Genomic DNA, 58,255 nt, shown 5'->3' on the forward strand with positions numbered 1-58,255 from the left:
ATTAATTTTTATTAAATTATTAAATTGTATTTATCTCAATCCAAGAATTTCCTTGTCTTTTCCTCCTTTTCTCCTCCTCCACTGGAGGAGGGAACGGGAGGTGAGCACGTGGCTGTGTGGTACTTAATTGCTAGCTGAGATTAAACCATGACAGCTCCCTTTCTCCGTCTACTCTTCTACTTTTGTAGAAGGGGCAAACCTGAAGTTAAGCTCCAGACAGTACCTAGGGAATACTTTAACTTGGGATATTTGAACCCAAACACCACTGATTCCAGCTTCTCTAATTTAGCCAAAGCAGAACCTCAGCACTGAGCAATCTGCCATATATTCAGTAAAACTTCAGACTGGGCTCTGGCAAAGAATTGATTTCCTTCCTCCTCAATGGGCAGTAAGTTTCTTAAATTGGAGATAATGGAATGAGGCAATTTAAAGTAATTTTACTCCCTCCAAGTGTAAAATTTGCTTTCACATTTAAAGTAAATGAGAGCAGCTATGCAGCATGAGCTACAGAGCTAAGCACCAAGACAGGTGTCTCCTCCAGCGTGTTGGATCTTTCTCCAGTGACATCTAAATGACAGAAGAAAGATCAAGATTTTTAACAGCCTTCAAGACCTTTAATACTCTGAGCTTTTCTTTATCGAGGCTTTGTCACACAAAATCAAGCTATTATAACATGCTTAAATAGGAGGATGCGAGTGAAATAATACATCCCCTGCTTAAATGCCAGAAATAAAATAATTTTTATGCAGACATGGATTAAATATAGTAACAAAACTTTAAAGCAATCTATTTTCAGCACTCTGTGGGAGGCTGGAAGACATTAACAATTGTATATATTTGTTTGGAAACATTTACAACACAAAAGCAGGAACTAAGCTAGCACATATTTCTAATGTCAGCAATCAAATTCAATCGGAGCAGTACTTCAGTGTTTCAGATTAAAGTTTCACAGTACTTTGTGTAGGAAAATGAGGCATGGGAAATGACAGAGTGAGGGTGGGTCACTCATATAATAGAAAATGGAACAACATATTATTAAACATATAGTCAATTGAATTTCAAGAATAGTAACCTGAAAGGTGATCCTGTGTCAAACAAAACTATTTTTATCCATTGCAGTGGATCAGTTCTTAATGATCATGGGTGATATCTGCAAATCTGTAGATACTTCAGGTAAAGCTTTAAATTTGCATTTCAACATTTCTATAATTTACTTCAATGTTAAGGTAGTCTAAATATTTACAGCTTTCACTGACTTAGATGGAACTTCATGAGAACCATGTAGAAAACAGTGAAATTTCACACATTTGGCTACTGCCTCTCATATCTGACCAGTTAAACAAAACAATAACGAAGCATAAATCCAGCGGCTGCCCTGAGCTGCTCAGTTGCAAACCCACCATGTTACTGCTTCTCTGTTGCAGTTAAACTGAGCAACAGTAAAAAATACAATGTCTTAAAAGAGGAAAAAAACTCATTTGCTTTAAAGCTGTTTTGGGTTAAAATTCAATAGCAGAAAGACTCAAAAGAAAGCAATGAAAAAAGTATCATCACCTCTATACACTGTGCAGGAGTTTTGTAAACAAAATTTCTCTTCAGCGTGGTGGTGCATTTCTTCCCCTCTCAGCTCCTGGGCTGCTCTATGGCCTTAGAGATTCCAATCAAACCTCAGCCATTGTGCAGGGAGTTTGGTGGTTAAGCATCCCTTATCATATCAAAACACTCTTGCACAGATAAGGTGGGGAATGGTATTGGACATACTAGGGTTCAGTTGCCTGGTTACGGTGAGGGATGAGAGTGAAACAATTCATCCCCTGACAGCCCTGAGCCTTATTGTAACCTGGGTAGATTTGTACCAGCATTACTAAAATTCTGTGAATTCCAGTGCCCACTTACTGAAATCAATTATCTCATGACCCTATAAATAGCGGTTCCAAGGATGATCCCTTTAAGCTCTCCTAGATTGTGGTGGGCTGTGCTCAGCATCTCCTGCTGAGTGGGATGCCTCTTAGAGTTCACAAATTCTTCAGTTTGTGGAATCAGAGAACAGTGGACACAACCTAACCCGGGCTGAAAAACCTCCTTGAGGCTCAACTCTTCACCCACTGAGAGAGGCACTGACATCCCATGTGAATATTTTCACTGAACTCAAGGGGAAATTATAACACGTACCTTCATACAATATATGTATACCCCTCTCTGTTTCTGTACCTGTCTGTGTGTGTGCATGCAGCTTCATGTCAATAACTTTAAGTCTTTGATCAAGTTATGGTGCTGATTTATTGAGAATTAAGTCCTGCTAGGGAATTATATGATCTAATTGTGTGATATATCTGAAGAGTGTTAAGGAACTTTGCACTGTTGCTGCCCCACATTGTTACTATCTCAAAGTTTCACACCAAGCACAAACTCCACACATTGTGATCCTTTCCCTGATGGCTTAGGCATAAACCATTGACCATGTCTGGGACTAGGGGTGGATTCACTTGAACCCAGACTTCTGAGGAGTTTAGAAGGCAAAGGGGGTTCACTCTGAACTGTGTGACCAAATGGGAGGAATTTGCTTGCCCCTTTTCCCTAGTCCATATCACAACAATCCAATCCTGCTTTGATTTCCCTTGCTTTGTAAATAATTTCTAATTCACATATAAACCATTTTAATCTCTTGCTAATTTTATTTCACCTCTGTATGCTTTTCCATGTTGAATAAATAGTAGAGTGCACCTTGCCATTGAATTCTGTTAAGTCACGCTTCTCACAAATTCATATTAAAAATAATAGCTTTTCCCCTAATATTTGTGATGTTGATCTTTTACATGGCCTAAACCACTCAGCATAGCCTGTGTTTCATGATAGTGAAACAAGCGAAGTTTCTGTAGTACAACAAATAATAGGATAGTTTCAAGCTACTGATACTACTATATGAAGACAAAACTCTCTATATAAAGTACACAGAGCATGGTGGTCTGTGGTCCTTAATGTATATCTAGGTATGTTTTTGAATGTATGCAATAAAACCTATAGAGCAATAACTGCACATCTCTGGCTTTTGCTTCACATAGACTCAGAAAATTTTTCATAAATAAATAAACAAGAAAATGTTTATATTATGAAACAATAGAGATTTTCTTATCAGTCACAGTCTGGCAAGTACCTCTCAGTTTTCTCGATTCTTTTCTGAATATTTTTGTAGGTTCATTATATTCCCATCCTGATTTTAGCATTACTATTCAGGTATTGGTTTACCTGACTTTGACTGAAACATTCACAGTTGACCAGAATTAAACCTTTGTGAGTAATGCTTCACGTGGCACACAGTAAGCCTCTATTAAATACATTTCTAGGGGATGCATATATATTATAACACTATCATCACACTTCCGACCCCCTTTTTAAAGCACAAAATAATCCCATGTGTATGTTTTTAGAGATCATAAAAAACAATACAGAAGAAAAATATTCAGAAATATGCTGTACTGCTTCTGTCCAAGTAAGAAGCACAAACTTTTTGATGAATTAGGACTTTTGCATTGTTCTAAAAATCATTGTGTCCTGAGGCATTAAACAGTTAATAATCAAGCTTGAGATTCAGTGCTCTTTTTAGGCTGGTAGTTGCCTTTCTGAGGTGCCAAGATGAGCAGGATTTGGGATGGCCTCTGTTTTTCTTTGTGCTCTGATATTGGAACGGTGCTCGCCAACTTTGCTTCCTGAGCTGCCCCCCAGCCCTGCTGCCCCCCAGCCCTACCCAAGTGCTGCGGGGAGCCTGTGTGGGTCCCTGCAATGCCGGAGGGATGCCGTAAGAGGGAGACTTCACCGCATCAGACCTTGTAAATGAGGTACTTAAAATGTAAGTCTTGGAAGAGGTTTTATCCGGACCTTATCCACATTACAGCCAGATACACTACAGATATTCTAGGAAGATTTAAATGTAAAGAATTCTTTTCAAAGGAAATATTTTAAAAATTACATTTGGGTTCTTACGCAATCTGATTTATAACTGGTAATCTTGCACAGCCAAATTCACCTCTGGGAAATGAGGAACGCTGCTTGCAGAACAAAGCTTCTATCAGCCAGCACAGGTATCAGACTTGAGCACCGACTGCCACCCAGCTGTGTTTCTTTACTGACATTGCAACACATGGAAAATATCCCAGCTGGCCTCTGCGTATTTCCATGTCTCAAAGAGATTCCACATCTCCACAATGGAAAGAACTAAAAAGACCATGTCTTTCCATGATAGTTCATGGATTTACATGCCAGATTTCCCAACTCCTGAAACTCCCACTGCAAGTGGCAATGGTCTCCCACATTTCTGACCTGTTCCCAATCTCCCCGCTTTATCTCTTTGTTCTTGATATATCTGTTTAAAGTGGCTTTTCCAGATTTTTCAATTTGTCTAATGTACAATTTGAATATTTGATACTGCGTATTCTTTTTGGCAAATCCTTTGCAGAGCTGATGCAGACATTCTCTGCATCACACATGCTGAATCCTGCACAGTCTGAGATATGCTCAGAGAGCAAGTATGGCAACCTGTCAAACACAGAGCCACGTTTCCTTTCGTTCCTCACCCACCACTAGATCCATAAAGCAAGGTGTCATGAAATCCAACATGGGAAATTCAAACAGGTATCATGAAATTATTGCTCTCAAAGCAATCTTGCATGAACCAAACCATGTATTGATTCCATATTCAATATAGTACTCGCATTGTATCTCTAAGAAAAAATGTAGCATTCCTGATCAGAGGAGTTAAATTTTAGAATGCATTTGCTGTGGTCTTTCCTAAAGGCTGTCACACACTCACTTAAAACAGTTCATGATATGAAAGTTTTTAACTTTCGTTAAAAGCAACCTTTAGCACCTGCCTAGCATTTTTATCTGTCCATAAATTACAGTAAATCACCACAATGTTTACCTCACCAGCTAATTAAGTTAGGCTATGTCCAGAACAAAGTGCCACAATAAATGCCAAAGCAAAGGCTACACCCACTTATAAATAACACCGCCCCGAGTCTCTTATTTAGCAAGTTAAATATTTACTAGGTTATAACTGGCAAACAACACAAGTAGGTCACTTAGACGATAACTGATTTATCAGAGGAAAAGTATGTAGCAAGTATTTCTTAGCCCCACCATGGACCTTTCTAAAACAGCTTTTCCTGTCTGTCTTAACCACCCAACGGAAGGTCAAACTTCACCCGGATGGATATGTGCATGAATAAAGCACAATAACGCAGCATCAAAAGGATTTATTACCTCAGACTGTACTTCCTTCAGTCCTCTACCCTGCCGTCATTTGCAAAGTGGTTGTGATAAGTGTAACATCGAAATGCAGTCTGACACTTCTGTTTCTGAACATCAAAGACAAAAAAGGTAAGACAAATTTCTTAAAATCTATTTACGCTGCATACTGCTCTTAAGAAATGTGACTGTCAAAACCTGTCTTTCAATAGTATTTTTATTCTGCTCTTGCTCACTACAAAAAAATCCTAGTTTGCACATCTACAGTTATGGCATGGATCTGAATTATGAGTTCTTGTGCTTTCAGAGGTGGGAGGACAGGACAGATTCATATTAATCCATCATTTCTCCAATGCATTTGTGCCCATTCACAATAGATGACTACTTCAAAATTACAACTACACAAATCTTAAGATATCTGTGTAACTGTGGCTCTAGCTGTTCTTGGGAGACAAGAGGAAAACAGGGAGAGAGAGGATAGAAAGACAGGTGAAGAAGAAAGAAGGGAATACTGAAACATAGTTAAATTCAATCCAACTGTTCTAAACCTGCTTCTGTGACATTGGACAGTATTAGGGTGATTTTGAATACAGAAGAAACACTGTGGTCACTGTGCTGGTTTAGCCATCAGCAAAGCAGCCATGCAAAGAAATAATCACTTCTTACATAGATACACAGATTGTGTGGTTTGGCTTTAATTTAAACTACAGGTTTTCACTGTCAGAACTAGAACTATTTATCTTAATAACAGAGTCTAAATAGCCAGTTCTAGTTTAAACATTCTGCATGATCAGGAAAAGCAGAAAAAACCATCATGAGGAGAGCCATCACTGAGAAACAAGTATAACAAAGACAATTTTTGCCTTGATCTGTGCATCTTCTTTGGACATCAGAGCTATATCCAGCAATGGATTGCCTTAACATCACCCACATTGAGTTTTCTTCTGTCTTATGTGATGATTCCATTATCAGAAGTTGCATTCTCATGAAGCCTCAGGTTTAACCCAACTTCTCTATCCTTAAAATCCATAAATTGTAACTCCTGCTCAGCTTTTCTCACTCTCAGAATTTATTATTTTACCTTTCAAACACTCCAGCACCTTATGCTCTTGAAATTGGTGAAACCAGGCAATTTCAATCTTCTCTCTCACCTCTCTAAATTATATCCTCAGATTGCCCTTTTATTTTAATCTCTCTTCTTCCTATTTTCTCTGTTTTGCCTCTCCCATCCCTCGACCTGCCCCCACCTTGTCTGCAGAATTTGCCTGCACAGGTGGAGCCTCTTTTAAATGCAACAGCCTTTCATTTTGCATGATGGGGAAGTCTCCCCTGGCTGTTTACCTTTCTCTCACATTCTGCTTTAACAGCGATGCTATTTATTTCAGAATGAACTCAGAAAGGAAAGTTAACCACAGTCATTTTTGTCTGCTTTGTGGTAAATTACAACCCTGGATATGCATGGTTTTTTATTTGTTTTGGTAGAAATATTTGTCTGTTTTAGAGAAATAAGCAGATGAATTAGGAACTGTTTAGAAACTACCAAATTTATCCTATGCTTTTTTCTTTGTCACTCATTTAACTGTAGCTGTTACTGGTCATTATTTCATTTTAAAAAATACACATAACATAACATATAGGGTTTTTTCCTTAGTATGCTTAGTTACAAATTGATTTTTTTTCCCCATGAAGATTACCATGGGATACAATTCCTAGAATCGCAGTTCCACTATCAATGAACACACCACTCACATCACAACAAAAACTGAAATTATTACACAAATAGATCCAAGCACACTAGGTGAATGGACACAAAGATGAGAAAGAAAAATCAAAGCTGATAAACGTGGTGTGAATTACTAGAGCATTTTGTTGAACTTTGAATTAGCTGTAGGTATGTTTACATGGCAATATGTGGTCAAGAAATGCACATCACCATTATCTTAGGTAAGTGTAGATGTAACTGTGTACACAGCTGTAGCCAAAAATGCAAATAAGATATATAAAGGCTGAAACTGTGAACAACAGAATGTTAAAGTGTGTTATAGAAATAAATAGCACAAATATGTCTAGAATATTATACATACTTTGATCTCTACATGTATGGAAAGTATTTTGGAGAATTAGGCTTGGGGAAGGGTAAAAAAACAAACAAACAACCAAAAACCTTATTCCCTGAAAAACAGAGAATAATAAAATCACTAACATTAGAAACAATGCAGAAAACAGCAGACAAAGTAAGGAAGATTAAAAACTCCTAATCAGTGTGCATTGTTTTTGGAAAACAAGGAGGCATTTCATAAAATGTAGAAAATCAAAATAATACTTTTACACTCACTGTGTAATTAAACTGTGGAACCTGTTGCTACAGGAGACTGTTGAAACCTGTGATTCAATATTAAGAAAGATATTAAGCAGTTATTTCCAGAATATTCAAGTGCAATCAGGATATCGACATTGTAGAAAAACTATTTAATGTTTCCAAAATCAGGACATCCTTTAATTGCTACAGATCAGGTAAGGCCTATAAGGGAAGAGCAGATTATTCCTTATCTGCCTACTGTGAGGCTGGTAGGCCTTTGTCAGAAGTAACAGTACTGTGCAGCATTGCCAAAGGGATAATAGACAAAGATCCAGCTTGGTTCCCTGCCAGGGTGGCATTTGGGTTTTCCTAGATTTGACAGTAGTCAACAGTCCAATAGAGATAACACTCCTGAATGTTCATATTAGGGGGGATAAAGAATGTACATTAACATGAAAATGTAACATAAATGATTCTGTTTGTGTTAAAATGTTGATTTAATGTATTTTCAAAGTCTGCGGACTTTCATTTGCCCACACATTAGATTTTTTTTGTAACATTCATTATTGTTGGGGTCTTTTTTTATACAAAGACTCAAGAACATTGTTTTGTCAAGGTGAAAATGAGCACAACAGAAAGAGGCTCTGTAGTCAGCAGAGGGAGTCAGCCACTTCCAGAAAGCAGCTCATCTATTTTAGGAATGGCTAAAGTGCCCTCTGGAGATGCCCATCTCCACTGACTCTAGAGGGAATCTGAAGTATATCATACATTTGTAGCAACGTTTCTACATGGAATTCGTGAAATGACACTCTCCCACAGACTTCTAAACAATATCGGTACGTAGCTGGTTTAATCTCAGGATGTCTGCCTCAACAAAGTGTTGCCCTCTCAATTCCTGGAAGAGGTATTAAGCAGATGCAAGTTTATTCATAATGAAGATTTTCACTGACTTTTGGTTTTAAAAAGATCACTCATTTTTAAAATGAAAATACCAACCTCAGGTACTGAGAAGAATGAAATAAAATTCTGGCAGCATCAGTCCAGTAAACAGCCTTTGATTTCTATAGCCTTTTTACTGAAGAAAGGATGTATAAATTTGTCCCAGTGTTTATGTAAACCTGTTGGCTGAAGTGTGACGGTAAATAAGTTTCAGAAATTCAGGACCCTGGAAGGACATAAACATTTTCTAGCTTTTCAGCAGTGCTTTAGTGCCATTCCTCTTCTAATTTGCATCAGAAAAATGTGGGTTTTTTTTTAATTCCTGGTGAGACTGTGTCAGAAGTGCACAGAACATGGCTATATAGAGCAAAAGGCAGATAGCAAACCGCAGTGCTGTGAGTGCCTGGCACTGCCTGTATTACCTGCAGGCTGGGACTTGTATAAGTCAGTGGCAACCAGATTTGCAATGGATAGCAAAGTTTTTGTGCACACAGAGCAACAGGAGCCCGTATGATTTCACTAATTTAAGTACTTGGAACCAGCAAAGAAAATGCATAATAGGTCATGTCATGGAAGTCTGAAGGTAGGAGGGTTCAGGGGAGGGTAGGAAGGCTGGGCTGACTTAGACTTACAGCAGTAATAGCTTGTTTAACTACAGTCTGTCAGTGCACGAAATTTCCAGCAGTGCTAAATAACAGAACCCAGTGGTAATAATCATAACTCAACACCTAGCCAGCTGTTTCCAGGTGGTATTTTCTGTAAGAAAACAGAGTTTTGTTATGGAGGCATTTGAAGCAGAATAAACTGATACTCACAGGATGTGCTCATGATTTAAGACTCAAGAAAGCTGCTTCTATTTGTTTGAAGACGCTTCAAGATTTGGAATTCCAGGAGGAATTCACAATCTGCTACGGAAATACAGTGTCAGACCATCCCTACATATATGCCAGTGGACAAGGTGATTTCTAGCAAACACTATGAAGGTGTAGTTACAGTGGGGTTTTTATACCTATGGTTTTCTACCTATAGCACCAAACCTTCACTCCTCATCATTTGGAATGATTCCCTTTGCTTATGCTAGAGCCAATGCAGTTCTCTTTATTTAATTCCTGCACACCTTGAAGTACCTTTGTCCATGCTGACAATAATAAGATTACAAGAATCAAGTTTCCCGAAGACTAGATGTAACGCAGTAAAGAAAGGAAAATCTCTAATGAGAGGCACTTATCTATTAGCCATTAGCTAGGTAGATTCCCACTCCATCTGTTGACTGAGAGATATTTCAACAGGAAGAAGATTACCCAGACCTGATAAGGAATATTCCCAGCATAGGAAGGTCTCATGGTTAATAGATGCTAACATTTAAACAGTGTTGAGAAATGCAAACAGGTTCAAAAGTATTTGATTATGGATTCATTGTGGCATAAATGAACTAAAACTCAGTGGCGCTATGCTGATAGTTTAATTCAAATTCATATATCCTTTTCTACTTTGGACAAGCCATACATTGAATGAAAAAGTAAATGTAGACCTCTGGACAAATTAAAACTGGGAGAAAAGGTGATTTTTTTTTTCCCCCCTGGTTTACTTTATAACACAGTACCTATCTTTGGCCTGTAATAAGTTCCCCAAAATGCACATATCATAGCAATTTTCAGGCAATTAATAAATATAAGAAAGACTTTGGAGAAATCACTGATGCAGCAAGCACTTGACAGGCCTGCCAATGGATATTCTTATGAAAACAAACACATAGAAGCTACTGCAGAGTTCCTCAACTTCTCAAAAATATCTGCTGGGGGACCAGTTATCAAGTGATGGATGACTAGTCACACCATATTCCTGCAAAGCAACCATAGTCAGTATAAATAAACAAATAAAGTTATCTAAACCAGTACTTTCTTCTGGTTTCTTTACCGTTCTCTTCTGGCAGTTGTGACATGAAGGTTACAGAAAAGCATGGCTCGCTCTGTGATATGTATACATAAACAGAATGAAAACCAAGTAATTCCATTTCCTAATCTGGTTTTAAGGCAGGGAGATCAGAATATCTCAATATTTAACTATGAAATCTGTTCTATCTAAAGTTTGTTACAGAAAGTTGGAATATTTTCACATATCCATTTACTTGTAGCTTCGTTTCTCCAGCTCTGTCCATTTTCTGATTGAGGCATTTCTGGATGTACAAATCTGCCTTAACTATAAAGTTATTCCATACACTAGGTAAATATGAGAAACAACTCAAGAGATCAACATTATGTATGCTGAGCAAAATACCATGTAACTCCAGCTGCAGACTGGAAAAAAAAAAAAAAAATGAAGATGGCAGCTGTGCTTTTTTGGGAGACCTGAAAATGCTGACAAGAACAAAAAAGCCCAGATTTATAGGATCATGAATCCCTGCCACAAAAATTACACAAGACCTCTCTTAGGTAGATTACAGACATCTCGTCACTGTGGTTGCATAATACCTGACCACTCCCATTTATAGGATCAACCAACCTAAGTACGTCAGGACGTAGGCTCAGAGTTCCTTGCGCTTTAACAGCTGCACATGGAGGTGGACACATGAGCCCTGAACCCAGTTCTAAAGTTTCTGCTGATGACTGCAGTGGAATTTGTGTGTGAACCCATTCATCTTCCATTGCTCTATCTAGAATGTGATAAGGCCAAGCCAATAAATCAGGCTACAGTTGTGCTTCTTCATTAAATGCCTTCTTTTTCTGTTTGCCACATTTCCTTTTTCAAAAGGCCATCTCCCGCAGGAATAAAGACCTCAAGAAACAAAATAAAAGAATAACTTTTTGCATTTTATTATGAGATTTTTAGAGCATTCATCTTTCTTTACATTCCCAAATGTTTTTTCCAGCTCATAGTTATTTCAAAGATTTTTTTGAGATCTGGGCACAAACAGTGCTTTGCTTCTGTATTTATGGTAAGATCTTAATTTTTTGTATGTAAAGATTAAAAATGTTTTCCTTCTTCAAATAGATGGCAGTACAACTTGCTTCATTCACAAGTCTTCCGTTAGTCTGGGAACAGCTAATGTTGGCAATGCCAGCTGAGTAAGCTGGCAAATACAGCAGCTAGCATCTGAAAGTGAAAGAAGTGGGAAAACAATCAAATGTTTCCCTCCAAGCCTGGTTTGCCCATCAGTTAGAGTTTCATTGTGATGGCCTCCCAAAAGCAAGTACTTAAGTGTGTCTGCTACATAGACCTTGCTCTAGGCTGCAGGTGATGTCAGTCCTGTTGAAATCATTATAATGTGATGCTAAAGTCACAGTATTGTGGAAAATCTACCATGGTGATTATCAGGTGCAGAAAAAAACCCCAAATTAATTCTCCAACTAAAAAGTCATCACAAGGAATATGAAGCAGGCAGTGGAAAAAATCTAAACATGGGTTATGCTCATTTGAGTGGGATCACACCAACATTTGTGCGAACAACTTCTACTACTTTTGTATCAGCTTAAGAAGTAGATGAAAACCAGTCCCCATGTTAAGAGTGAGGGGAAAGGAGTGAAGTCTTTTGTGCATGAAGAGACCTTTAAATGCAAGAATGGAAACAAAATACTGTCACTAAAATTAACTTTAGCCTACTTGACCCTTCTCCTCATTAACCAACAGCATACTGATGGGGCCCAGCACAATTCCTAATTGTTTTCATGAGACTTTTTTCATGTTTCACTCCAAACTGAGAAAAGGCAAACACACTTCTTTGCAATGCAGCTGGTGAACAGGCAACAAGGTGACTCATGATGAATAATGAAAAGTCACACTAAACTGCATTCCATTAGAGAAAAGTTTGCAAAAGAGGATTCTCTTGGAAGATTCAGCACAGCCTTCATACTAAGAAGCTTGGGACATAGTATAACTATAACTTCTCTAACTTCAAAGACATCCAAAGAATGAATTTGGCCCTGTCATATTTCCACATGCTGCTGCTAGAAATCAAAGATGTATCTTCTCAAAAAACTTCTTGGCAGAAACTCCTAATAGCACCACACAGTAATTCAATGTACTGAAGCATATTAATGCAGTTTGTCTTGTATCTGAGCAGGGTGCAAATATATTCCTCTATGGACTTAATTTCCCCTAAAGATTATCTGTCTCGAGGCAACAAGCTTGACCTTGAATCTACCCGGAGATTGTAATCATATGCTTTGAACTACAAATACTTCATTTCTAGGTGCTCTTTGCCTTCTCAGCCCCTGCATAGTAGAGATCACCATGCCCTGTGATTGCTGAGTGGAGTCCAAAAGAAAGTCAACAAATCCATAAGAGAAATTCCTTACAATGAAATGAGAAATTTTTCTTATGAATCCTTATAATTCAAGATGTTCTTTTACTTAGTGAATCAAAAAGTAAACTCTGTCTATCTACAAACATACCACATAAGAACTAGGTTTTAGGGATGATTAATAATGCACGGCTGCTGTTTTGGGACACGCACTGTGATCAACGCAGAACTGAGCATAAGGGTGGACACAGAACATCCCCTAAGTGGGATTTTTTTTGTTGAAGTGCGAGAATTTTTGTTTCAAAATAAACATGTACTTTCCAAGAGGTTCACAGAATACACAGACTAGACCTTCTTGGAAGGGAGGACTGAATGGCAATAAGAAATTATATTTCCCACCTACATGGAGAACTTAAGGGCTCCCAGGTAGAGGATAGAGGTTACTTATTACTAAATTACTATTATAACTCTACAACATCTATCCAAATAACAGACAATTATACTCAATCTTCCTTAGAAAGTTGATGCTAGGGGGATAAAGACTGTATGTGTGTCTTTAGAAAGATACCCACAAGAAATGCTATTTTAGAAAACTACCCCCAGGAGTCTATGAATGAACTAAAACTTGCCTTATGCATGCCACTAAAAATTACTTCTAGCTTTGCAGTCAATTTTGAGCATTACAAGAGTAATGTTCTTTTGGCTGGCTCTCAGAGCAAATAAGAAGCTAAGCTGTTAGGCCAGCCCCTCCTTCAGCCCAAGCTTGCACTATCTCAGCAGATGCTATAAAAACGTTACATTGCACAGCCAGAACATTCTTAAACAAATCTGATCTCTACAAATAATTAAATTAGGATCACAATCACTACAAAGTGTGTGCTAGTACTCAGGGCTCTCACAGCCATGGTATACAAGTACCTTGGAAACATTAGTTTCATGCAGTACAAAAACATGCAAACGGAATTGCTGATACCCTCACAAAGAGCCATTATCACAGCAGGACTTCAGAAGAGGGAGAACTCTCTCTTACATTAAAGTCCCAGCTAAAGCAGTGTCTTTCTGTTCTCACTGAGTTGCAGGCAGTCTGATGACTGCCATTGTGTTGTTTCCACACTTCAGATACTGTGTCATCCCATATTTACCCACCAGAACACCACCCCACCCTCTTCATATGTAGTGCTGGCCCTGCCAGGATCTGACAAAACAGGTATAGAATCAACCCACCCACTACAGACAGCTGACATCTACAAGCCCTAGCAGGTTCAGCCCTGGAGCAAGGCCAGTTTTTGTGCTTCCTTTACTCCAGCTGAGCAAGTCCTACTAGATGTGCTGTTGGTTAACCTTTCCATGCTCTTAATTCTCCCACAAAACGTGGTTAGTAGGAATTTACTGTTACTGGTTTTACTGATGTCACACCAAGTCCTGCTCTATGTCCATCCTGTAACTCAGTTTCTTTGTCAGAATGAGGTATTAGCTGAACAAGCCCTGCCTCATTCCCAGCATGGGAGCTGAACTGCTGATCAAAGAGCTTTCAAGCTTTGTTATTATACACCTGCTGATGGCCAGACAAAAGACCAAACTACAGCTTGTGAATACCGCTTCTTCAGCAGCTTACTTTCTCATGTATCTGTTAACTTTCTCCTAGTGTTCATCATGATCTCTGATTCTTATAATCTCTCTCCTGTTTCATGTGTTCTTGAGGTTACCTTTACAATAAGATCTCCTCCAGAAGCTCAAGCATGATCTATTTGAATGTTTCCAGAAGTGCTGAGGCACATCTGTAAGTTGGTTATTGACATGAAATAGACCAAAAGTAAAATGAAGTCAAACTACGCAAAATAAAGTAGTGGGCTTCCTGTATGCTTTTCTAATTTTTTTTTTCCTGGTCTTAAATACCTCTCTGGGGTTAATTTTCACCTCATCTCACTCATTATCAGTATTACAGCCCAGAGAATTCTCCCACTACCAGATGTGGTTTTCTGCCAATGCCCCATGACTGTTCATCAGAAACAGCAGTTTACTCACATATTGTGGGTGTTCAGGACTATGACTCACCATGTCCTACCTTTCCCATTAAATTCTGTAACCTTTCAGGCAGTGAAATGTTCTCTATCGTTCCGAAACTGGAAAGTATTGTTAGAAAAAACAGCACTAAATATGATAAAACAGGCTTGTCGTGGTTTAACTCCGGCTAGCAAAAATACCACGAAGCCGCTCTCACAAATCCCCCTCCCCTCCTCCAGTGGAGGGGACTTTTAACCCTTTACTGGCTGAATCCAGCACAAGGCTATTGTCTAGAATAAATACAGACAGCTGAGTTAAAAAAAAAGTTATCTAATTACAGCTGAAGTTTAGGGAGTGGAAGGCTAAAGTAACTCTAGATTGCTTTAGATGATCTTTGGTCACAGTAAGCATTGAGAACCATGTTATATTATTAAAAGAATATTAAAATACATGTTTTCTAACAGCGCACTTCATCCACTACAGGTAAGACCTCTAACATTATCTAAAAAGGTAGCGCATAAAAAGCATCACAGATTCAAAGCCAAGCCTTTTATGAAGGCCTCTTTTATTTTCTTAGTTTATAAGCTCACCACTGGCACCATCGCCTGCCCAAGCATTTGTAACATACCTAAGAATGACTGGAGCACAGCATGCTTCACTGGTTGCAAAAGGCTCCGCGCAGACTGTGTTCTGTCAGTGGTCAGTTCTTTGAATGAAGGAAGGGTTATTTATAGATATGTGCATAAGAGGAATGTCTGGATTTGTGGTTTTTACTTTCATAGATACACACTTTGCCGATCTGTGTAGGCAGGTAGAGAGAGATGTTATCTCTTCCACCCAGTATTGTGTCTTGTGCTGTATATATGCCATACAATAATCTTTCACCACTGACTACCATTTATCAGGGCAGAAGGAATTTAATACCAACTAGAAGCTCAGTTATTGACAAGTCACATTTTTCCTTTCAAAAAACCAATAAACATCCCCTCCAAAAACAAAAGAACTTGCAATCTCTCCTTGCATGAATAGATGTTTGCTGCGCACAGAAACAGACTGCCTGCATTGCTACAGCTCTTTTCTATCGGAAACTCACTGCGTTGGGTCTTCAGAAAGCTGCCTGTAAGCGTCACAAGAGCTGACTGAGTCCTTTTGGAAACCTGCCCCAGTGTGCTGAGCCTGACACATAAGCTATGTGTTTGTAAAGTGCAGTTGTGCCTGCCGCAGCAAACATCCTCGTCACAAAGAGGAAGTGGTGAGACCACTGTGGTAGAACCGAGATAGTGCTTTTGCCAGGCGGACGAACTGTTTCTCCCAGAGGTTCATTTTCATGCTATCAGCTGACCCTTACGGAAACCCTGAATGCAAGGAGACAGAATTTACCAGGAGCCCTGCTTACTGGTTACGTTTCCTGCTGCGTATCAAAGCAACCAGGGACTTCTGCATAAGGTGTGACTGAGGACGAATTCGATGGCAGCTCAGTCTCCAGCCTCCCAGGGTGAAAAATGCCACTCCTCATCATCAAACCGAGTGCTGTCACTGCTAATGAGTACCACCAGTCTGGTTGCTGGTTTCTGAAGGACACCAAGATAAAATCTGAACTATAGCCCTCTGTGAAGATAGTCAGCCTGACCATATACAAACAGCCTCAGAACACAAAGAATTGCAAAGTCAGCCAAGACACACAGGCGTTTTTCGAGGTACTAAATCGCATGGCAGGACCTTCTCCTGGCAAAAGGACAGGGACAGGCTGCTTTCAGCAAATACAGCTACTCCTGAAAAAGGATGGTGACAGCATAAAATTATTAGCATAGGAGACTGTTCAAGGGCAAATCACATTTGCTAATGATGTCTGCACGACCCAAAATAATTAATTAAAAGGTAAAGCTAGGAAAGCACAGTAAGGCACAGTAGTCTATTGCAACAGAAATAGAACAGAGACATCCTTTGAAGCACAGACAGTTCATAATTCATTGTGAGCACTTGCTTATGACTTCCATGGTTTTCAAGAGGAATCAAGCAGCTGTTTCAGTTCTCTTCTGGGCTGGGATGGAACAGTAGAACAATTTTGGCAATACTCTCTTATTGCTATGATTGGTTGGAATTGTTATTTTGCATGGACATCTGTAAGTCAGAAGGCTGTTAAAAGTGACTTTTTTTTCCCATGTTTATTTTACCAAATGACCAATCATCATTTTAGCTAGATTCTGAATTCAGTTCTCATCTAAATGGCTGTTCGAGGAGTAGTCCATGTTTAATAATAGCACTCCATACCCATGAGCTAGGAAAGTACTGTTCTCCCCATCTGTCAAATGGGAAGCAAGAAGTACACAGTGGAGCAGGGCTGCTTTTCCTGATTTGCACACACTCAATCACACTTCATGTAGGCTTGTGGTAAGACAGTGAGGAGACACAGTCCTTACACTTACATTTCCTTACTCAGACCACCAAAAAACTGGCAAATCCAGTCCCCATTTAAAAAATCTCTAGTTCTGGATTAGAAAAGACATCTTACAACATACAAAGTTCCAAAAGAAAGGTTGCAAGGAAGTGGATTCAGCACCTGTCACAACTGACATGTTCCATAAATATGTTCTGTAACTGGTACAGTAGGACCATAGATGCTATTATAATATTGACAGTTAACTGCCAAAACCACCACCTACGTGTGACAAATAGCAAATTCTGATGTGTCAGATTTTTAAAAAAAAATTCCTTCTGGTAATGTGAAGAGTCAGAAGAAAATCGAAAAAAAAATCAATTAAAAATATTTTTAAATTGCCCTATACACAGTGTTTTCAATTATCATGACATTTGTTGCTAAAAAAATTTAATAATTTTACTTGTCTTCATTCATCTAATACTAATTATCAAAAAATGGTAGATGAAGAGTTGAATATAAATATATTGGTTAGTTATAAATCTTAAATAGATTTAGTTTATAGGGAGGGTCTTACTCCCACCCGCACTCCCTTGTGTGTCATCCAGTAGGAAACTTTATCTTCAGGAGAAAAACATGGAAATGTTTCATTAAAACTAAAAAGTGCTGTCCAAGATTGTAAGGAATGCTGAGGTGTTCTCACAAGCTGGTAAGAGCTCCAGAGAAACTGTGGAAGAGCAAAGAGTGTTTCTGATGGCTGGGCAGGCAGAATAGCTGGGGAAAAGGGAATATCAGCACTGTGTCAAGGTTTTTTTTTGAAATAAGAGTATGTGCTGGTTTTAGTAAATGCCCAAAACAGTACTAACAAGTTTGGCTGACCTTTGATTAAGCCATTTTTGTACCATCTAATTTGTCGCTTTCCTAAGCATGCTAAGAAATTTGTCAGGTTTTGTCATAGGTTGCATCATTTTGCTTTTGCCTTTCCCCCAGCATTATTGTCCATTAATTGCAAGGCCAAAGGAATCCACTTTTTTAAATATGCAGCAATGGAGACTGCACGCAGACTTTGTTGCATTAACTGCTTAATATCCCTCTTAAAACAACTGTCCTAGCATGCTGAAATTTCAACTTTCAATATCCAGTCACTGAATTTCATTATCATTTTGCTAAAGTAAGAGGCCCTTTATTGTCAAGTTTCTGTTTCTTATGGTGTTCCTGAGCTCCTGAAGAACTACTTAATTTTCTAATTAATAAGTTAAGCTCCTTTTGCAAAATACAGTTTCTATTAAATCCTTCTATCATTCTTCTCATAACATTCCTGCCAGATTTTAACATCCCTCTTGAAACATTGCCAGAAAAACTGGACAACTCACAACCTTGTATTCCTCACAACCGTTGCACCCATCCCCAAATACAGACACACTTACCCCTCTGTAGAACATTAGCCATTTTAGCTACCAGTTTGCTATCATCAGAGTTAATAGTCATCTGATTATACAGGATGACTCCCAAGATCTCCTCAGCATCATGAGGTTTCAGGGAAGTGCCTTAATCTGCAGTATTTCATCCTTCCTAAATATATGACCCTGTTTTTGGCGGCATTGAAATGAATGTTGGTTATGAGTACACTGTCTTCTAGATTTCCAGATTACCCTGTGCAGTGAACAGTCATCTTTACTTTTTAGCTCTCACAATCTGTGTTCCTGAGTTGGCTTTATGTAAATTTGGTTCCTTATGAAGTTATCAGTGAAAATAATATATCTGCTCCATCTTTCCCAGAAGTAACATCTAATTAGAATGACAGGATTTAGTTCCTATGTATTGGCACTCTCTATATCCCTTTCCTTTAATGCATTATTAGATCTCGTATCAGCCTACCCAACACCATCTGATGATGTTAGACTGATAAGACAAAAATTATCTGGGTTGTACTATCTATCTCTTTTAATAGCAATGCACATTTCTCACAGGAATTTTAAACTGCAATATATGTTACAGATCAAATCAATAACTTTTGTTAAAGGCTACACTTCTACTTATTGTACTAAGGGATGGTTAAGAAAAATTATTCCTATCTCTTCAAGAGAAAATGACATCTGCAAAGTGGAGAAATCACAGACAAGGCTTTAAGGTTGTGCTGCCTTGATAGCTGCAGTTATTACTGTCTCCAATTATCACAGCAGTTCAGTTAGAAAGTAACATAGTTTGTTAGAAGTCATTAGAAACTCTGAAAAACTTTAATATGATGTGGTAGATGTATAAACTGTTTCTTGATTGTGTAGCATTACTCATTTTTTGTTTAATGCAGGCCTATGAAAACTAATTCTGATCCCTCATGGTGTTGAGTGGGGAAGAAAACCACACCAAAAAAAAAAAAATGTTCATTCAACTCTTCAAAATGTTGTCAATTTATACTCTACTTTAGATCACAAGTTCCTCTTGCAAAGAATTTTTATATGGCAAGAAGATAAGTTGTAAATTTCTAGTAGCTTTTTATTCTTATTTAAAGAAAGAGTTTGCAATTATTACATAACTTTCCCCGTCAATATATTAACCCTCAAGCAAGAAATGTCTGAAACCTAATATTAAGCCATTACCAGTTGAATCAGATGGTTTTAGTTACAGTCACTCAGTTTCTGTTTTTTTAAAAAGTGCCACAGATCAAAACACTGAAGAATACAAAAGGCCAGTTACCATTTGATTGGGCAAGCATAGTCTTCCTACTGCACAATGACACATCAAAATCTCAACCACTGTGACTATTATACTGCTGTTTCAGCTTTCAGCACTACTGGATTTGAATATAGTAACTGTAAACTAGTACTGTCATCTACATGATGTCTCTCACAGATGTGAGCCTTAAGAAAAAAAATACATTTCACATTCTTAGAACTACAAAACACTTATGGAGCAGTTTGTAATTTCTGAATTGCAGAGGTCCACTGCAAAGTTCTATTTGCCAGGTGTAGGCATTATTGTCAGAGGAAAAAAATGAAACAGTTAACAAGGAATTCTCATGATATGCCAAAGTGCAAAGGAAAAAGAGATCTTCAGCTATTCTTTCATAATGCTTCGTTACTGATATGAGGCTTGCAAACCAGAGTGTGAAAGGAAAAATCCCAAAAACCTGATTAGGCAAAACTAAATGTTTTGTAATTAAGCAGATGGGAGGCAGATGCTGATGTTGATACTTACACTGACATGTAGTGTTCACTCAGTGAATGGACAGATTACTGTATGCTACTCATTCCTTGGTTCTTCTCCCATCACTGATGGTCCACTAAAACTGTGAATATAAAACGTGTCATATAAGCACTGAGCAGCCATGAGATAATGACGTTTTTTTTATTACGATCCTGAACTGCATTAATCAAACTAAGAGAACAGACAACTAAATTAAAGGATGATAGCATCCCTCCCAGAGGAGGGCCATGAAGTCTTGTTCAGCCTGGAGAAGAGAAGGCTCTGTGGAGACATTTTTGCAGCCTTCCAGTACCCGAAGGAGGCTACAAGGAAGCTGGGGGGGACTTTTTACAAGGGCCTGTAGTGACAGGACAAGGGGTAACAGGTTTAAATTGAAGGTGGAGAGGTTTAGATTAGATATCAGGAACAAGTTCTTCCCAGAGAGGGTGGTGAGGCACTGGAACAGGTTGCCCAGAGAAGCTGTGGATGCCCCATCCCTGGAAGTGTTCAAGGCCAGGCTGGATGTGGCTTGGAGCAACCTGGTCTTGTGGAAGGTGTCCCTGCCCATGGCAGGAGGGTTGGAACCAGATGATCTTTAAGGTCCCTTCCAATCTGAACCGTATGATTTGACTCACTAGCTCAGCAATAGCCACCTTTTTGCTTGGTTATTTCAGCTTAGTGAATAAATTCAGAGAGCAGACAGCCAAATAAATTGTGGGAATACATCTCCAGGACTCAGAGAAGCAGGTTGACTCTTCTCAGCACCACAGAGCCATTACATCAGTTCAAACTGGATGGTGCCTTCCAACCCAAACCATTCTATGAGTCTTTAAAACTTGTCATGCAGTTTCACCCTACATGAATCCCAAGCAAACAGTATAATATCACTCAGAGGATCAACTTCAGATTCAGGTGAAAAGAAGAAAGATATTACCCTTCTGGTAAGAAAACCTAGCTATGAAACAGGTTGGAAATCCTGATAATTAAAACATATAAGAGAAATAAAGGAAACTATATTACACCAAGTTTTTTTGCTTCTAGTTAATAATTGCCACTCTAAGGTAAGGGGTTAATTAAATATACAGTGCTATGAGAAACAGAAGTGAAATATTTGAATCTGTTTAAAAACATAAGCTGGTGACATACTCTCACAGGCACCCAAACGGCTATTCAGCTTCAGCTGCTTGCACTGCATTGCTTGGCACCCCACGTGGCAGGCATCAGCCCTCCAGAGTCCCTGTGTTATTCAGATGACCTATGCGGCACTGCAAACGAACAGGGGACAGCTGAAGTCAACAGTTCGAATGACTGACAAGTTGAGAGTTTTTCCTCAGCCACTGTTTCCAAACAACAAGCTCCGCAGTAAAAGAATAGGCCTTTTTCACTGAAGAAAATAGTCCTGTGTTTGCCACAGGTGTTATCTGCCCTAAATATTCTTATCGGCTCTGCTAACTATAAGGTTTTGCATAATCTTATCACGTATTTTTTTCCATTCATACTTGGAAAGGCTTACGCAAAACAAATTGTATGTGGGATATTTTTTGCCCACCCACAGTGCAGGAGACTGGGTATCTGGAAGCACGGGAAGGCTTGCCAGAGTCTGAAGTCATCATGTTTTCACAGCAGTTTCAGGTTTCAGATAAATAGCTACACATACATGCTTATTATACACGTCATTATAAGGTCTCTCATGGCCCCTACACCACTGTGCGAAGGTAAGCCTGAGTGAGGCCTGCAAGACAGCTGAGTTCACCTAGAAACTCAGTGCTGCCAGCAAGACTCACATTTCCTCCATCTTTCACTGCTCACCTCCCAGCCAGAATCCCCTTCCTTCTTCCTCTCTAATGCTACTGCTCTCCTCATCTCACACTGAGCCTACTCAGCTCAGTGGCATAGCAGACACTCATGGATCGGAAGGTTTAGGGTTTGAGTTATTTTATTACTTTCCTGACAGACTAGCATATTCAACTGGTTCACAAAGAAGTCAGAGGAAGGAAAGTGGCTGGAAAATGTGGTTGAAAGTGTGGGTGGAGAAGGTAGTAATTCCTCTTTGCTCGGCTGAGAGGTGTCAGATAAGATTCATCCCATATTGCAGAACACCTGAACTCCAGTGCTCAGGGTGGACCTTGCTACAGGCGCAGGCTAGTTAGGCAGCTTCCCAGGGGAGCAGGGTGAGCTCTCTACCCATGCCTCCGGAGATGAGAATCAACTAATGTAACCTGCACAGCTTCCATTCTTGTCTGCAAACAAGAACTTGGTCATTAGGAGAACTTGCTGAATGTCCTCATCACTTTGTCTTGACCCTGCCTCTTCTGCACTCCTTTCTTTCCCAGCTCCAGATGTACGATTTTCTCCTAGGGAATTCCTACTTCAGCTCTGTCTTCTAAACCAAATCATCCATAATTTAAAGGCTTTCACCAGCAGCACTTGTGCTCAGAGAAACCACATCTGACTCTAAGCATTCACAGAATCATGTCTGCAAGGGCCTCATGTAGCTCTGCAGTCCTGCTGAGGCCTATTAGACCCAAACACCACTACTGTTCTCTTTGTGTTCTCAAAGAGCATCAAAAAACAAGAACCAGAAGACTATCTTATGCAGTTTACCTTGGTATGGACAGCACAATACCATGCAGGTTTTATTACTTTCCCCAGGATTTGGCCCTGGTCATGGGGTATTTAATTTTGCCTAATGAAACAAAATCAAGCTACACAACTAATGCCATTTCTCAGAGCCCTGCTAAAAATTCCCCATGCGGTTGGCTGTGTAGGATTTAAAACTCCACACTATTCTTAGGAATATTCTGGAGCAGTTGGAAAATGCTGGGTTGCAAGCAACCCATTCCACATATTTAAGACTCTGATCCTAAATATTTTACTCTCTGGTTTTATTTATTTCAGTTTACTTAAAAGAAAAACCCACAGACAAAAAAAACCACCCACACAACCAAAAAAAAACCCAAACAAAAACACACCACATGATCCTATCACTTGTCTAAGCAACTGAACTCATTCTGTTAAGAATCTAACATTTAATTTCACCACAATAATTACACTTAAACTATTCACTAAAGTGTGATTTTTAAATGATAAACAACACAGGTTGTTGCTTTGGAAAGCCTCGCGCATTCGGAGTGTCATTAAACGTTTCCAAAATACATGAGGCCAAGAATGGACAAGCATCTGGGAATATAAAAAGGCTACAAAAATCTGTTTAACTTTAAAAAAAAAAAAAATCAACAGACTTAGACAAATTTAACTGTGTAATTTGTGAAAACAGGGGTAAGATGATCTGTATTTATCACCATGGCATTTATAGCTAGGCTACACTGTGCATACGATACACACACCTACCACGGAAGAGACAGTGGAGCCTGCGCTGCATTCTAAACCTTCTCTATAATACTGAAAAATATCTGACAAGACATTTTATTATAAAATATGATTAAAATAATCAATGGCATAAAAACAATGACCAACAGCTGTTTCTTTAGTTTGATTTTAAAGACTTAATATATTCATAGTTATGAATAGCAACAGGAAGGGGGTTGTATCAACAGAAACGTAATAGTTCAAGGCTTTTCCTCCCAGAGATTCAGGGTATGTGTCTACTCAAACAAGTAAAGAAGGTAGAATTGGCATACTGTCTAATATAATCTGGAATCTAAAGTGTAAAAGAAAGCATCTTTGATAAGGGTCAAGCAATCCCACAGGCTAAACAGGTCATTAGATGAAAGATTTAGTGACCAACAGAAACTGAGAGGCTAGAAAACTGTACATGTATGAGCCACATAAAGAAAACAAGCAATGAGAAAGCTTGGGGCAGAAGGTAGAATTGGCATACTGTCTAATATAATCTGGAATCTAAAGTGTAAAAGAAAGCATCTTTGATAAGGGTCAAGCAATCCCACAGGCTAAACAGGTCATTAGATGAAAGATTTAGTGACCAACAGAAACTGAGAGGCTAGAAAACTGTACATGTATGAGCCACATAAAGAAAACAAGCAATGAGAAAGCTTGGGGCGGGGACTGTTCATATTCACTGATCTAACCTATAACACTACGGATAGTCCTATTGGTGAAGCAGGCTTAAGGGACAGACAAAATGACAGCTGGTCCATTTCTTCTCTTGCACATAAATCCTGTTTAGAACAGGATTAAGGTAACTGGAAAAATCTATTGACTGAACAACAAATCCTGCCTAGCAAGGGGGTATGTATGATTTAAACAATTTACATGTTTAAAGTGGGCTTTAAATACTTTCTTAAAAATGATCACCTAAAAGGGAAGCAACATTTTAGAAACCAACTTCAGGTTAATCCAAAATCTGGGGGTTTAGATAAGGGAAAGACATGTTAAATACTCTTCTGGTCTGCCAATATATATAACACCCACAAGCAAAGTTTTTAAAAGCATTTAAACAATTTTGGAGCACAAAGTTAGGAAAATATGTCAGACAAAAAATATCTAAAAATAAAATTAAAAAAATAAAAATTCAAACCAATACAATCCCATTGATTCTAATTTGAACCTGAAATACTGATCTCATCTGTCCACCTGTTGAGAATGGAACCCCATTTGTACCAGAGTACAGATTCTGGCCCAAAACAGACTTTCTTATTTCTGATGTTAGAGAAATGTTACATATGCTGCTTTAAACATTTTTAAACATTTTGAAGTCCACATACACACCTAAATTTTAATATGTACTTGCAGAAGACAAAGATGAAATAAGTTTGGGTTTTTTTCAAAAATAATAAGGCAGGCTATACTAATTTATGAAAGATTGAACAGTCACTCTATTGGCTTCTGCAGCAAGAATATATTTAATTCAGTGGGGTGGTTGAACTTATTCTCAAATCCATAAACTGAACATATTTAAATTTCCACTTAACCTGTCTCTTGATAAACCTTCTACACTTGCTTTTGAACTTCACATTTGCTTTTATGTGGCATTTTTTTTAATTTCAGGTGCTGACCAAATGAGGCATGTATTAATTTTTTTTTAAAATACATTTTATACACATGTATATACACTGGAGAATAAAACATGGGGTCTTTGCAAGTTTGAACAAAACCTGAGGGCGGATCACAGTATAAACAAAACATTAATGCTTCTTTAATCCCAGTGTGGAGCAGGATAGTCTGCTTGTCTGTATGGATGAGTGATGACATACTAGAAACATGGAAATTGAAATTAAGTATTGATCCATATTGAATTATGAGAATTCAACTTCACCATCAACTATTCAATTCTGTAACATCTTAGAATCTGTTAGTAATGAGGCTGATTTGCCACTAAGATTCAGATCACTGTAATGATATGTAAAGCAAAACCCCTCACCAAATTCTGCTGAGCACAGTTACCTCAATGAATTAGCAGGAAAAAAACAAACATGCTGACTGACTTTTCTATTACTGTCCTCACAAAGACTTAAGTTATGTCATACTAAGGGTAACAGAGATTCCAGATTCATGTTACATCCTAATGCTGTTTGAATTCAGCTTTATCTTACTTAGAATTTTTTCTACAACTGGATTTTACTAGAGGCAGTTCCACTTGCTTTGCAAGTTTCTTAGATTGAATTTGGAAGGCTGACTCCCACTCATGTAACTGGAAAGGTCAAAATGGACACTATCCCTGAAGGATAATATTGCTCTTTTCAGCAGAAGTCCACATCCAGTCAGATGAATGGAAATCCAGCACTGAAAGCCACTGGCATTTTAGGCTTATCTTGGTAACACTGAAATGATGAGCCTGAAATCCTTACTTAGACAAAGCTTCCCCCAAGTCCTAGGTAGTTGACCAGTAATTGCATAGATTAACACTTGCATTTAGTGACAGACCTGATTGCTTAAAGTTGTGAGTTTTTTTTGTTTGGTTGGTTTTGGTTTTTTTTACTTTAGGTTAGCAGTTCTAAAACATTCTTCCAGCTATAAATACAGTTTCTCTAAAAATTTAATCTAAGAAACTCAGTTAAAACTTCAGTCTCAAAAACAACTGTGCCATCTACAGTGCTAACATTCTAACAGGTTTAAAAATACAGGTGAAATAAGTTTTGTATGAAACAGGAATACTTAAAATGTTTACAGTATCTGTTTATCACCAGAAGCATACACAAAGGGAAGAAAGAGAATGTAAGAAAAGTCTACCTTTATCCTGGTCCTGGAAGATTCTATTTTGGGCATTTAACAGTTAAAGAAGCCATGGCACGCTAACAGAGCACATTAAAACAAAGAGTTGGCAGCTTCTGAAGGAAAAGGACTTGTGCTCCACTGTTCCAGCTTGTCAGTCAACTCATGCCAGCACTCCACGTCTGCCTCTCCTATACACCCTCGTTACAAGTGTCCGTCTGGACTGATCTGCTCATCTGTTCAGGGGCTCCCCTGACAAGTCAAAAATTCTGTCTTCTCTCTGCTCTGGAATTGGATCAAATCATCTCAGCTTTTTTTTGTAGCCCCACCAGGAAGCTTTTTGCTTATGGTCTCATTCTGTTTTCCTGCACTACTTGCCTATTTTTGATTTCTAGAATGGAGGAAGCCAAATTGCTGAAAGAAAGATTCCAGGCCATAACAGTAAGTGTTTATTGTTATAACTCGCTATTTAAAAAAAAAAAAAAAAAAAAAAGAGGCTGGGGGGGAGGTCTTAGAAGAAATATTCTGTTAATAAGCTACTGTGTGTTTTCTGAAAGATGATTTATTCCAGGGCGGAAAAAGAGAGAGACTTATGCCTGCTTGAACTTGTTACTTTTTAATTCTGGTTTATAAGGTATTGCTTTAAGACAGCAATGTTGCCTGTACTGACGTTATTATGGGTTGTACTGTGCTTTCAAGTTTAATTCAAAGCAGTGAAAGTGTGTGTGCAAATCACTACTGGACAGTCTAAAATACATATTACTGTCATCTCAAATGAATGTTTGCCTGAAGGACAGCAGGTCAAAAGGCAGCTAGAGAATTCCAGAACAATTCAATTTTGCCATTTCACTACAAAACTGAGAGATTAAAGGTTTTGGGGTTTGCACTGTGGAATTAAAACCAATTTCTGAATTATTGATGCTCTATCATCAATATTGTTGTCTGAAAAGTAAAAAAGGACAAACTCTGATTAAGCAAATTCCTTTCTATCAGTTTTCAGAAAGAAAAACAAAAAAAGACTCAGTGAAATTTATGCTGAATAAATCATTTCCAGTTTATCTTCTAAAGGAAAATCTGATTCTAAAGATTTATTGTGCTTTAAAGGAACTACTGAGTTATTTTTTAAAGGAATATAACCTGATGTAACAAAAATGGCTGAATCCAAATTCTCCTCTGATCTGATCTTCACTGAGACCTATTCAGACACAAAAGACTAAAACTGAAACATTTGGCCCTTTGGGATGAAAGGAAAACTGAGGAATGATGACTCTCCCAGGCAATCTTTAAAAACAAATAATGGTAACAAAGGTATTTTTCACACTCTCAGCATGATAGATTAATTGTGAAACAACCACTACTGGTTGAATAAATGGTGGGCAGGGTTAAAAAAATACCTTATTGGAACCAAAATAAATGTGAGAAGGCATCACTGGAAATCTACAAGTTTGTTTGAATAGGTTTGTTTTTAATTTGGTTGGGTGTTTTTTATGACATTTGATAAAAGCCCACAGGCCCATTTATCGTGTTTACTTCAGACCTGACTCAAGCCCACAATAATCTGAAATGTTTTAGAGGGTTTAGAGTATGTTTGTTTAACTTTAATGGTGTATGAATGAGACTCATAACCTGGACTTTGTCTCTAACGTATGGGATTGAAAGATAAGAAATGTTTTTGTGTTCCAGAGAAGTCTGGGCCTTGCAATGTTTTATACTTCCTGGTTTCTGGCAAGAGGAATGAGGCAGCACGCTTGCCTGACCAGGACTCTTGTGAATGTACAAGGGTTAGTGTCCTCTGGCTGCTTCTTTGGCTCCAGATGAATACTGGAGAAGTGTTCTTTTAAGAAAATGTGGCAGCTTTCAGTATCTTCCATTACAGGAAAGAAGAAATCGTATTTGGGTTCCAGCCATGACTCCATTTATTATACGTGCTGTATAAAGGAACTACTTGCTCTCTACTTTCATCAAGTGAGAGCATTTAATTAAAACACTTGGTGTATTTGCTATAATGCACTGAAGAAATGAAGCAATCTAAGTAAAATGAAGTTATCAGCAGGTTTAAGAATCTGCAATACGAATTGTCCCTATGTAGCAAAGCAAAAAGGCAAACCCCATTATTATTATAACATTTTGATGCTCTCCTGGCTCTGAAAAGGAACCATTTTTCTCTGTTATACAGCTTCCACCTGCTGCTAGTGTATAGAATATAGTACATAGAATATAACAAGTAAAAACAAAAATGCAACCATTTTATTAAAGACACTGTCATATCTTAAAATACAAAAGCTTTAGCGGTTGCTGTGGGAAAAATGTTGAGGCAAAACAGTCAAAGAGAAACGTTAGGCTTAATCTTCATCAAATCATTCTATGGGAAAACAAAAAATGATAGAAGTTTTGAATTATGATTAAATATTTGAATTATGCCATTTCTGCAGGTGCATGCCATCAGACTAAGGTGTCCATACGTCCAGATAAGACCCCTCAATAACCAAACATTACCTCTAGAAAGTTACGTGAAAACAAAAATACATCAGCTAAAACATTAGCTGCTCCATTGGCCTAGACAGTACAGGGGATCTGCAGACCAACACTGGCACCACTGTGGAACACTGGCACAAACTAATATACTCGGCACACAAGACGCCTAGAAAGACACTGCTCTGCAGATGCGTTTCCCTTCCTCTCAGATAGACCCAATTTAGAACATGATTCTTTTCTATGCTCAAAAGTCAGGAAAGATTCCTGCATGTTTCCATAGGAGTGAGAATTAGGACCAAGGCTCAAGTTTCACCTTGCACGGAGATGCTCTTTCATAAAAAGCAAATCTAGCACACATTAACAAGAGCATATTAAGAAAGGATGAGAGGACTTCTTCCAGCAGCCTGACTATCTATAGGGATGGAGTATGAAGTTTAGTGGAAGCATGGATCTTAGCTATCTAGGAATAAACATTGATTCCACGACATGTATAGGTAAAGCTTTGTACAGCAAGGCGTGGTTTGCAGACAAAGCATAACAGAATACACTGTAGGAAGTGTCCTAATAGGTTTAAAACCTACTCTGGCAACACAAGGTTCAAAAAGGTTCCTCATGCATCTTCCTTGAATTTAGCTTCTGGCATTAGACTTACAGCTTTCTTTGACTAAATATATGAAAGATCTGTTTCAATCTATGTAATCTGGATAATTGTATAATGGGTGTTAATTACCAACAAGTGAAAATAAAACATGCTAAAACACCAAAGGATACAAGTAGAAATATTTAAGGGAAAAAAAAAAAAAAAAAAAGGATCCAAAAGAAACATAGGCCTCTAACAAGAGAAGCAGGCAAAAGTTTCACTACTGAATAGATTCCTTATTAGACTGTTAATTTAAAATGCAGTTATTTGTGCCTTTAAACTCTGATTTCTTTCTGGACAACATTTTTGAGTATCACTTCTCACTTCAGACTGCCCAGACTCTTAGTACACATCTCCAACTGGTATAAAAAGAATATTTAAATTGACTGAGCATATTTTTGCATAGTGTAAACAAAGTAGAAATTCATCCTCTGGCTAAGAATCTTATCTAGAGTTTTAGTAAGGAGAAAAAGTGGTTTCCTCAAGAATTGTAACAATCTGTAAACACAAGTTCCTGTCACGCTTAGATGAGCTAATGATAGGCTATTTAAAGGCCATTTATACAATGAGATCAGGAATATTTCCTAATTAAGGAAAGCTGTCAATGTCAAAGACCAGATGCTATATCTCCAAAATCAGGACTGACAGACTAAAATCCAGCATAACAGCTCTTGGATAAAGTCTCTAAAAAGAGACATTGCAGAAAAATTACATACTGTAGCTATCCTAAATCTGTAGCATAAACTGTATTCGAGAGTGTTGGCAAAACTCAGAATGACTATGGAGACGAAGTTAGCATGTGTCTCTTAATAAGATCCCTACTTGCTCCTTGTATTAAACAGGCAGACTAACACCATCAAGGAAAAATTGTAAAGTACAGATGGTATTTATCACAGAATGGTTTGGGTTGGAAAGGACCTTAAAGACCATCTAGTTCCAACCCCCCTGCCATGGGCAGGGACACCTTCCACTAGACCAGGTTGCTCAAAGCCTCATCCAGCCTGGTCTTGGACACTTCCAGGGATGGGGCATCCACAACATCAGGGCAACCTGTCCAAGTGCCTCACCACCCTCTCTGGGAAGAACTTCTTCCTGATACCTAAATCTCCCCACTTTCAATTGAAACCTGTTCCCCCTTGTCCTGTCACTACAGGCCCTTGTAAAAAGTCCCCTCCAGCTTCCTTGTAGCCCCTTCAGGCACTGGAAGGCTGCAATAAGGTCTGCCCGGAGCCTCCTCTTCTCCAGGCTGAACAAGCCCAACTCTCTCAGCCTGTCCCCATAGCAGAGGTGCTCCAGCCCCCTGATCAACTGCTCTTCACAGACTTCAAAAGAGATCACAGACACTCATTCAGCTACTAAAACCACAGCATTCCATCAGTCGTGCTTGGCCAACCTGTAGTCCTGCCCTTGATCTCCACAAGGTCAGGTGATTTCTTCTGCTGCCTAGACTTCAACCAAGTGTCCCTATAGCCTGTGGCCCCACTGCTAATTTCCATTAACAGCCAAGCAGCCCAGCCAAACACACTACAGCTCTTCCTGTTTTCAGATCCCAGATCCTAAGGAAACAGTGAAGAACAACTCCCATCTTTATGCCCAGCACTTCTCTTAAGTCCTTACACACAGCTGGTTCCTCAGGTGAGCTGAAAGGGCAAGTTCCTTCCTATGTTTGTGAAGAATTTAACTCCTTCCAAAACCATACTTGTCTGCAAACAGACTGTTAAATAAACCTATCAGCAGTCTGTTCTAATTGAAAGGAAGGGGGATTAGCCTCCAGTCAGCAAACATGTCTGCACAGAACAGATGGTATCATTCACTTCCCTGAAACGTACCAAGAAACAAGTGAAAAAGTTGCCATGCCCAATAACAGGATTTTATAGCATTAAGGCTGACCAAGACAATAGCCTATTACTACAGCTTGTAAGAATAACAGTTAGCTTCCTTTGGCATGATTTCTTCCCCACTGGCTGCTGAGGACACAGAGTACTCTATCAGTGTTTGGCCTCATAGAAAGGAGCTCAAGGAAACTCCACATGACAGCAGCTGTCCAAAGACACAAGAGGCTCAAGTGTTGCCGATGTTCAGAGGCTGTTCACTGATTTCCTTTTTTCTATGAACTGTAGCAAAAAGGATGAAGGTGGTACTGTGATAGATCAGTACTATTTGAGGTTTTTCCTTCTAAAGTTCAGCAGCCATGAGAACAGCCTTTGCACAGGCTATTTTGTTTTTTAAATTGAGAGGTAACAGCAATATATATGAAGTACACTGCATTTCTTTGTGCTCATCTTTAGCACTGTTTGACTAATGAAGTAGATATCTATGTCCTTATTTATTCCTGTTTATTTCAGCATTTAGCTAAAAGATTCACCAACAGTCCCTTTCATTCAGTGATGCATCACAGCTTCACAGTGAGACCACGCAGACCCTTTTCTCTCCTAAATGATGTGTAGGTTGCCTTAGAAATTTTGGTCAGGACCCATTTCTAACCTCATTCTGCATGTATGATTGTACTCAAATATTATTTATTCCTGTTTTCTTCCCCTACCCTTCCCAACAGTAAATTATTTTTAATTTTGATAATCACTCCATTGTGGTCACTAACATGTTCAGAGAAAGAGTAATGGAAACCATACCTGCACAGGGCACATAAGCTGTTGTTACTAAGAATTATACACTGCCTAAGTGACATACAATCTTTAAAATAAGACTTTGTTTGCATGGATTGATTTCACTCTACTGAACAGCGCATTAACAATTTTTTTTAGCAACAAGTGATTTTTCTAAACCAAGTTTTATTGTTCTTTTAATTTGTAGGACAAAAGAAAACTGCAAGAAGAAATTACACAGAAACGTTTAAAAGTTGAAGAGGAAAAAATGAAACACCAACATTTAAAGGTAAGTAAGGCATTGGATTTATCTAACTAGAGTTAACCTTAAGTTGTTCAGCATAAATAAAGGTTTTGGATTTTGGAATGCAAATCTTTATGCATTTAAGTTGTGCTTTTACTGTCAAATTTTCACAGCATTTTGGAGTCCTGCCAGGACTCCACTTGACTTTAATAAGCATCACCCTTTGAAAAAAACTACACTCAGAAGCTGATGTTATTTGATCACTTTCATGGCATAAAATGAGATCATTACCAGAAATAACTCATAGATGAAAATTAAGCCTCACATTTCAGACTGGGTGTGTTCACTCCTTAATTCCACTACAGCAACCTCAACTGGTACAGGGTGCAGCACAGTCATGATGTCTAACTGCACTTTTTTTTCTGGAAAAAAAAGCACCCTATTATTATTTGGCTATAGCCTTTTGTCAGCTTGTTTCATGACTCCTTGGTAAAATAAAGCTGTTTCTTTGTATATTAAAAAAAAAAAAAAGGCATAGATGCTGCAAGTACTGACCTGAAACATGGCCTGCTAAACTCAGGATTACAAGGTCCAAATTACTAAGAAACCAAAAGATCCACCTCTTTAGACACTTGAAATTGCAGCGATTTATACCCAACACCACCATTCTTTAAATGTTTATTAAATTTTGGCAGTACATATCAATTATGGAGATGAGACAAAAACCTATGCTTCTAGACTTCATATTTTACATACTCTTTTAATTATGTGACTAGATAAACAGTTTCAGGAAATATGTTGAATGCAATAGCAGGAGTGTGGCACATCTCCTTGAGCAAACGTGGAAGAAGCATGTTTAAAACAGATTCCTCTTCAAAACAGATACCTGATTCTGGGTTTCATCCACCCTCCTCTTTTGTGTCAAGCAAAAACAGTGAGAAGTTATGATAAACCAGTTCAGTGGCTCAGGAAAGCCAGTGCAAAAGTCACCCATGCTTAGGTTTTATTGGAAGGTAGTGACCATAAGGACAGGCTTGACCAATTGTGCAATGTCTTGCCTAAAAGAGAGGGGAATATCTTTGCCAAGTCCTGTAACTAATGATATGCAAACACGTGACCGTCTTCCTCCATAATAGTACATGGAGTACTGCAATTTATGTTTCAAGTTTCCATGCCATAAATTCCAAATGACTCTTTTGCCCTTCTTTTAAGAAGGATAAACTGATCTGTGCTAGACAACCAGCTAATCCTCACTACTGCTGTGTGCAGACAGAGTCCTAGGGCAGTTTCTTTACAGATTTAGTACATGCCTCCAGCTAATATTAATAGATAGTATGGAATTTAAAAGTTAAAGACAACAAAAACCCACCTTGCACTTATTCTGAAGATGTTTTATGGAGTTTCACAGAAGCTAAAACACTCCTGAAAAAATATTACTGAAATGCTCTTCCTTTGAAGAGGACAGAGGATGAGATTTGTTTGCCTGTTCTATGACAAATCACACAAATATGCAGAAAAAAAATTTAAATTAAAATCATTCATATTGCATATGAGGTGAATCACCGATCTGTAGAGGAAATTATTCACTTGGCAAAGAGGGATCAAGCAAACATTTAAAAAAATATATATGTTATATGTAGGTACAGTCTATAAATACCTACACATTAGCTATTTGGAGCCCCCAAAACGGACACTACTTTTTCCAACCGAGTACTAAGACAGGCACTTCATACCAGATGCAACATTACTATATGAACATCCTCTGCTTGATGCCCTAGAAGCCTTGTCCTTTAACAAACATTTATGCTTCAGACTAATTCAGGTATTTGAATGAAGTCAAACACCACAAGAATCTAGTGCAGAAATCACTAAAACAGATTTAGACTTCTAAAATGTTACTGAGGGCTTGTTTCCCCAGCAAGTCAGGTTGATTTAGAATCATAGAATCATAGAATCACTAGGTTGGAAAAGACCTTAGAGATCATCCAGTCCAACCGTATCTGTCCGCCGCCCCAAACTGAACACAGTACTCGAGGTGCGGCCTCACCAGTGCCGAGTGCAGGGGGAGAAAATTTCATTCAATTATACTCCTACCAGTTATGCACGGTGAAATCTTGAGCTCCATGACCTATTCAACATAACTCACACCTGTCCCTTAGGAAACTATTGAAGCTTAGTGAATCTCACTGTCATATAGATGTTCCTGTTAACTGGATATCATTATCCTGTACCTCATTTTGTCCTTCACTCCTATTTATAACCCTTAGCAACAGGTTTATTAAAAGGTTGTTTTACTTCATGGGCTTTTTTGGTCATTGGTTTTTGTTTGGTTGGTTTGGTTTTTTTTTTTATTTGTTTTGGGGGGTTTGTTTGTTTGTTTTAAACTTCCTCAATGTAAATAGGAGTCTCTGCTCTGGCTTTCCAATAGCTTTGTCTGCTGTCCCCAAGCTAACTTCTTTCTAGTAAGAGACAAATGAGGTACCATAACAGGTCTAAGTTATCCAGTAAAACCATACTGGAGAAGGAATATTCATTCCCTACAGTTGTGCCTCTACCACATGAAGCAGAGGGCATGCAAGCAAATACACCTATGTGGATAGGGCTTCATGGAACTGAAATAATGGGGGCTGCTACCATGAAGGTACAAGGAAAATTTCATCCTCAAGTAATTCTAGATGACCAGCAACTAATTTTTCCTCCCACCTGGAATCCCTCTCACTGAGGCAACAAGAGAAAGAACCAGAGTTGCCTGAAAAGCATAGTCAGCACTGATTTATGTGTACTATCCAAAAGCTTTTCTAGTTTAGCTTACTAAGTTTTGGGGTTTTGACATGCCTGAACTCCATTAGTGCTACCTTGTAGGTGCTGTCCATACATCTTCTTATTCAAAGAGTTAACAGTGTTGAACTACACCTTCTGTGAAAACAATTTATGCCTCCCCCAACATGCCATAAGGTGAATCTGCTCTGTGGGAGAGCAAGACCCAAACTGAAAACACCTTTACCCTCCAGGGAAGGATGAATCTTCCAGTGTTAGTCCAGACTTGTTAAGAAATGCAGTGAAGTTATAACCTGGAGCACGCATAAGATATTTTTCACAGAATTTGTAGAATATTGTCACAGTACTCCTGATATGGCCACAGACTTTCTTTTGCAAGTGATTGCTTTCCAGCACTATGGCCATTCGCAGTGTCCTACCACATCACTGTGTATAAGTAACCCTCTCCATTAATGTACCAAGTCTAATGCAAAACAAAGTGCTTTCCCGTAGGTGCTGTAACCCATGCACAACCTAGTACTAAGCTAGAGACTCTTTACAGCAGAAGGAAATGTTAGACAGCAGAAAGAACCTGAGACCCCCAAAGGAGCTGCTTCTGCACTGGCTTGTGCCAATGCCTCAGTGAAACAGCCTTGAAACTGCCTGCTGTTCAAAGGCCATTTCCAAACTACACAATGTGTTATTATTTCAAAAGTGGTTAATTAAATTAAAAAAAAAGAAATACATAGCATTTAGTTGGGAGCAGCAGCAAACTATTCTAGGAAAAGGCAAAAATTACACTATTGTGTTATGACTCTATTTAGGGAGCTTGTTTTCTTGGTCCTAAGCCTATATCTAAAGGAAGTTTTTGTTGATTAATGGGTGTTACTGGTTTCTGACGTCTATAGTGCCAGCCCCGTTGTAATTTTCACAAGGAACTATAGATTTATTTTTGGAGACAATAATGCTAGAATAATTCAGCTCTGGTCAGGATTAAAATCTCACTTTTCTAGGGACCCTACTTATTAAAATCTAAACATCTTGATTGAAAGGGAATTGATAACTGTGTTTTCTTCAACTTGAGAAAACAGTACTTTGTGGTCAATAACTGTTGTGCCACCATCAGACTACGTGTACCTTCCAGAGCAGGTAAAACCATTCTATTAAAACCTGCATTTATTTCATCTGAGACTAAAACACAACTGCTAGAAGGTGCTGCCAAGAGATCTTACAGATCTACAAGGATCTGTCTTGAGCAGCCCTTGTTTTGCATAGAATTCCATGGATCCAGTGTTGGGAGAGAGAATACTCTCCTGCAGGGCTAAGGCCACTGTAAATGTTGCTCCTACATTCTGAATTAAAAAAAAAAACAAAACCAACAACAACAAACAAAAAGAACACCACCACAAAAAAAACACCACCACACACACCCAAAAAAAAAAAAAGTAGTACTGCGGAGTGCCACAGAATTCCCAACAAGCCTGTTTTAGCCATAGTTTCTATCACATGCATGTGACACATCAAGCAAGTTGAAAATTGCATTTAACTGCAATCAGGTCCTGTGTGCACCCTCATCCATCAGCTGGGCCTCAGTAATAACCTCACGTATACAGTAAACAGAAAAGTGGAGGAAGCAACCATTTAAGTGACTCAACACACAGGATGCAGGCAGCGATTCCCACAGCTGCTGCAAGCAGCATGGAGGTTAACGCAGCCTTCTCCCCAGTGCTGAGCTCAGGTCTGCCTCAAAGCAGCACTAGGCCAATTTAATCTTCATCTACGTTCTGCAATTAACAAAACTATATAGGCAACCCCCTGCTCCCCAACCTAATATGAAAATCAGACAGCTCAAGGAATCTAAATTACAAATGGAAAATTCATGATTAATTAAAAACCTCACATGCGTGCTTTTTTCTCCTGTTAAAAGAGGTTTTCCTAAGGAGCCCACCTTCTTCCCCAAGGACTTCACCTTCTTTCCTAAGGACTCCCACCTTCTTCCCCAAGGCAGCATCTGGATTTATATTCCCAAGTTAGACTGAAGGAAGTAAAAAGAGCACTAGAAAGTCTGCATGGTTTACAACCTCTAGCCTGGAAGTATGACCTTGTCTCCACAAATATCTTTTTTCCACCAGGAACATTTTATAAATGACTTTCAGATGCAACCTTCCACACTGTAAGAGGCAGCTGTAGGAAGCAATCAGTGTGTACAGCCATATTTTTCAAAATTTCAAAACACAGTGGAGAGATGCACTAACCTGTACACATGCAATACACCCATTTATAAGCCCTGGATTGTCCCTACAACAGCAGTTCTAAATACATAGCAGGTCTGCTTACACACTAACCAGACATCACCAATCCATGCTCCACCTTTCCAGTCCCACTCTTACCCCACACATCCTCACCAGATGAAATAAGGTAGTGAGTTCACTACCATAATTAACCAAGTTCCTTCTAAACTCCAGAGATCACATAACATCACTAAATTCCTAAGGAACTTTTCCCCCTTTACAACCTCATTTAGAGAAACTTTTCAGCTTTTACACCCACTCACAGAATTTATGCAATGCCATGGCCCCAAAAATCACAACTATTGAAATAAAAATATAGCACTTCTGACAGGCCTTTTGCATGAGTCTTACATGTACGGTTTGATACAACTTTTTTTCTTTACTGAGGTCAAAACCACCACTGGATCCACTTAGAAATAAAATATTAATCTGTTACAGGTAGCAACTGACATCCTCTATGTATTTTTTTGTGTGGACTAATAAAGTGGAACATTGACTTAAAACCAAACTCATTAACAACAATCTCAAAACACAAGTGTTTTTTAATATTTCTCTTTCAGTAGCACTTACCACTGTCAGGTTGTCTTACGATAAAACTCAAGAATGTGGATCACGCCTATGGCACCAAGACAAATACAGTAAATGATTGAATACCCTAACTTTGAAAGTACACTTACTTATCTCTATTTTTTCCCCATCAGAAAAAGGTATTGCGAGAAAAATGGCTCTTGGATGGCCTTAGTTCTCTCACTCCAAAAGAGCAAGAAGAAATGGAAAAGCAGAATTGGGAAGATGAACAACGGACTCATGAGCTGGAACAAAACATTTTCAGGTAGGATGGTATCCCTGCCCCTTCTGTCTAGGTTAAAATTGTCCCTTCTTTAAAGTCCTACCTTATTCTGTAAAAGATTAAAATGTCAGAAAGGACTAAACATGCTGTTGGATACACAGAGAAAAGCAATCTTTGTTGTATTTTCTGGTCAGCTAGAATTAGAGAATACACAATGCAAGCTTCCATAAAACGAACTTTATCAAACTGCACAATAAATATCTTACAGAGTATTTGTTTTTCTTATTCCAGACACCCCTTTCATGCTACACTCAGTAGATGTAAGCCCCATAATAAGGGGTTTGCTCTGAGATAGCAATTGTTGAATCAAATTTTCAAAGTAACGGCAAATAGTTTTAAAAGTTCTTCAGTTTCACTAGGTCCTGCACAGCTTTTAATAACTGACTTCTATCGTACCAGAGCCCTTCAGAACAGTACAAGCTGCCTAGCCCCATTAGTATCACTTGCCTTGTTTTCATTAATATTTCGTGCTGTTGTCCTCAATTTATTCCCAGAAGCCTGTGAAGACAAAGAAAGAAAAGGCCTTTTTCTACCTTTTATTAGAGATGCTCCTACAAATCTCCTTGCCTAGTGCCTCCCTACCACATAAGGCTAAGATCAAACTGCATAGGAAGTCTCACATGTGACTCCCTTATTTACTGTGGACATGATTATATGTGCTTATTAGCTGTAGTTAGCCTTTCCCAAATACCACAGGGCTCTGCACACAATCAGCTCCTTCCCTTGGTTCAGGCGTATTGACAGATACCCACAGAAAAGATGGAGTGTTCCTGTTCCTTTAGATTCTGGAAAGGTTCATCGTCCTTTTTTGAGGCTTATTCCTCTAGTTCAGTTCAACAGCATCTTCCTTCATACTCTCCTCTTCCTCCACTGTCCTCCTACACACACCGGTGGCAAAGTTGTCACCAAGGTTACCTCCCACCCACTTCCCTCCCTTACTCCATCTCTCTGACACAAACGATAATTCTCTGGGCTGACAGGCAGCAGCCTAGAGATAGTTTGTCCTGTAATTATGCTGACTTCTCGCTTGAAAGCACTTTTCCCAACAGAACAGCTTTTTGTGCATCTCCGTGGAATTCTTTGTTGCTGTGGTAGGAGGTAGACAGTGTGCTCTAAAAACATCACAGCAAGTTGTGATTGTGAAGATATGCAAGAGGGGTCCCTACAAGTGTGATCACCAGGAAAGAGTTCTGTGTGAGGAAGGACCGGCTCGGGAGCAACAGGGAAGCTGCACTGAGCAACCAGCTCCCCATCAGCCCTCTTGAAGTTCAGCTTTTCTCCAAGCACTGGGAGTATAGATGAGATTTTCAAAGTCCTGCTGACTGAATAAGAGCTGGAGGTTTATCCAAGATCTCCTTTATGCCCTAGCAAATTTGGTGATAGGATATCTTAAAAAAAAAAAAAAAAAAAAAAAAAAAAGAGAGAGAAACCACCACCAACAAAACCACCAAAGTTTTAAAGTCTCAGAAACAAGTAATGAACTGGATTTGGCATGTGGCTACGTTGGGGGAAGGATGCATTTACACTCCTTTTTACATTTTACATGTACACTGTTTCCAATTCCTATGATGAAATCCAAGTAAAGAACAAGCAGTACTACTATAGTGGAGGTCTGTGAACGCCTATGTCACTAAAAAGGAAAGCTGCAGAACTCCCGACATACTGACAGCCTTAGAAACAGTGAAGTATTTTAGCAGGCAGTGTACTGTATCTCCAGTGTCTAAATCTAGCCTGTCACCTCATAACATACTTTTAGGGTTCTCTGCACCTGAGTCACTGCAATTGAGCTATCTCACAGCAATACTGGCAGCAGGTCCCTTCTTGTTCTAATCCTGGGATGACTTGGAATGCAGGATTAGGCCTTAAAAGCCTTCCTGCAATACCAGTTCAGAGATTTCAGCAAATAGGGTTGATTATTCACATACATAATGTCATTTCCATGTCTCGCAGAATCCTGGGTTTGTAACTACAGCTGTAGAGTCTTTCAATACTATTCTTGTAATTATTGTCCTGAATTTGTCATCAGCTCAGGAGCCTTCATTTTTATTTCCTCAGACCACAACCGAACACATATAGTGAGCTTTACTTCTCCGTATTTAGCCATGTAAAATCCTTTTTAGCACGACAAGAATTCATCACTATTACAAATAGTAAAACAGTAATCCAACTAGATCGTCAAACCTGAAAAACCTCCTTTAAATCATTTAGGTAAGTCTGCATAAATTTTTATGTTTACCTGAATTAGAAGCTTACAGGTCTTTTAAAAGACGCCCATAAGCATTTAAAAGAAGATTTCTAAATGCATTTGTGCTTTAACGAAGGAGAAATGAAAGTGCCAAACCCACTGTTCGCCCGCAATTGCTTTCCTAAATCACAACATGGGCCCTGGTATAACATCTCAGTCTGGTTTTTTCCATCTCTATTTTTTGATAATTACACAAACGAGATGCAGATAACACTGTGAATGGGAAGACTGCACATTTAGGACTGCATCACATGACCAAGAACACACATATTATACCCAACAAGGTGGAGGTTCCTCAGCTCATACACTTGATGTATGCTGGAGCCTGTTACAGCCTAACCGTAGAAATGTGCCTGTTACCTTCCCACTAGAATTTTTGTCAGAGCCTTGGTCAACATTCAGCAGCATGTACAGAAAGTACCCATTTTAGAATTCCTTTCCCATGTAGGTGGGATGCAGGGATGAGAAATTTGTTTTGTTGTGCTGGTTTTGGTTGGGGTTTTTTTAAATAATTTATATGCCTGCATTTAGGAGAAATTGATTAAGTATGAATTCTTTTCCTACACAATTCTAGATTCAGTGAATTACAAGCACACGTACTGTTTCTATATCTAGATGGCAGATATTCTGACCATAAAACCAGAAATTTTAATACAGATGAAAATGAAATAAGTTTACTTGCAACTGTAAGCACTACAGTGGAAAAAACTGCAATAAGTGTTTGATTGTAATTGCTGGCTTTTCACCTCATACTAAAAAATACTACTTTTTCCAAGATTCTGTTTTACTACACTTGCTTAATGGAACCTGTGAATGGTTCCTCTTTTATTTTCATATATGTTCTTTTATGGCAATTGATCTTTTTCACAGCAAACTAAGTATTCCCGCAGCTGTTTGTTAATACCAGTATTATCAACTAACTAGTCTTGCCTGTGACCATCTCTGAGGAAGCTCCACCAAATTGCTTTCTCCTTAAAGTGATTCCTACTTCTTGGTGTACATCTGAAATACTTCAGGTTTATCTGTAGTGAAATTATTCAGACAAATTAAATCAGCATAAAATATTAACTGACAAAGAAAATATAACACAAAATGACAGAGTCTTCACTCTTACAATAACAACTTTGCAGGTATAAGGCATGCTAGAAATGAAAATCAGTAGAGAAATGCTCCTAATTATATTCCTGAGCCACCCTGAATTAAGAGAACTTAATTCACCATTGCTGAAGTTTAAAAGACAGTGTAGAGGTTTTTAAGGCCTTGATACAAAAAGAAAGTTCACTACTGAAATACTTACTCTCGTAACCAAACAATCCACAAAACTTAGAGTCTTTGGCAGCTTTTATCTTCACCATAAAGACAAGAGTCAGACTAGGATATTTGATTTTACAGATGGGGGATAGGGGCAGAAGAACATACCTAGAGCAATGTGGGAGCTTCCCTCTGAACTAGGAATTTAAGCAGGTTTAATTCACATCAAGCATCTTTTCTGTAAGTTATACTTCCTACCACTCCGCATAGGCTGTCTAGCAAAAGCCTCTAGAAAACATCCATGGTGCCTTCCAGATATATTTTGCTTAGACATACCCATCCCAGTTTCAATCCAGCCAGCAGTGGTACAGAAACCTAGTAATACAGAGTTCAGCATGAACAAAGGCCACTGAAAAGTACAAAATAAGCAGCAGAGAGTACTTGCACAGTGCTTTTGCTATGCCACAGACAGCACCCAAGTTAACGTAAGTTATGTGTGCAGTCATAGCTTTGACCTGCCCGGTAAATCAGAGATTGCTAAACTGATCATGTAGACAAGTGTCAGGCAGCAACAGTAAGACGTGTTGTTGAGCAGCTCAGTAGAATTCTTTCTTCTGGGCATCTGATTACTAAACTTCACTTGATTCAGATAGATTCTGTACATTCCGATGATTATTTTGTGGGGGTTTTATCATCAGTTAAAAAAATTTGTATCACTTTAAAAGACATTCTGAATACCCTTAGACCAGTCATTGGTTGTTTCTGCTGAGAGGACAGTCACAAATGTAGGCAGATCATTTCCAGTAGTGTCATGGACCTTTCCATCACCCTCCCAAACGGGAACTCTGTTCTGAAACATTCTTTACTCAGTTATCAAATAGAGCTAGTGTAGGTCTGCTAAATACTATGGGTTTCAGTATTTTTTGATAAAAGGGAGAGTTCCATTCTTTGTCTCAACAACAGAACAGTGAACAACGAGTGGCCCAAACCACCTTGCAGACAAGTATCTGAATGCTCTGGTTACAGACAAAACCAGCGTTTATATTATCTGTTCTCTTCACCCTCGTTGCACGTTGGGGGTTACAGTGAGCCAAGTGAGCATGTCAGCATACACGCTGAATGCAGAATTAGGACTCCCATTTTCTCATTTAATATTCAGTAAGTTGCACTCATTCTTGATGGAATCAGTTGCTAACCAACACACCTAAAAACAGACAAACCTATTCAGTGGTTTGTAATGTGATACCTGAAGGCAGACAAAGGCTGGATGGACTCCAGAGCTGCTAAAGCATTTGACTCACCTCAGAACATGTGAGGGCTTGCTAAACTGCCTTTTCCTCTCAGCCCAGTATTCTCCAGGGCGGTACCCTCCTACCTGCTCTTCATTCTTAAGCCGTTCATTTTAATTCTGGGGTGGCGGCGGTGCCAATGCTGGCAGATTAGATGGTGGCCAGCAGCAGTCAGGTATGCTCTGCAGGAATTTCTTAATTCAGCTACTACTATGACAAGGGAAACCCCAGTGTCGTGGTTTAACTCCAGCTAGCAAAATACCATGATTATTACTACCAGTTTAGTAGCTTAGCTTCTAAGGTTCCTTCTTTCACCTGCACCTCCATACTACTTATTTTCCCCTCTCAAATAATGAGCACTACTCAAGGACAGAATGACAAATACCGAAATTATTGATTTAATACAGTAGGTATGTCATATTTCCATTTTTCTACAAAACACAGCAGCACTGTTTCTTAGAATTGCTAGCACAGCTGCTAGACCCTTTCAAGACAAATACAAACTGTAACTTCATAAGAAAGGTCACTGATTTAAACACACCAGAACAAAACTAGCATAACTTTTCAACTGCACGAAGTCAAAAGGGTTTTGATTTCTCTGAACTACAGAAATTACATCTGTAAAAGATTGCATCTGTTAAGTTTCCTTTCAATAAATTCCAGCATGCACACTCATAACATCTCTGAAAATGAACCCTAAGATCTACGTCTATATGGAAGTACAAGTGCAAAAGAGATACTTAGGGTCTATACGCCATTCCCATTATATGGGTAGAAGCGTTTTTCACTAAATCCACTGAGCACTGAATCAGCCCTCTGAATTACCATATGAGTGGGTGTCTGTATGGGTGTGACAGCATAAACAAGCTTAAATAATTCTTTCATTGATCTCCCAGATAACCATGAGGTTTATCATCTTTGATTTATTTGGGGATGTATTTTCCTTTCTCTCTCCCCATCTCCCCACTTATTTTTTTCATTAAATAAACAGAAGAGGAGGAAAGGTATCTAGTAGTGTTTAGAGTCCAGACTGAAATAAACCCATAGCAAAGGTTAATGATACTACAGCTCATTACGCTTCTGTGAGCTTTTAATGATTAATTTTCACATTATGATAATATTACAATCAAGCCTCATGTAAAAATACAACATTTGAATATATTAAACAAATACCATTGTGTAAGAAGTGCAAAAACATGGTCATTGCATTACTTTCTTTTATAGCCCTACAAGAATATTCATCCCTCTCATTATAAAATTTTTAAATTTTAGCACTATAATCGGTACCTTTGAGCAGGGGACTAGGCGCACCTTGTGTTACCTGCTTTTAAATATATTTTTTTTAGCTTTTACTTTAATCCTGAATGCATTTTTTTTTTCACATCTGAGTTCTGAGGTCTGTGATGCCACTGACACAAGCCTATGTAGTATCCTATTATTGTAGCTCTACAAATATGAGTTTAAATAGGGTAAGAGCCACAATGTTAATTCAGACTTTTCAAGCAGTCACACAGAAGGAGATAAATAACGCTTCTCTGCCAGCGAGAAACATAGATATAACATATAACAAAAATGTGAGGGAAAGGGAGCTGAGACTTAAATAATGTACAAACCTACAGCAGAAGTCAATAGCCCAAAATAAATATTCACTGTTGAGCTCCAATATCCCTTTTACATTATGCTAAAGGGCTTTTTAAGAAAATAGTTAGCCCATCAGCCAAGTCTTAACTGGCAAAATACTTCTGATTTGCACTGCTAAAATCTGACAAAGATAAGTCAACTCCTGAATATCCTGCTGTTTAGAGAACAGCCGGTGTTAGTATATTTGGTATTTGTAAGAAGTAGGCTTCAAGTCTTCGTAAGCCAAGCTCTCACTGACTAGATCTGGGTATATCAAGGCTCCTCCTCTAATAAATAGACCCTTAACAATGGTTTCATAGTGTTGGAAATCTCAGCTAATTGCAATCTTAGAAAGTGATTGCTATTAGCACCTGATACAACATGTATCAGGTAGAAAACTATCCAGTTTTCTCTTGCAAATTCACTGGTAATACTTGTGAGGATACTACCTGAGCAAAGACTGCAAACATTAACCTTCCCAGCTGCTTGTCTTAGCTGTGTTTGAGCAGTGTGTGTGTCTTATGACTACTGTTCAGCTGAAAAGGAATGCTTTCCAGAAACAAGATTTCAGCACTTTTCCCAGAGAATTAAGTACACAAAACACCAATGAATGACTAAGAAGGACACATATATGTCTGTAAAAGCCTTAGTACACAGCCTCAAAGAGGAGTCCTTAAAAACATCAGTAAGTCTGTAGCTACACAAGCTCTGGTCTAGGATATCAGGAACACTACAACAACCACTCCACATCAACACTATTTGCATTTTTAATCAAGAGCTTTTCCGTAGCATCCTCCTGCTATGCAGGTTGCTTAGTTTTCAAAATCCACACAATTATGAAATTATCCCTTCATAGAAGCAGCCAGCAAAGCACATCACTATTATGATTTCTAGCTGTATAAATTTTCATAAAAATTAGCTGAGCTGGTTTATCTACAAAATGTACTTGCAAATATCATTATCAAAAAAGTGAAATCTAAATGCAATTTTATTTCCATTGTTAGAGGTGGTTCTACTGGAATTACAGCTTCTAGTTATAGATCATCTAAAATATTCCTCTCGGGCATCCTCATGACTAGAGTTTGCCTACATATATAAAAATATAGCATATGAGGTGATTTATTCTAGCCCTTTAAGTACTACAAGGTACAAGAACACTCTTCTGAGTTCCTTACAACAAAAGAATTTTCTCCTTTTCATCATGTGTACAAGTGCACATACGAAATCAAGAGACAAAGTCATAACCCTAGTGTCTGTATTCTAGATTCCTACATCTCAAATTACAATGTATAAATCACATGTCTCGATATATTGTAGGAGAGAAAATTTGCTTAGAGATGAGGAAATGCAGTGGAGGACTGTATTCCTTATCTATTCCTTCCTGAAAAGGAAATTACTTCATTTCAGCCACTGTTTTCAAAGTAGGCTCAGAAGGAACCTATGGCAGGTACAGTTTGTTTTGGTGGGGTGTTTTAAGTTTTGGGGTGGGTTTTCTCCATTTTCTGGGGTCTTTTAAATGAGAATAATTATTTCACAGTATTTCCTGATGCACGTAAAGTTATCAGCTGATCTCATATTAGAGCAAAATTTGTCAGGGTAAGTAGAACCAGCCCCACTAATGTCCATATTTACAATGTTTTGAATCGGAAATGTTGTTCTCTGCCTGGCATTAAATCAAAGGGAATTATGATTGCAGACTGGAGAAGGAAATTGAGGACCTGGAAAGAGAAGAAATGGAAGTCTCAGCTAAGGAAGAAACAGTTTTAAAGAAACTTAAGTCTGTTGAGAAGACAACAGAAGACATAATAAAGGTTAGTGCCAAATTATTCCAGAAGTAGAATTCATTACTTGTTCATCATAATAACCAGGGAAAGGGGAACTAGCTGGATCCTGTGATTGGTCACGAGCTTTTGTCTAAAGTGACTAGTTCAAATACAAGAGGGGTCAGGATGTTCTACTGCTCAAGCACCCAAATGTCTCCATTTGCTTGTTTATGGGGGGTGGGGAAGGAATTCCTATCATTATGCATCTATAGCACAAAAAAACCAAACCAAAACAAAACAAAAACCACCAGAGCACTGACACCAACCAGCATCTGTGCATCTTAGCCAGAGACAGACATAACAGAGGCTGACATTGATACTCCTTCAACCCAGCTAAACCTCATCATGCTTTCCCAAGTCCCTGAGCAAGGTTATAGTGAAACACGACTTAACATCATCAACCATCAGTCTTTATCAAGAGGTCATTTTGATACTTGAAAATCATCTTAAACTGTCTCAAAAATTATACTAAAGAAGCTAACTTCAGTTCTCCAGTTGTTCTTACACACACACTCCCTCTCTCATCAGCACAACTGGAAAGCCAAAGTAGAGCCTTTGGAAGTCTTTGAAGCCAACCAGCTTGGGCCAGTGTGAGGCTGTCTCACAGATGAACACTGTAATGTCATGTCCTTCCCTGTATGACTTGGAATCACATGGGCAAAAAAAAACCCAGGAAAAATTCACTTCTTCCCTTGCCCTGCTCCAACAGAACAGGTTCCCCTTTTAGCTCCTTCTCAGTATGAAGCCATACACAAAAAAAAGTTAAAACTGTCAGGTAAAGCAAAGTACCATTGAGTTAACATCTTAAAACTGACAAATCACATTTATTGTTAATGGTTCTCTTTCCTAGACTGTGAAGAATGAAAAAGCAGGAATTGAAAAAGGTATGTTTAGTAAAAAAAATAAATTTAAAAGTGTTCTTGTAGAAGTTAGTGAAAACATACTAAATGTTTGGCGGATCATCTTTATGCAGAGGCAGACTACGTATATGCCAGCATTCCTGACCTTCCCAAGTATTTCAGGCCTTCTGCACTGAGAAGTGCAGCACACGCTGCCACGGATGATGAAGAAAAGAGAAAAGGTACTGCTTATTAGTACATCCAAAGAGTATTATGTGCAAAGACTGCCTATAGATTAAAAAGAGAAGCATAAACATTACAGATATGGGACAATGCTGTAATCATTTAAGCTGTGTTATGTAATCAGTGAGGTCATCAGAGCTGAGAGGTGGAACAATGGTGTAAGGTATGTGCCGCTGAGAATAAGGATCAAGTGTTTTTACGACATTGACACTTCTTTCCAGCACTTTGTTCTTCTACCTGGCATAACTAAGTAGTTCCTCCCTTCATATCATACATTTCACATTTTCCATCTGCTTACACCCACTGGGCAGCCAGCAACAGTCTGGTTGCTTCCAACTACTACAAAGCCTCCTAACCCTTCTGAGTGCCCAAGACTAGTCTTGTAGCATGCTGAGCTCTTAACTGCTCTTTCCCAGCACACCACCAGAGGCCAAGGTTCAATCTGCCTCAGCCAATCACATAATGAAAACTGGCTCCTCAGCAGCTTATTTTTCCTCACAGATTAGATCCAAACAACAATCCGCTTCAAGTTTGGACAGAATGGAAGGAGGCATTCAAAATGAGAATCCAACATATTGGTTATGTATGTGATAATTTCACATATCTGATTATTCATTCAGACAGTCATTCTCTATCACTGTCAGAACTCTTCCGTAGTATTTCTTGCTGCTGCTGCATTATCAGTTAAAGCACTTGTTTCTTTCAACAGCATTGTTTGCCATGGAAATTAGAGTTGAAAAAGACATGAAGACAGGAGAAAACACAGTGTTATCAACAATACCTCTCCCCTCAAAGGAGTTTAAAGAGACAGGAATTAAAGTCTATGACGATGGCAGAAAGTCAGTCTATGCAGTGTCCTCAAATGGCAGCACAACACAAAATGGGATGGATGAACTTGCTCCTGTTGAGGTGGAGGACCTGCTACGGCAGGCGACAGAAAAAAATTCCCAGTCTCCCACAGAGTATCATGAGCCTGTGTTTGCAAACAAATTTTGCAGGCCAGTTACTCCTCAAAAAGACAAATTAGTCCCTGGACCAAAACCAGAAGACACTCATAGAAGAGATATTAATGGATTTAACAATCAAACAGAATTCTCCTGCAAAACGGAGCCCTTTATGCAGCAACATAAAGAGAATGGGCTTGATCTTCCAAAGTTAATACAGCCAAAGCCTCCCTCTCCACAACTGTCCCATTCAGAGAAGAAAGTGCACACTAATCCTGAGAACAGAATAGATAATGAAGAAAAGACAGCTGCACATGAGGAACTAAAATCTTACCAGCCTACAAGAGAAAGGCAAAATGAAACAAGGCTTTTAAGTCCCTGCCACCTTAATGAAACATCCCCTGCATCTCAAGATGAAGATAACGTTCAGTACAGCATTGTCCAAGCTGTACCATGTTATGTGGATGATTCTGAACCAGTAACAATGATTTTCATGGGTTATCAGCATATTGATGATGATGCAGAAGCAGACCAAAAGTTGTCACGATACGATGGGGTTATCCGTGCAGAATTAGTCATCATAGATGATGATGAAGATGACAGCAAATCTGAGAAACCAGCATATCATCCCATAGGTCATTATAGTCAGGTTTATCAGCCACCAAGCAGGAAAACCACTGAAGTCCCACAGACAAACCCTGTCAGCCATCTGGGTGCGAGCCTGAACAAGGTACCCCACAAAAATTCCATCTCTCTGCAAGAACAAGAGGAACGCTTAAGCTCACCAACACACTGCGCTCATCTTCACAGCCAGGTATCTGGAGATGGTACCGAAGATCCCTCCCTAACAGGTAACGGAAAAGGAAAATCATGTCACTGCTGTTCGCTTATGTAGCAAACTGGTAGTACTCTTTCCTGCTAGCAACGATTTCACTTTACCATTTGGATTGTTTCATGGGACTAATATACAATTACTAATAATTTCTTTTGCTCTTATTTGTTAACAAACGCCAATCTGCATTTTGGCACTGTTGAATTATTTCATCTTTAGCAATGCACTAGTTAGCTCATTTTCCAAATTTTGACATGCTATCTCAAAAAAGCCATTTCTGTAACCTTCAAAGATTCAAACTGGTTCTCTTTCAAGTGACAGAAGTTCCATTAATGCTACCTCAATTAGCAGAATTAGTTTTCATTTCTACCAGCTAACTAACAGCATTGCTTCTTAACACTGCCACCACAATGGAATGTTTTTGTGCCTATCATCTGCATTCTAACGACTTCCTGGATAATCCAAATTGCTCCTTAAATCAGAAAGACTGTTTAATAACCAGCTTTACTTTGCTTTTTTCTGGAATCAGCACTGCTCACCTTGCCTTGAAAACGTTTATGCCAGTTTTAACTTTTTTTGTTAACCTGAGTTAGATATTTTTATAGCCTCTGAAAGACAATGAAACAGTTTACATCGCTACATGTGGTAAATCCATATAGGTCATAGTGTTATTTTTTTACCACTTTTTATACTCTAAGGTGTCTATTTCTTACCATGACATTTTGTAATACAAGGTTGAAAGAACAGCAGCAAGATCTTCCAGAAAAACGGAAAGCTCTTCTTTATGATTATGTTGCAATTTATTTTGTACGTGTTAAAGTGCATTTAAGTATATTTACAGAGCAGTAGATTTCAGGCATTAGGCACATTCCACTTCAAGGTCACTACACTCTGCTTGAACTAAAGAAAGATCAGGGGTCCTGATCCCATATTCTCTCTCCACTCCTCTCCCAGTCTGTATTCTGAATAACTTTGCAATTTGGCAGCAAAAGCATAAGTTCAGGCCCTGACTAAAGCTGCATTGGCAGCCCTGCGTTTCTTTACAATACAGGTAAAGCCAGGAGAGAGGGTGGTCATTGGATCATGTAAGGAGCTCTAAGAATTTTTGCCTCAGGAAAATTAGGAAGAGCAGCTCAGTGAAGGCTCTCAGTTTACAGGAGTATCATCATCACGCAGCCACACAGACAGCCTGAAATATCACAGCAGTGCTGCCCATCCTGTCTGATCAACAAGGCCCCTGAACTTTTCTATTGGATCACGTAAGGAGCTCCAAGAATTGCCTCAGGAAAATTAGGAAGAGCAGCTCAGTGAAGGCTCTCAGTTTACAGGAGTATCAACATCACGCAGCCACACAGACAACAGCCTGAAATATCACAGCAGTGCTGCCCATCCTGTCTGATCAACAAGGCCCCTGAACTTTTCTGTCAGGTGACAGGACCTTTGTTTCTTGCAAGCATCAATCCTATCATCTGTGCACTTCCCTGTGTCCTCCAGGACCAAGGGGTGCTGCCAGCAACTCTCATACCAGCAACTGAAGCAGAAATAGCTGATACAGGCAAGATAAAACACTCCAGCAACTGCTCCAGCCCAGTATATTTTGGGGACGGTCTTTTAATTCCCCCATGACATATGTACAGGCATATAATGGAGAAACAGCACCAACCCACCCACCAGCTGGTTGCTACTGAAACCATTCGTTCATCCTACACCTACAGCCTGCTGCATGGGTGCCCCTGCACAGATCCCAGGAAAGATTTCCAAGAAGTAACTTTGAGCTGGCAGTACCATTCAGGTGAGCCATGTACAGGCCACAGGAGGTTAGCTGAGCACCTCTATCTTTGTTTACTGTTGTCTCCTGAAAGAAGGTGTGAAACATCTTTCCCTGCCACTCACAAACACTCTCCAAACAATTTGGGTTCTCTCTCTTGAGGTTAGTGGAAAACAAATACTGACTTTCAGGGAAGAGGAATAAGTGTAAATCTAGCAGACATTGGAGAATCTGTTCTCTTAATCTGTATTTGGTTTTATCCATCTACTTACAAGTATTGTACTCCACAGAAAATAGTCAGTTAGGAAAAAACTGGTCCCAAGTAAAGTAAAAGCACTTCAGCAACTGCCTCAACAATACCCCCCAACAGTCAGCACTGCCTCCAATTGAGTGTCTTAAGTGCCCAGTAAAATTTGGAGCTAAGCCTCTTTATACCTCCACCTTTTTATTGCTAGTCCCTGGGACATTTTGATCAGTGGCAAAAGCCAGGAAGTGACTCAATTTTTCCCAAGCAGTCCTGTAGTCCTACTGCGACTTCTATAAAGGAAACAAAACTAAGATGTCTCTTAAATCTAGAAAAATGTATTACAGAGCTGTTTCTTAGGGAAATAAACAGTTTTCAAAGCAGCCACTGAAGCCCAGCCTAGGAAGTTCACTCTAAACACCACCAGTGAAAAGAGGGGAGTCAATTATTTTTGATATCTCATTGTTCATTACTAAAACAAACCGTACAACAGAAAAAAACCAATCCTCTCTGAAATGAAAGCTTTGGGAAGCAGTTGCAGCATTTGAACATTAAACAAGCACTGAGGACTCCAAATGAGAATGGAAAGCAAGGAAGCACAGGACAGACCAGGGAGACAGTCCCTTCTGTAGTAATCCTGCTTTGGGAAAGAAATGAACCTTTAGGGCATGTTACTGAAAAGGTTAGCAATGGTCAAGGACAACTCGGAGGTAAAGGAATTATTCCATGTGCAAATCTATATTGAGATAGATCAGATTAAGGTAGGAGCTTTCAGCATGACCCCAAACTGCCAAATGCAAGACATACCTCTTTCCATAGGGGAGCATTTTTCCTTTCCCCATGAGCTTGCTGGGAAACTAATATCACAAAGATGTGTCCTCAGAAAAAACATAGAGAGAAGGATGACATTGCTATAAATTAGGACACCAATGTTTTGCATTATTAGAATTTAATTTCTTCTTTAAATTTCAGTCAAATGAATTAGTGTGCAAATGTTTTGAAGATTCAATACTCATTAGGGAAATCGAAAGTCCTCACAGGGAACAACGTCTAGACATAGTGGAATGAATAAGGAAAGGAAAAACGGAAGCTGAGTAGGCAGTAAAACCTACTAACAGTGTGGAACAGGTTCTCGTGGGACATAAAGATTCGAGGCTTTTGACAGGTAGCTAGCCTAGATGAGGTAATTGTTTTCCTTACTCCTGGAAGCTGTGCAACCTTCAAAAACACAACAGAGACTTAGCTCCATTTGTGCTGAAGAAAGTAATGAACAACAAAACTTTTTAATAGAGAAAGATTCATACATGCCATCTGTTCCTGTAAAGCACAGAGCAAGACAAAACCAGACTATTGGCTGTTGTTCTCTCAAATCACAACCAGGACTTGAATCCTTCAGAATCACTTGGTCTGCAAAAAGTACACAGGGTCTTTGTAAGAGCTAAGCTTAACATCAGCAGCACTGTGATATAAAGTTACACTCAGATGCTTCTGATTTGCAACAACTTCAACATTCAAGACATAACTCAAGTTGGACATAAGCTGACATGCATAAATCAAGTAAACAGCTGCTTTGACCCCTTGTCTCTCAGTACAGAGACACATGCAGGATGGAGGAATGAGATGCTATTTTGGGTGACTCTTCAAACTAACAGGTCAGAGAGCTGGAGATTATTCTCACTGCATTTTAAGATCAGCTACATGGTGGGGGAAGGCTCTTACATATCAAACAGCAGCATTATATTGCTGTTCTAAAAATAAACTCCACATTTAATCACCTACCCTGCACTGTCACTTTCAAACTAAGCCACATTACATTATACCCAGTTACAGACAATAGACGTACTGATGTTTAAACTGATACTAAATTATTCCATCAGACTTAAATTGGGAATATGACTAACTCCCACTCTGACTCATTACAGTGGGAGGGGGGGAAGTTTTGTGTGAACATCAACACATGAAATAAAAGCTTCCAAAACAGTTACAGCTCCCACTGAGGAGTTTAGTTTAAACAAAGAGTTTGTTTAATTATTGAAGCATCCTTTTCATCTGTCAGCATCTAGCCAAAGACAATATAATCTGTCTGCAACACCTTAGTGAAGGTAACAAAAACAGTTAGAAAAGAGCTGTGCTAATTTTCAAATAGCGATAATGGAGTAATTTTTTAATATACCTGCTTTACTGTGAAATTACCAGAACTAATGCCTTCTACTGATTTATTTCTATAACAATAAAACAATGCTTATTCTGCTGGATTAACCACCTGAGGTACGTATATTCTTCATTTTTCTAAATAAGAAGATTTAGCATCAGAAACAAAGTTAGTCTTAAAATGCAATGGCTTGCCTTTTTTCTTTTTTTTCAGCTCTGAGGATGAGAATGGCAAAGCTGGGGAAAAAGGTGATTTAACAGCTGTAATGACAAGGAAGTAAAATTTACTATCCAAAGCAGAATAAAGCGAAGAAGAGTTTCTTCAACATCTTTGGATCATATTGCTTGTTTTGCTCCTCTGTTTTATGCATCTGGGTTATCTTGCTCTCTGCATAATCCAACAAACTTTAACGGATTTGACTAACTGCTGCACACAAATAAATCACATCCTAGATTTTGCTGAAAATAGTGGAAAGTCGCCCAAGACCATAAATGTAGCGTATATCCAAGTATGAAGACATGTGCATACCTGTTCCCACAATGGGAAAATGTTGCTACATACACAGAGCAGATAAACACTCATCTCCACTGAACTTCACAGGACATTGTTTCACTTCAAAGTGTGCCAATCTACCCAATTCTGATTGAAAATGCTGTCCCAGCATTTTTCTGTTAACAGCATTGGTCAATGAAAAACTAAACATGAGATAAGAGCAGCAAGAAATGTAAATATGAAAGCTGGTTTCCAAACATACAACCTTGGTCAAAATTCAAAGCATTCCTTTTTAAGTGACAGCAAAACAAACAAAAATAGTAAAGTCAGCATTTAAATATTTAGCCACTTCTAGAGCTCCACAGTCCACCTACCCTTCTATTTTCAGTATGACAGTATAGCCGTCCTCACGCCCTGCTCCCTTCCACATGCCACGTACATGCTGCCCACCCACAACTTCACATACTGGTCCTATGCGTAACACTATGAACAGCCTGACCTCCCAGGCATGGTTTCATCTCCTAGCTTGCTACAGAAAGCCTGCTTTTCCAGGAAATTTATTGCCAGACTGGCAGTAACAGTCTTAAAAAAACCCAAAAACAAACAAAAAAACCCCTGCTTATCATACAGGTTTCAGTTGGCCAGGGAGGCTAAAATTAGTGCAAGCCTCCCATCACAAATACTGAGTTGCCAATGGCTTGTCCTGCAGCTGCCACACAAAGTCTGTTAGAGGTGCAGCCGCTGCTGGGAACAGCTCTCCAGCAAGGCCCAAAGCTCCCACCAAGGAACAGGTCGTTTCTTTCCACATGAGGGAGAAGCTAAGTGCCCTTAAAGCAGCCATAAGGTATAATTACAGTTAGAAAAATCACATGCCAGTCAGTTTTCCCCCCGCCAGGTACATAGTTCCTGGGGGAAGGGACCCATAGCACTACATCCTTACATTCAAATCAGTACGATAGCTTTATTTTGCTAGGTCTTAGCCTGACTTGAATCATTAAACAGGTAAAGCTCAGGTTGTGTTACTCTAGTATAGCTGACTTAAATTATGCACCAGCCAAAAATAACCATAACTTTTTTGCTGGTCTTCCTCCAAAGCAGGAAACTGAAGCTACTACCTCACCCAGAGGAACAATGGCAGTATCAGCTGACTTGCAGCCTCTGAACACTTGGTGGCTTTCAGTCTGAAGTGGGTAATAATCTCAGATTTCAGGATTCGTCAGGGACGGTTGTCTGGAGAGTGCAATAGTAGATAAGAACAAATAAATTTAACTGTATTATACTTTCTCAATGTCTAGCCTCTTTTGGGGGGTTGTTTTTGTTGGATTTTTATAGTGGGTCATCCCTCCCCCCCCCTTCTGTTTCTTCTGTTATTTGTTGGTTCTGAGAGCAGAGGGAATTACCCTCAAGTTTGGTTTGTTTTTGTTTGTGGGTTTTTTTTTAAATTATTTTTCTTCTTAAAGGCTCTGAACAGGAGACACCAAAAGAAGTGAGAGAGTAGGAGAGCGATAGGAAGTAGTCATGACCAGTTTTCGTAACAGCAGCAGAATGCTATGGACACTCAGCCCCTGACTTCCCCAGCAATCTGTGCTATTAAAATGAAATGATCTTGAAAAGGGGGAAAAAATGCTGCTGCCACCTTATTATTATTCAAAGTAGTTGTTAAAAAAATAAAAAAAGGGATACTGAAGACAGACCACAATAGTGAATAAGTAGTAAATGTACAGGTGCAATTCACTATCAATGCACAAGTAGAATGAAAAAATAGAAATAGCCCTAACCATAGACAGCACAGTAAGCAGCTGTTAAATTGGTGTTACGGGCTAGGAAGCAGAGCACTTTGGCATGAATTTAGACAGTCCTCTGAAAACCTCAACTCCATGCTTAGAAGCCACAAAAATGCAGACAGCTTAAGGACTTACTAGGGAAGGCATGGAAAACAAATCAGAACATAACTGTGTCACAGCCCGTCATATTTACAGCTTGGGTAGAGTTTGGTCAGCCCATCTCTGAAGACACAAATAGAGAAGGGTAATGAAAATTATCTGAGTGTGAAATGGCTAAACACAACAGCAGTCCTACAGGGAAAAAGACAGTAAGGCACAGACATGAGAGGCTTAGGGAACTGTAATAAAAGCAGGAAGGTAAAAATAAAATACAGATCATTAAACAATGACATCAAGAAGCAGGCTTAAAACAAAAACAGGAAGCCCTTTCTCACAGTGGCTAATTAAATAGCAGGGCAGAAGCATTAGTAGATTTTTTTTTTAATCATTAATTGCACACTTCATAGATAAAATCCAATCACTACAGAAGTTCACAGTTCAACTGCAGTTTCTAGCTTAAGAGGCCCTTGCACAAACCCTGACAAGTAGCAAGGAGATCCTGCTGAGTCTAGAAAATATTACTGTGGTTTTGTTACATCTCCTGCTCTCAGCACTCATTGCTACCACTTCTGGAGACAATACTGGGCTCAGTGGATCTCTGCTTTACCGTATGGCAGTTCTGATGCTGCATATATTAAAACTATTCAGTTTGTATCAGGTGAATCTGAACTGTCCTCCGCTAGCTATGTAGCAGCATGAATATCAGATCATTATTTTGGAGGGAGAGACACAAAATGGAGCATTCAAGAGTTGCAAGCTTCTGGGAAGCAGGGATGTCCATCATCTGAATGCTGCAGCCCCAGAGCTTTCCCACATCCCATATCAAGAACAACAGAATTACAAGGCGGCAAATCATCTTTTTCACGTGTGTATAGATGCCATGCAAAATCTCAATTTATCATCATTAAAGCCAAATAATTTCTAAGGTCCAGCAAGACAAAAGTTTCTCTGAAACAAAGGCAAAGCTGGAGTCCTTGGTGCAGTATCATTTGCCCAGGATATCACAGATACCGGGTTCAGTGTGACACAGATTTTCAGCTTTTGTGGTTCACAATATGTAAAGTCACTTTTGCACATCACAAGCAAGACCAGCAGAAGCTATGGAGTGGTTCCATTAGCTCATCTATAAGCTAAAACAGATGGTACCAAGCACATTCTGAAGCACTCGTCCTATTCCAATTCTGCTGTGCCACTCCCTCAGGTAAGTGAACACGACAGCCTCCCCCTTCACACATACCCCTTGGAGAAGTTGGGATCAGACTGAAGCGAGCAAAGAATTTCTCAGAATTACCAGTAGATCCCCTCTTAACCATCCTTCTGTTTACTTAGAGCCTTTCTTACTTTAGCCTGCACTGAAGCTCTAAAATCACAGAGATTAACTTCTGCATTGAAATACAAAAGACTGCAGTTTTTCCTCGATGACTGGCACTCACCTTGGAGTAGTTTGGAAAGGAATGCACCCATGTAGGGCAGTTTACCCACATGACAAAAGAAAACAAGCCATAACGGTTCAAATAAAAGCTTAAGCATAGACACCAAGTACACATATAATTCACAATGTCTACTTATATGAACTGGCTTGAATTTGAAGATCGAGTTTCTTAATGAATAGAGAATTTTTCCAATTAGTTCACCTAGGAACATTTCCTGTTTTGGACATCCTTTATGTATCTCAACCTCACAGTGACAGATTAAAGCAAGCAAGCAAAATAAAGATGCTGTTGTTTGAACAAGAGCGCCACATAGCGTTCCAAACCATGATGGAAAACAAAAGGCAGGCAACCTTTCTCTAGCCTTCCCAAACCTGGGTAAAGGGAAAACACGTACATAATTACGCCAAGTATAAGCTCTCCCCACCTTGTGAGAGGAAACAGTGTAGCGTTCACTGTAAGAGAGAAGCAAAGAACACCTTTTCTTAGTTCATTCCACAGCCTGCACCACAGCTAGCCAAATTATTTCAAATAAATCAAAGCAGCAGTGAATTCCATTGCATTTGAGCTATTTGTGTCAGTTTTCATTCAAAACATATGCAAGAAATAGGATTTGCAGTTAGGCCAAGAGAAGATGACCAGTATTTGGAGGCTGCACCTAACAATCAAAACAGTACACTACTTGTGAGACTGACCACAAGTTTCTGGGAATGGGAGCGTTTGTCTAGAAGAACCCAAAAAGAAGTACACTAATGTTGCTTTGTCATCACAAATTTAATCTGAGAGTAAAATACTGAAACCTTCTCTATCTCTTCTCGTGATGAAGTTCTTGGCTTCAGTGGGATTCCTTTATGAAGAAAGGCAATGAGAAATTTCTTACATCATACTTGATCATTCAAAAAAAAACCCCAAACACCAACAA

At 38.9% G+C, this 58,255-nt stretch overlaps 1 protein-coding gene across 1 annotated transcript; it reads left to right on the forward strand.

Annotated features, from left to right (window-relative positions):
- Window positions 1-5,295: 5,295 nt before the first annotated feature.
- PALMD (palmdelphin) lies at window positions 5,296-53,785 on the forward strand. The gene is made up of 9 exons (XM_010149696.1): window positions 5,296-5,376; window positions 26,814-26,859; window positions 32,345-32,425; window positions 38,130-38,260; window positions 46,380-46,494; window positions 47,357-47,390; window positions 47,480-47,587; window positions 48,298-49,383; window positions 53,742-53,785. The coding sequence occupies exons 1-9, from the start codon at window positions 5,333-5,335 to the stop codon at window positions 53,783-53,785; spliced, it is 1,689 nt and encodes a 562-aa protein (XP_010147998.1). The 5' UTR covers window positions 5,296-5,332.
- The last annotated feature ends 4,470 nt before the right edge of the window (window positions 53,786-58,255 follow it).

Source organism: Eurypyga helias, unplaced genomic scaffold (genome assembly GCF_000690775.1).
Source record: "Eurypyga helias isolate BGI_N326 unplaced genomic scaffold, ASM69077v1 scaffold8854, whole genome shotgun sequence".
Lineage (NCBI taxonomy): Eukaryota > Metazoa > Chordata > Aves > Eurypygiformes > Eurypygidae > Eurypyga > Eurypyga helias.

Bases quoted from the DNA above. Each gene is read 5' to 3' on its own strand.
- PALMD (XM_010149696.1), top strand. From the start codon at position 5,333: ATGCAGTCTGACACTTCTGTTTCTGAACATCAAAGACAAAAAAG. The intron at 5,377-26,813 runs GTAAGACAAATT...TTTGATTTCTAG, and splicing joins GAACATCAAAGACAAAAAAG to AATGGAGGAAGCCAAATTGC. The intron at 46,495-47,356 runs GTTAGTGCCAAA...TCTCTTTCCTAG, and splicing joins CAACAGAAGACATAATAAAG to ACTGTGAAGAATGAAAAAGC.